Source organism: Apodemus sylvaticus, chromosome 3 (assembly GCF_947179515.1).
Source record: "Apodemus sylvaticus chromosome 3, mApoSyl1.1, whole genome shotgun sequence".
Classification (NCBI taxonomy): domain Eukaryota; kingdom Metazoa; phylum Chordata; class Mammalia; order Rodentia; family Muridae; genus Apodemus; species Apodemus sylvaticus.
Window position 1 is genome coordinate 136,652,701 of NC_067474.1, and position 71,350 is coordinate 136,724,050.

The 71,350-nt window shown below is 46.3% G+C and overlaps 1 protein-coding gene and 2 long non-coding RNA genes across 6 annotated transcripts; 2 read left to right on the forward strand and 1 right to left on the reverse strand.

Moving 5' to 3' along the window:
- The first annotated feature begins 11,903 nt into the window (after positions 1 to 11,903).
- Positions 11,904 to 19,589, forward strand: LOC127680091 (uncharacterized). 3 transcript variants are annotated; one of them, XR_007976932.1, is made up of 4 exons: positions 11,904 to 12,047; positions 16,502 to 16,621; positions 17,558 to 17,707; positions 17,850 to 19,589. It is a non-coding gene; the product is annotated as an uncharacterized LOC127680091 (long non-coding RNA). The 3 variants fall into 3 exon arrangements; XR_007976931.1 differs by lacking the exon at positions 17,850 to 19,589 and having other exon boundaries at positions 11,906 to 12,047; positions 17,558 to 17,839; XR_007976933.1 differs by lacking the exons at positions 11,904 to 12,047; positions 17,850 to 19,589 and adding an exon at positions 13,496 to 13,612 and having other exon boundaries at positions 17,558 to 17,839.
- A 3,287-nt stretch (positions 19,590 to 22,876) lies between these two features.
- On the reverse strand, positions 22,877 to 37,002 carry Mfsd2a (MFSD2 lysolipid transporter A, lysophospholipid). Its single transcript, XM_052177254.1, has 14 exons — positions 36,778 to 37,002; positions 35,070 to 35,201; positions 32,638 to 32,762; positions 28,051 to 28,189; positions 27,856 to 27,934; positions 27,243 to 27,400; positions 26,714 to 26,804; positions 26,467 to 26,588; positions 26,217 to 26,300; positions 25,710 to 25,793; positions 25,494 to 25,606; positions 25,026 to 25,169; positions 24,758 to 24,934; positions 22,877 to 23,316 (listed from the first exon to the last, which is right to left on the reverse strand). Exons 1-14 carry the CDS (start codon positions 36,868 to 36,870, stop codon positions 23,253 to 23,255), a joined length of 1,605 nt encoding a protein of 534 aa, XP_052033214.1. The 5' UTR covers positions 36,871 to 37,002; the 3' UTR covers positions 22,877 to 23,252.
- LOC127681222 (uncharacterized) lies at positions 31,625 to 33,072 on the forward strand. Of its 2 annotated transcripts, none has more exons than XR_007977095.1 (3): positions 31,625 to 31,695; positions 32,353 to 32,409; positions 32,545 to 33,072. It is a non-coding gene; the product is annotated as an uncharacterized LOC127681222 (long non-coding RNA). The 2 variants fall into 2 exon arrangements; XR_007977094.1 differs by having other exon boundaries at positions 32,641 to 32,727.
- Positions 37,003 to 71,350: the final 34,348 nt, after the last annotated feature.

Here is a 71,350-nt window from a genome sequence, read left to right on the forward strand (position 1 = left end):
CCTTTGCTCTCTGCTCTCCCACACTCTCTCACCTCTCTGCCCCTGGGGCTCTTCCCCCCCCCCCACGTGGTCATGGCCGGCCTCCACTCTCTCTCTTTCTCTCTCTCTCTCTCTCTCTCTCTCTCTCTCTCTCTCTCTACCTCTCTCTCTCTCCCACTAACTCCCATCCCCTATTCTGAATAAACTCTATTCTATACCATGTCTGTGTGTGTGTGGTCCCTCAGGGGCAGAGGTGCCCAGGCAAGGGCCCGCCTGGACACCTTCCCCCACGCCGCCTAGCCACACTCACCTAACCCCTTATACTCCCCCTATTAAGCCCCTTCATCATCCTGCTGCCGAAAGTCCTCCAATGGTGCTCAAAGTCCTTCACACGCCTCTGCTGTAGACTGGAGAACTGAGCCAAGCAGCCCTGGCCTGCTCAACTGGGCCTCTATGCTTATGTAATTAAGGAAGAGGAAGAACACTTAGGAATAGTTATAACAGATTTGAGAAGAATTTTGAAGAAAAAAAAAATCTCCTGCCAAAAGTGTTTGTTAACATTTGGGAAATGAGGAGCGAGAGAGCTCATGAGGTCCTACCACCAATGACCTCATCTGCCAGAAACACCAAAGTGGGCGATTCACGGTGAGGCCTGAAGGCTGCACCATAAGGTCCTGGTTGCTGCCTGCTGAAGGCCTTGGCCTCCTCAGCCAAGAATAAAGATGGCTTCTGTTTTCCTCCTGGCCTCCAAATCTGACAAGTACTTTTCACTGATAGGAGGAAGGCAGAATCTTGCTGTCAGAGGAATCTGGGAAATGGAGTCTCAAGGTTCCCAGCTTGCAAGTGTAAGGGGCAAGCATGGGAGGAGACAAGGACGGTCCTGATGTCAGCAGTGGGTGGAGCTACACCTCAGGGTGGGTGGAGCTACACCTCAGGGCAAAGGATCAGATTTCCCTGGTACTGGAGTTATAGGCAGTTTTATGTGCTGGGATTTGAACTTGGGTCCTCTGCAAGAGCAGAAAGAGCTCTTATATGCCAGATCATTCTTCTTTCCCACCACAAGGCCTTTACCAGAAGCCAAGCACATGTTAGCGGCCTGATAACTTCCAGAACTGCAAACTCAAACATCTTTGCAAAAAAAAAAAAAAAAAAAAAAAAAAAATCAGTCTCAGGTGTTTTGTTATAGTAACAAGAAACAGAGTGAGTCCCAGGCTGAGCAAGCAAATTAAGACTGGGGTTTCATCCCTCTTCTGAAGGAAGATGAGAAGTCCCACCAGTCACTGAATCAATCTCAGGGTGGCATTGATTCTTCATGTTGAATTGTAATCCTAATTCAGTGTCCTGTTAGTAAAAGACAGGACCACAAAGTTAGCCGCTATTAATCCCTAAGTAAGATATTGGAGAAAGAGAGAGGGAAAGTTCATCAATATATACAAATATATGGGCTGGGCATGCAACTTATGAGTAGAATATTTACCTAGTATATACTAGGCCCTGGGTTTGATCCAGATCAATGCAAAACAAACAGTATTTGTGTGTGTATATACGTGTCTGTGTTTTGGTTTTTGTTTTGTTTTGGTTTTGGTTTATTGAGTCAGGATTTCTCTGTGTAGCCCTGGCTGTCCTGAAGCTTACTCTGTAGACCAGACTGGCCTCGAACTCAGAAATCCACCTGCCTCTGCCTCCCAAGTGCTGGGATTAAAGGTGTATGCCACTACTATGAGGTGTGTCTGTCTGTTTGTGTGTCTGTGTCTATGTCTGTGTGTCTGTGGCTATGTGTGTCTGTGTCTGTCTGCTGTCTGTGTGTGTGTCTGTGACTGTGTCTATGTCTGTGTGTCTGTCTCTGTGTATGTCTGTCTGTCTCGCCCTTTCCCTCTTCTTCTCCTTCTCTCTCCCTCTCTCCCCTCCCCATCTGTGTGTATTTCTGTCTCTGTATGTCTGTGGTGTGTGTGTGTCTGTCTGTGGTGTGTGTGTGTGTGTGTGTGTTCGCATGGGTAACTATATACAGATCATTGCACCTCAGCCAGATGTGCATGCTGTGCCACTGTTGAGACTCCAGGGTTCACTCCCTTCATAAGTTGATCTGAGGCAAATGTGGATACCGTGCAACATACAAGAGAAGCCATACTGGAATGAAAACCCCACCAGGAATTTCAAATGAAGCTCCTGTGGACTCTCTATCTCAGGTTCAGGCGTGGATTCTATAAAGGAGTAACACCTAAACCCAAGACAGTGGCTTTCATCAATCAGTCATAAAATAAATGTTTTGTTTTCCAAACCTGTAAGAAAAACCACACACTCACAGAATAAAGAGGAAAAGATACCTTGCAATAGTCTCAATTTCCATATGAGGTCATATGGCCATAGTTAAAATGTATAACTTACTTCCTCTCCATCCCATCCTGACTTCCCTCTGTTTTCAGCCAAGGACACTTTAAGGGCCAAGACTTACTAGGCCAGCCATTAGGGGAGCTTTGAATGGCAGCAGAGAAATGAAACAGTCTCTAAAGGAAGGCTTTTCTTTTTGTTCATAAGAGAGATGTGTCAGCATTTTTTTTCTTGCTGTGGGGTAAAATAATGTTGTAGAAAAGTAGTAATTTTAAAAGCAATGACCATGACCTTGACTAGGGAAGAGGAAAGAGACTCCAGTACATATGTAGAGAGATTGGCCTAGGATGGCAGCAGGCTTAGTTTCAGTGAATCACAATGTGTAGAATACATGGGTAGAGTCCTCTGGAAATTGGAACTGCTGACATGTTTTAAAGAGGGAAGAATCTTGTGGTCAGATCTGTGCTTAAAAATAATCTCTCAGCCAGGCAGTAGTGGTGCACACCTTTAATTCCAACAGGCAAATCTCTGTGAGTTTGAAGCTGGCCTGGTCTATAGAGCAAGTTCCAGGACAGCCAGGGCTACAAAGAGAAACCCTGTCTTGACAAAAAATAAAGAATATATATAACATATATATAAGTTCAAGATCATGTGGATCTTGAAGGGAAATGATCTCTATGAAGATCATGTGGAAAACAGATTCAAGAATAGCATCAACCAGTTCCCTTATCCAGTGGTTTGCAGCTGGGTTCAGCCAAAGCAGTTACTACTCCCTATCTTGTCCTTCAGGCCTGTGGGCAGCAGAGACTCTCTGGCACTCCATTGACCTTGTTGATTTCCAAAACTTTGCCCATATTTTTGACACTATTCCTTTTATCACACAACTGTCAATCAGACTGGGTTTGCGTGTACCATGTATTTCCTGTCAGACCCTAACTAACACAGTAGACATAGTTATTATCTTCGCATTTCATTTCAGAACAGTACTGAGCCAAATTACAAAAGATAGGTGATAAAAAGGGGAGTTGGTCCAGAATGTGGAACATTTTACAAGACAGTTGCAGTGGTTCTATAATCAACCAGTGGTTTAAAAATAGCAAGGGAAAAAGGATTGCAGATTGGACAGACTGAAGGGTTCAACGCAATATAATATATAGATCTTTCCCATGTTTAAATGTGAGCAAACCCAGCTGTGTTGGTCCTAAGACATTCAGTAACAGCTGACTGACTGGCCATTCAGTGACACCAAGTAATTAACATTCTGTTAAGTTTGACAGTGACACCAGAGATAGGCCAGAAAATTGTCCAAATGTTTAAGAAAGTCATGAGTTTTGCAGCCAGAAATAACAGAGCACCCAGGATTCGCTTTATAATATTGTAACAACAAAGCAGAAATAATGGTAATGGGGTAGTATCTTAGTTACTTTTCTTTTTCTTTCTTTTTTTTTTCTTTTTTTGGTTTTTTGCTTAGTTACTTTTCTATTGTTGTGATTAAAACACTACAACAAGGCAATTTATAAAAGAAAATGGTTTATTTGGGACTCACGGTTTCAGAGTATTAGAGTTCATGGTCATCATGGTGGGAAGCAAGGTAGCAGGCAAGCAGGCATGGTATTGAAGCAGTAGTTGGGAGCTTACATCTCGATCCACAAGTTCAAGGCAGAGAGAGGGTTAACCAGAAACGGGAATGTATGTGATTGCCATGGCAACAGGTGTGCAGGGTCCCTATCACCTATGTGTGACGCCACTGGGTTTGGAGACTGCCAAGACAGTTCCTGATGCCAACAGTGCTTACTTGTAATCATGGCATTTGGGAGGTTGAGGCAGGAGGATCATGATGAGTTCAAGACATACGTGGGATACATAAGTAGACCTGTGCAGTGGTTTTAATAAAAGTGGCCCCCATAGGCTCATAGATTAGAATGCTCGCCACCAGGAAGGTGCTTTTTGAAAGGATTAGCAGGTGTGGCCTTGCCGAAGGAATTGTCCCTGGGGGTGCAATTCACAGTTTCAAAAGCCCAAGCCAGCCCCAATGTCTCAGTCTTCGCACTGACCCTGAAGTAGAGCGCTTAGGTATGTCTCCAGCACCATGTGTGTCTGTATGCAGCAATGTTCCCCACCATGATGACAATGGACTAAACCTCTGAAACTGTACACCAGCCCTGATTAAATGCTGTCCTTTAGAGAGCTTTCATGACCAAGATGTCACATGGTCTTCACAGCAAGAGAACGCTGACTAAGATATGTTGTTTCAAAAACACCAAAAGCTTTTTATGTATTTACATGTATGTATGTATGTATGTATGTATGTATGCATTGCAATGTATCATTACAACCATATTAAAAAAAACAAAAACAAAAAAAACAAAAAAAAAAAACACACCAAATGCTGGCTGGGTGCAAATTCATGGCAAAGTTCTTGTCTACCATGACCATGAATAAGCCCCTAGGTTTGATCTCCAGCCCAGCTATGGGGGAGGCAGAAGATAAATATTTAGGAATAAATACATTGAAAAGTATGTGAGACTTTAATGCTATGCAGTGACATATGGAAGGCCCATAATGTGGTATAAAAAGTTTACCAGGTGCTGGAGAGATGGCTCAGCGATTAAGAGCACTGACTGCTTTTCCAGAGGTCCTGAGTTCAGTTCCCAGCAACCACATGGTGGCTCACAACCATCTGTCATGGGATCCGATGCCCTCTTCTGGTGTGTTTGAAGACAGCGACAGTGTACTCATATACATTGAATAAATAAATCTTCTTTAAAAAAGAGTGAGAGAGAGAGATAGTTTACTAAAGGCACAAAAAAAGCAGAATTAACTGAAGAACATGTAAGAATGTAGCAGGTGAGTTCTCAGACAAGAGGTCTTGCCCCTGACAGGAGTAGAAACTCACTTGTGATTGTTAAAAGGGAAGTGACTTGGTCCTATCAGCGTGAGGCACTGGGAGGGGAGGATGCAGTGGAGGACACAACTGAATCTGGGTGGACACATGGATATCTCACTCTCTTATGAAATTATAAATCTAATAGCATAAATTTTTCTTGAGATTGGTCATCAAGTTACACTTCATGTCTATTAAAAATCATAAAATAATATCATAATATATAAAACACCATAACATAAAATAAACATTTTTTTAAAAAGGAGTTGTTGCCTGTTAAAGTGTGGGAAACTTGCCTTGTTTTTTATTTCTACTTCAGAAGAGAATAAAATGAATATAATGAAACATTTTTTTCTTTCTTAAATTTTTTGCTTTATGTGTACAAGTGTTTCCCATGTGTGTGTGTATCTGTACACTAGGAAGAGATACTTGGTGCTCAGGGAAGTCAGAAAAAGGCACCAGATGCCCTAGAACTGGAGTTGGGTACATTGTAAGCCACTGTGAAGATTCTGGGTCCTCTGTGAGGACCAAGTACTTTACCTTTTAAGGCAGGTCTCCAGCTCTCAACAAAACATCTTGACTAAATTAAGCATGGCCTAAATAAATGAATGGATTTTACATATTCATGAGTTTGAAGACTCAACAGTAGTTAGATACCAATTTGTTTCCAAAATGGTCTATGCATTCAATGCAATATTCAGTCAAACTCCCAGCAGACACTTTACCTCTGTGTGTGTCTATGTGTGTCTGTGTGTGTGTAAGATCATTTTCAAATGTATATAACCAAAGAACCCTAAATACATTTTTAAATGATTTTTTTAAATGAAAATTAGGGGGGTGGAGAAGTGGTTCTGAGTGTGTGTCTGTGTATATGTGTTAAATGTGTGTGGGTGCCTGAAGAGGGTGTTAAATGCCCTGGAGCTTGAGTTACAGGCAGTTGTGACTTATCTAATAGACACAGAGGACTGAATTTATGTGCTCTCTGAGATCAACAAGTGCTCGCCATCAAACCAAGCCATCTCAAGCTTCAGGAAGGCATTTTAATCAGTATAACTATACGAGGGAGACATAGGCAGTCAGCAGTTGTAGGCCTGCCTTCTTGAGGGACCAACATGATCTCTCGGGTTATATAAAAAGGGACATCAGGGGAAGGACAACATCACGAATCATTATGTCAGTCTTGTCTGCTTGGCCATTTTCTCAGGACTGGTCAGACAAGGGCCTTCTAATGATAACAAACTCTTTGGTATGTGGAGCTTAATGTCAACTAGTGGCAACAGTTCCTGAAGGTGACTGAAGAAGAGAAGGATTCAGAACAAAGGGGATAAGTGAACTGGGAACAGAAACAGCAAGCTTTGCTCTTCCTCCTTTACTGTCTGTGTCCTGGCGGTCTCATCTGCATGTGTGTCTGTGCACCACATGCATGAGTTACAGGCAGTTTCCAGATCAAACCTGGGTCCTCTGAAAGAGCGGTTGGTGCTCTTAACCTGTAAGCCATCTGTTTTGGGTGCTGACCAGAGCCTAAGAATGGTTCCTCTTCCTCTCGTACTTTTAGCTCCTCACTCTTCCTCCCAAGTCCCCTTCCCTGTCTGCAGTGATGTCATTGGCTTCCGTGCTGGCTTACTCAAACGGTTTAACTTTTCTCTTCTCTCTCTTCCTCCTCCTAGCAGTTGTCAAGCTGTACAGGTTTTTCTTTCTAATAAAATTGTCCCTGAGCTTCCATTTGAATCTGCTTTTAAACCCTCTTCCTCATGAGACTAAAAAATCCAAGAGGGGACTCTGATTTCCTGAGCATTAGTGACTCTGATGGGATTCCCCCAAATTTTCCAGTAACAGAGATATAACAAGACAGGAAGATCTTTTTTTAATACCATTCTAGAAATGAAAGGCAGCCTCAGTCAATAGCATATGCAAACAGAGACAACCAGCAACCAGGAAGCAATGTTTAAGCAGGCAAAGGTTGGGTCTCTTCCTTGGCCATTGGGTCAATTTAAGGAACCATAGAGCGGGTTCATCTCCTCCCAAGTGACCAAGCCCATTTGCTAGAAATTAGACTGCTGAGAAGAAGGAAGTGAAGGAGTGAAAGAGGTAGGGTTTTGGAAGTGGGGTTGGGGCAGGAGTCAAGACAACACTAAGATGGATTACTGGGGGATAAAGAGTTTATTAGAAGAGCTAGTAATAACTATACATGGATGGGGAAGCGGTGAGTGGGGGCTGGAGAAATGACTCAGCGATTAAGAGCACTGGTTTCCTCTTCCAGAGGACTGTAGCTCCTTACAGCTGTCGGTAGGTCCAGTTCCAAGGGATCCAATGCCCTTTTCTGACCTTCATGGGTACCAGGCACACATATGGTACATAGACAGACAGACAGACAGATAAAACACCTATACACATAAAAATAAATAAATGAAAGTATTTTTTTAAAGACCAGACATAATAGCACACAGCCTTAATCCCAGCATTCAGGAGGCAGAGGTAAGTAGATCTCTGTGTATTTGAGGCCAGCCTGATCTACATGGTAAGTTCCAGTCCAGTTATGGCTATGTAAAGAAACCTTGTCTCAAAAAAAAAAAAAAAAAAAAAGTGCAGGACTTACAACCGAGGAAGAAGACACACAGAGACAGGAAATGCCCCTGGCCTTTACTCTAAGGCAGGTGGTAACTGTGTCTTCGGCGGGGGCTGGGCCTGACCTCACAGTCTTTCATGATTGGCTACTTTTAAAAGAACCCAAGCAAAGAAAATGAAGGAAATCGAGAGTTGAGAGCACAGAACTTGAGTTCTGAGAATGCAGCAGGGATTCTGTGTAAAGTAAGTTTTATAAGGTAGGAGAGACAAAAAGGTTTGCGTTTTACAGTGTTTGACCGAAAAGGCTAATATTTAATGTTGGTATTCTGTCTAAAAGCTCCACCCCATACCTACCTGGCAATAGCCAAGTATGCCCCACCCCATAGATCTGGCCCACTATAAGAGGGGCTACTTATCCCTACTCTCTCTCTTTGCTCTCTGCTCTCCCATACTCTCTCACCCCTCTGCCCCTTGTGCTCTCCTCCCCTCCTCTCTCCATGTGGTCATGGCCGGCCTCCACTCCACTTCTCTACTCTCTCTCTCTCTCTGCCTTTCTCTACCACTTACTCCCATCCTCTGCCCTGAATAAACTCTATTCTATACCATGCCTGTGTGTGTGTGGTCCCTCAGGGAGAGACCTGCCTGGGCACCCCCTTCCCCAACACTGCCGTGCCACACTTCCTTAACCCCCAATCCTCTCTTTTTAAGCCCCTTCATTTAATGTTTCTTAGAATGCAAACTCACTTCCCAGGTGAGAAATCTGGCACCAGGGTCCTCTCACAGGCAGTAGGCAGAGTGCCTGTAAGGTCTCTAAGGGGTGGAGGAAGCCGCTATAGCGTGGTCTAATATATGGACCTACAGACTGTTGGGTCCAAAGGAAACTCCAGTTCCCCAAACTCCAAAACATAGTCCAAATGTCCAGAAATGAGCTCAGCCTGGGCTGTAGGAGGATTTCTAGTGGTTAGATAAAAGCCAGGACACCTCAGGAACTTGAGAAGCTGGTTCCTGTCTACCAAAAGGAGCCATCTCTGGTAGAAGGGATGTTTGACTAGCTGTAGCACCTATCAGCATAGCAAAGCCCATGATGGTCTCCAGGTTCCTAAGTATCACAAGCACGTGCTATACATTCCAGAGTCCAAGCCAGAGGCCCAACCCTTCTCACCTCTTCCCCAATTCTAAACTCCCTCCCCGCAGCTCCTCGTTCTCTTTATAACCCTACGATTCTTGCTATGTGTTCTTTATGCTCTGCGCCTGCGTCTCTCATTATGGTCTTTCTAGCCTCTGTCTCCCACTGCTGTCTGCCCTCTCACAGGTAGCCCTGGCCCTGCCCAGTCTGCTGGCCATGTGCGGTTCTACTTCTTTCCTCTCTGCCCAGGATTTTTCCAGATGCCTCTGGCTATTCTTGCTGTCATGCATACAATAAAAACTGTGCCTATACTTCCCCTACACTGTGCCATGGCTTGGTCATGTCATCAGTTTATATGCAGACTAGATTGCAATACCACATTCTTACAAGTAGATATGGGATAAGAGTCTTGCTTGGTCCTCAGGAAAATAACAGCTACAATGAGGAAACACAAATTTCTGGTGAAAATAAGTAGGTTAAATTTGAACAGCAATCCCCACCCCACCCTACTGACAGTCTGTTTTGCTTCTGTCCACATTCCCTCTCAGAACCTGGAGGCTAAAACAAGTAGTACCTGTCTTTCACGCTGCATGGGAGCTCCTGCATGGGAGTACAGTGGTTGTGGTGACTGTCCACGATGGGAGTCACAGAGGATCTGAGTTTTGTATCTCTTGGGAAACCACTGGAAAGGCAGATGCTTCTCTTCCTGTCTACTTCTCTGATCTCAGTTTGCTTTAGAACACGTAAGATTCTTCAAGACTCTTCTCAAGTCACTTGGCCACAGTGGATCACCTAGATGGAGAGGACCTGACACACCCACCCCAAGCTAGTTTCAGAAGGATTTCTGTCAGAGGAAGTGCAACTTCCCCGAATGGTGAGCAATCCGGGCTTGCCCAGGGCTAGGCCTCTTTAGAGTCCAGGCCTCTCCCAGGAAACAGCCTTAGGACACAACATTCATCGACTTCTCTGATTGCTCTGGAGATAGGGCCCTATCCTGTCTGCCCTACAGGAAAAGGGGGCTGGACTCCAGAGTCTGAAGTCTAGATGTGATCCAAACCCAGAGCCCTAACTTCCTACCTCTTCTCCCATCTGTTCATCTGTTTCTTTTTCCTGACTCCCACTGCCCAGCACTGATTTATATCCTAAGGACACAAATCCTAGACCTTGCCCTAAGGACCACACACTCCAGCAAGGGAGACAGACCTATACAATAGGTTTTTATTACTCCTCCTAGCTAGACTCCACAAATAATAAATTAGCTAATACTAGACTATTGATCTCTGGAAAAACACAAAGTTAGATTCCTAAAAGCCTCTGATTGCAGCATCATTGTCAACTGATCAATACATAAGTTCTATTTAAAGACACTTTACTGAACATGTATTGTTGACCCGTTCACATTGATTTCAGGCCTGACTGAAGCTCGCTTGACACGTGTTCTCTCTGTAAGGTGTCATCACAAGCTTCTTGAGAGCCATTTAAATGGTGAAATCACCAAAAAGGGCATGAAAATGCAAATCACACCACGGTACTCAACAGAGCGCACTAGGACATTTGTTAACTCGATGAGTCAGAGGAACGAAGCAGAGAGTACGGCCTTTTTCTACTGTAGCTTATTACTAAGGTCAGGTCTGCCTAGTTGCCACTCAAAAGCCAGTACACAGAAATGCCATGCTCTTTCTCATATGTGCGTATGAAGTGACAGGGTGACTGCTCCAAGGTATGGGTGAAGGGAAGGTTTTTATTATAGCTGTGAGAGACTACAGCTAGAGGCATCTGGAAGAGTCCAGAGCAGGAACCAAACTAGGCAAGCAGAATGGACTAGACCATAGGGAGGTGGGGTGGAGAGCCAGAGAGGAAGAGAGGAGAGGAAGACAAAAGAGAGAGGAAAACAGGAGGCAAGAGACCAAGAGGGTGCAGGTTACGTAAGTATGAGAAGCAGGGGCTTGGGGGAGACGGGAGAAGTTTAGGGCAGGCGACAGGCAGACAAGCAAGAAGGGCTGAGAAGAGTCACAGGTAGTTGTGATACTGAGGAAGCCTGGGGCCAGCACGTGCTTTAGGATGCCAACAGGGACCTCAGGTAGGCATTGCTCAGTGTTCCTTTTGGACCTAATAAGGCAGATCCAGACTTACAATGGCACATATGCATGTATAGAAATGAGGGTGAGAGAGGGTCAGACTATGAAACTAGCAAGGAAGAAGGGGTGTGGCAGTTAACTTTACTCTCAAATTGGCCCAAACTGGAGTCCCCTGAGAGGAGACTCAGTGTGGGGTGATCTTCTCTGGGTTGGTCTATGGGCATGTCTAGACAGGATTATCTTAATTAAATGAACTGATGTGGGACAACACAGCCAACTGCGGTTGGCACCATTCCCTAGGCCGGTGGTCCTGGACCTTTCAAAGGCGGAGAAATCAGACTGACCTCAAGCAAGCAAATTAGCACATATTCAGTCCTTTCTTTTTGCTTGTAGCTGTGGATGTGACACGACTGAAGCTCCTCACTTGACTCTCAACAGACAGTAACCTGGAATTGTAAGCCAGTAAATCCATTTCTTCCCTAAGTTGCACCTTGTCAGGGTACTTTTCTTTTTTAAAGGTTTATTTATTATATATAAGTACACTGTAGCTGTCTTCAGACACACCAGAAGAGGGCATGATTTAATTACAGATGGCTGTGAGCCACCATGTGGTTGCTGGGATTTGAACTCAGCACCTCTGGAAGAGCAGCAGTCTCTTAACCGCTGAGCCACCTCACCAGCCCTTGTCAGAGTACTTTATCATAGCAGCAGGAATGGAACCAGGATGGAAAAGGTAGAAGACAGGTGTAATGTGAAAACAGAAAGGGAGTGTACTGGCTAGTTTCATGTGTCAACTTGACACAGGCTGGAGTTATCACAGAGAAAGGAGTTTCAGTTGGAGAAGTACCTCCATGAGATCCAGTTGTAGGGCATTTTCTCAATTAGTGATCAAGTGGGGAGGGCCCCTTGTGGGTGGTACCACCTTTAGGCTGGTGCTCTTGGGTTCTATAAGAGAGCAGGCTGAGCAAGTCAGGGGAAGCAAGCCAGTAAGAAACATCCCTCCATGGCCTCTGCATCAGCTCCTGCTTCCTGACCTGCTTGAGTTCCAGTCCTGACTTCCTTTAGTGATGAACTGCAACGTGGAAGTGTAAGCTCAATAAACCCTTTCCTCCCCAACTTGCTTCTTGGTCATGATGTTTGTGCAGGAATAGAAATCCTGACTAAGACAAATTGGTACCAGCGTAGTGGGGTATTCCTGTGACAACCTGACCATGTTTTGGGGAGGACTATGGAAGGACTTTGGAACTTTGAGCTAGAAAAGCCATTAGAATATTAAGAGCTCAGTGGAAAGTTCTGTGGGAGCTTGGAAGACAATGTAAAGAACAGTGCAAAAGATGGAGGCCTGGTTTGTGAAATTTCAGAGGGAAGATTAAAGACTCTTACAGTGGCCATGTTTTGATTGTGAAGATTTTGTGGTTTTGGTTAGCTGGGGCTGAAGAATCAGCTGTGAGTAACAAGATACCAGAACCACTAAAGCAAACCTTTGTGTTACTGGGACTATTGATGCTGGTTGGCTGGAGTTAAGAAATTAGGGGTGATTAAGAAGAGACCAGCATCACTGAGATGAAATCTTCTTGGAAGTGTTTTCTGAAAGCACAGAGTGTGTGTTCCAGAGATAGTCACAGTTGTATTTTGTGCTATGGCTGGACTTGGTACTGTGTAAGAGTCACCCAGATGGTACTGGTTTTGAAGGCATGAAGGGGTCATGAAGAGCAGCTGAGGCTCTTGGCACAGTGAGAGGCCACAGAAGACCATTGGTAAAGGTGCAGCCTCAGTTGCAATTGATGGCCCAGGACTTGAAGGGGTCATGCATAGGAGCAGAGGCTTGTAACCCTGATGAGAGCCTATGAGAGGCTATTGGTGAAGCCTAATTACAGTGGAAGATAGCAGCGTTTTGGAGATGCCAGTACCATGTGATGACCACCAAGAACAGCCGCAGTAGTAGAGTACAGGCAGCTGGAGCCTAGAAGACAAGCTGTGTGCTACAAAGGGCAGAGCTGAAGAAGTGACCCAAGCCCTTGGAGGAGCCCAGAAGATCATGAGTTGGATCCCAGACATTGAACACTGGAGTTTGAGTTTTGCTTCTGGTTGTGAGTGTGCCCTGATATGTTTCCCTCTTGAAGGAAGAAAGTACTTTAGTGCAGCCCACAGTTGAGAGACTTTGAATTTTTAAAAGACTTTGAATTTTAAAGATATTGGACATTTTAAGGTGATTGAACTTTTAATATGTAAAGACTGTGGGACTTTTAAAGTAATTTAGATCTTGGGGATGAATAAGAAAGTAAGGGTTGAGGTTTAATATGTGTTTGTGTGTCAAGTTGACAAGGGGTCAATTGTACTGGCTAGTTTCGTGTATCAACTTGACACAGGCTGGAGTTATCACAGAGAAAGGAGTTTCAGTTGGGGAAGTGCCTCCATGAGATCCAGTTGTGGGGCATTTTCTCAATTAGTGATCAAGTGGGGAGGGCCCCTTGTGGGTGGTACCATCTCTGGGCTGGTATTCTTGGGTTCTATAAGAGAGCAGGCTGAGCAAGCCAGGGGAAGCAAGCCAGTAAGAAATATCCCTCCATGGCCTCTGCATCAGCTCCTGCTTCCTGACCTGCTTGAGTTCCAGTCCTGACTTCCTTTAGTGATGAACTGCAACTTGGAACTGTAAGCTCAATAAACCCTTCCCCCCAACTTGCTTCTTGGTCATGATGTTTGTGCAGGAATAGAAACCCTAACTAAGACAGGGGGCTACAGTGGGATAGACGTGGACAAAGGGAGTTGGGGATGGGAGCAAGGATCAGCAAAATAAATAAACGTTTTTATTTTATGCATATCAGTGTTTTACACACACACACACACACACACACACACACACACACACACACACACGGGTCGTTTGTAAGCCTGGTCGGTTGTGGGCCACCATGAGCACGCTGAAACTCCAACCTCTTCCCTGGCAGAGCAGCCAGCGCTCTTAGTCACTGAGTCATCTTTCCAGCCCAACAAAACAATTTTTGCTTGAAAATATCAGAAGGAAAGTTGATACAATATATGCTAATTTTTTTAAAAAATGCTTTTAAAGCCAACACTAGAGAAATGAGAGCTTCATCAGAAAGCAATTTTATTCAAGAGTCAGAATTCTGCAAGATAGAGGGGTGTGCTGGCTAGTTTTGTATTAACTCGACAAAAGCTAGAGTCATTGGAGAGAAGGGAGTCTCAACTGAGAAAATACCTCTATAAGATGAGGCTGTAGGCATGCTGACAGGACATTTTCTTAATTAGTTATTGATGATGGAGGGCCAAGCCCACTGTGGGTGGTGCCATTCCTGGCTGGTGGTCTCTATAGAGGAGACAGAGCAAGGCATAGAAAACAAGCCAATAAGCAGCACCCCTCCATGGCCTCTGCCTCCAGGTTCCTGCTCTGTGAGTTCCTGTACTGACTTCCTTTGATAATGAACAGTGATGTGGAAGTATAAGCTGAATAAACTTTCTTCCCCAAATTGCTTCTGGTCACAGTGTTTCATCACAGCAATAGTGACTGAGACAAGGGATTATCATCCCCACCACCCCATCTTGGAGAACAGTGGTGCAAGAAAGGACTTTTATAGAAAATAAAGGGGAACCAGAAACAGAACACCAAATGTTTTGTAAGACAGTTATCATTCAGGGCTTGTCTGGTTACAACAGTGGTTCTCAACCTTCCTAATGCTGTCATCCTTTAAGGCGATTTCTCTGTTGTGGAGATCCCCAACTATACAATCATTTTGTTGCTAACATAACTTTAATCTTGCTACTACTATGAATCATAACGTAGATATCTGATATGTGACCCCAAAAGGGTCGAGAGCCACAGGTTGAGAACCAGGGGGCTAGAACATTTCAATTGTCCTTGGCCTTTTGGTGCTAGTTCCTGTTACTCTTTAGACAAGCACATTCTTTTTCTGCATGTTAAATCTCACAGCATTTTAAATACGTTCTCTCAGATGGTGTACAGGATTGAAGTGTAAGGAGAGCTGTTATGCATTCTGGAGCTAGCTGGAAGGAGAACTGTTATGCACTCTGGTGCTAGCTGAAGTCTTCCATCTAGAGTTTACATAGCTGAAGGAAGATCACAAAGCAGTGACTATCCTAATCTCTTCAGTGCAGCTTCTCTTTGGAAGTTAGAACTCTAGGCAAAAGGAGTAGACACAGTCTTGCAAAAGTCATCTCAGAAAGGAATGGCCATTGTCACAGCTGGGATGTACTCATCTGGCATGCAAAATTTTTACTGCTCTGTGCCAGTTCATGAATGACCATAAGTTTTGATTTGATTTTGGTCTACACAGAGAAACCCTGCCCCCCCTTTTAAGATTTATTTATTGTTATATGTAAGTACACTGTAGCTATCTTCAGACACACCAGAAAAGGGCGTCAGATCTCATTACAAATGGTTGTGAGCCACTATGTGGTTGCTGGGATTTGAACTCGGGACCTTTAGATGAGCAGTCAGTGCTCTTAACCGCTGAGCCATCTCACCAGCCCAACCCTGTCTTGAAAAACACAAAATAAGAATATTGATTTTGGAGCTGCCTTTAGTTTTTGCAAGTAGGCAATTTCACAAAGATGCAATCTGTGAGTAGTGAAGATTACTGTGTATCTCCCCAGAGGGGTGTTATGACTTGAATGTGATATGCACGTGTCTTATGTATAATGCTGTTTGGAAGGCTATTTCCAAGGTGTGCTTAGCTGGAGGAAGTAGGTGAACTGGGGTGTATGCCTTTGTGGAAAGATGTGCCCAATTCTCTCCCACTGCTTCCTGTTCACCAAGCGGAAATCAGTCTCCCACACTCTTTCCCAGTGCCTTTGCATTGTGCCACATCACAGGGTCAGCATAAACAGAGGCAAGCAACCATGGACTGAAACCATGAGCTATAGAGAGAATCTCTTACAAGCATCTCCTGTCGATAAAAAAAGAAAAAGAAAAAAAAAAACAATGGCCAATGAGCTGAGACAGGAAATAGGGGTGGGACACTAGCAGTAAGAGAGGATTCTGGGAAATAGTGAGAGCATAAAAGAGAGATTCAAGCAAGCCACGGGGAGATGGATATAAACCAGCAAATGCCTGAACTCAGAATAGAATAGGGCGATTTGAGTGAGCTACTTAGGAAGACAGGAGGAAGCAGGCCGGGACTGAAGGAGAGATAACTAACCAAGTGGTAGACAGAACAGTTTGAAAGGAGATGGGGATGGAAAGAAAGAATGGATTGTGTGTGTGTGTGTGTGTGTGTGTGTGTGTGTGTACAATGAGCCAAAACAAAGCCTTTCTCTCACAAGTTGTGTAGAGTATTTTGTGGCAGTGATAACAAGTCTAATACAGGGCGCTGGAGGAACCTCTCACCCAGGTTGAAGGAATCAGAGAAGATTCCCAAAACGGTGGCACTTTGTCTGCTTCCTGACACTCAGGGAGGTCCATTCAAGAAGTCCATGACCAAAAACTAAGTTATGTGGTTCATCAAAGAACTGTTCCTTCCTGTTCCTAGGTGACACTTTGTTTATTTTGTTTTTTCCCCCCAGAAATGAAGTCTTCTATTTTATCATACTTCCTCACTTGACTCTGAACAATGAAGCCTTCTGCAATGATGGAAATGTTCTCTGACAACACAGTCCACAGTCTCATGTATGAGAACTCAAAAAGTAAGTCTGGTGTGACTGAAGAAATTAATTCTAATTTTTAATCTTGTTGAATGAATTTTAATTATAATGAATTTAATAGCCATGGTGATGATGGTTATGTAGTCCACAATGTAGTTACAACTTATTGTATTTTATATGTGGAAAGAGTATGGCTTTGTGCATTTTTTAATCTATTTACTTTTGCAGTGGTAGTGATGGAGACCAGAAACCCAATTATATTCATTTTATACTGCCCTCCACCCCTTTTTACTGAGTTTCTTGTTGCATAATAGTAATTTTCCAGTTGATTTACTTGGATTCTCTTGGAATAAGCATGTCTTTGACAAATGAAAGTTACTTTACCTATTCTGGTTTACTTTTGTTTTCTTATCTAGTTGCATTGGCCAGTGCATTTATTTACTTGCTTGTCTTTGTGGTTCTGAAGATCAAGCCCAGAGTTTTGTGCATACTAAGCAGGAACTCTAATGAGCTACAACCCTAGGATCTTACTGTGTAGCCCAAGCTGGCCCTTATCTTATGATCTTTGAGCCTCAGCTTCCTCTGTGCTGGGACTGTACTTGTTATTATACCGAGTTTTGTCTAAAGTAATTTACATATTTACATGGTAATAGACAGTACTGGTTATAATATTCATCCTGTTCTCACTAGTGAGTTCCTTCCTTCACTCTCAAGCCCACCTTCAGGGCTAGGGATCGAACCCAGAGCCACATGCACCATAGGTATCGACCGTAGAGTAGTTAAGTGTGATTTCTTTCCCGGTTATATGAAAGTGATAGAAATGGTGGGTGGGCTCTTCTTCCCTGCATGCTTGCTTGCTCTTCTGTGACTTCTGTGCTGCTGAGTAGCGGCTCTTCCCCATCCTTATCCACTCTCCACTCCCTCTGTCTGTCCCAGGCTAACTTGCTGCCAACCATGCTCTCTGTTCTCTTTTGCCAGCTCCCAGGCGCCATGGCGAGAACCTCATTCGTTCTAGGAACATTACACAAACAGCCTCTTCACTTGAAAAAAGAAGAAAGAAAGAAAAGGCTTCCTACTAGACTGGAGAGACAGAAGAGCAGGAAAAGGCACCTGCTGCATTCGAGAAAGGTAGAAGGACAGAGTAGACTATACAAGTTGTCCTTTGACCTTCACACACATGCTGTGCTATGCCTTCTCACATCATACACATGTACATCATCATCATCGCCATTTTAAAAGTTATTATTATTCATTTTTTTTTTTTTTTTAGTTTTCCTGCCTTCTATTCTACTCCTGCTTTCTTGAGTCTTTTGTTGGAGATAAGTTTGGGGTCAAAATGAAAGGGACCACAATTCCTACTGAAGGGTCTGAACAAGGCGAACTCAGAAGAGCACTGAGTTTTTAGTCTAACTCAGTTGGGAACTGTATCTTTTCCCCATTGGCTGTCAGCCACCTCACAGTCTCATCCGATTGGCTAGTCTGAAAAGAACCGGAAATGAAGGAGGAAGGAAAAAGGTTTAGTGCTCTGAAAAGAAAGAAGTCACTGCTCCAGGCCCTCAAATTCCTGGAATGCAGTAGGAGCCTTGGGGTGAGAGGGATTAAACCATTTGCATCCAAGTCTTACAAAGTGGAGAAAATAAAGCGATTCTCATTACTTGTCCTAAACACAAGTTTTACAGTGTTTAATATTAGACTTGTATTTGATATCTCGTATTCCTGCCCCTCATTGCATCGGTGTGGTCCTTCTAAATCCCTAATCTGCCATACGGCTCACCTGCTTAAAACTAATGACTCTGTGCTCTTCTTAGAACAGGGTGAGCGAGCGGCACGTGCCCATCCTCCTCCATCTTCGTCCTCAGCCTTTTGGCTCCTCCTCCATCTCGGTATTCCAGTTGCACCGGCTCCTTCTGGCTCCCTCCTGCTTCTTCCTTCATGAGGTGTCTCTGCCCCCCGAACTGCAACACACTGTTCTCTCCTCTTCTCTGCATTTCTCTTCTACCTAATCTCATTCTGTCACTTCCATAGCTCCTTCCTCTTCCTGGTAACACTCATGACACACATGTCTACTCAACTTAATATCAGTTTTTCCAAGCACAGGAAAAGTCCACGGAATTCAGCTGCAATCCCTCCTTTTAGAACAGGGCCTGGCCAAAGGAGGGCTCACTCAACACTGTGTCTAATAAACAGCCCTTGGAGTCCTGGGACACAGCTTTTAGCATGTCTTCATCTGATTTGATGAGGGCAGGATTGTACGGCCCATACTTAGAAACTTCCAGTTGGTGATTTGGGATATATGTCACATATCCACAGCCATCCATGTGTCCTCTCCCCTCAAGATTTCTTCCTTTCTTTTCTTTCCTTTCATTTTTTGGGGGGTAGGGAGGTAGAGGGCAGTGTCAGAGTTTCTCTACATAACCAAACTGCCTTGGGTTCACTATATAGATCAAGCTGGCTTCAAACTCAGAGTCCTGGATGGAATTAAGCAGATGCAAGACAACCTTGCCTAGCAAGGTTTGCTCTTTTACAATGCAATAGTCAGGACCCAGCAGACTTTATTTTCAAATGTAAATTGCATTCTGGACTTAAATGTTTTCAATAGTATTTTGACTGCTCTCAAAATTTAATTCAAAGTCTCAAGATCCTAGGGGTTCTGGGTCCTTGACATCCTCTAACGCAGGCTACCCACCTTCTGGTTCCTTCTACTCTAAAGCGTTAGGTTTTCTGTCCTTCAAATACACAAAGCCTTTTGTAATACAGGGCCTGCCGTAGCTGTTTCTTGCTCCCACACTACCTCACTTTAAGATCTTTGAACAACTGGCTATTTCTCCTTCCTGACTTAAATGTCAGCGAATGTTTTAGAACATTCTATTCTGATCTCCCTGGATCAAATCTCTCCAGTTTTTATGTGCTTATGACAATCTAAAATTCTTTGTTGTTGTTGTTATTTTTAGATATTTTCTTGACACAAGCCCCCCCCCCAGCTGGCCTTGAACTAGCTGTGTAGACCAGGCTAGCCTTAAATCCACAGATCTACCTGCCACTGCCTCCTGAGTGCTCAGATTAAACGTGTGCCACCACCACATCCAGATGAAGATGTATTCTTTTTATTAATGCATGTGTGTGTGTGACTATGAGTGAATGCCACGTGTGTGTGTGTGTATGTGTGTGTGTGCGCGCACGCGCGCAAGGGCACCTGAAGAGTCTCAAAAAAGGATGTAAACCATGGGTGGTGGGAACAAACTTGCGTGCTCTATAAGAGCAGCAAGTACTCTTAGATGCTGAGCCATCTCTCTAGGCTAAGCCTCAAAAAATAGTTGTTTTTTTATTTTATACTTGATTAATTGCCTTATTTGTTTGTTAATGTGTATTGTGAGGGACGCATACCACAGCCCATATGTGGAAGTCAGATCAGGTCTCTCTACCCATCCTGTGAGTCCTGGGGATCAAACTCAGGACCTTAGGCTTGGAAGCAGGAGACTTTACCCACTGAGCCATCTTGCAGGCCTTACATTCCAAGATTCTTGTTTGCTTTTGTTTTTGTTTTTTGTGACAGGGTTTCTCTGTGTAGTCATGGCTGTGCTGAAAATCATTCTGTATATAAGGGCTGGCCTCGAACTCAGAGATCTGCCTGCCTCTTCCTCCGAAGTGCTGGGATTAAAGGCAGGCACCAAAGCTGCCCAGCACGCTCTGAGATTCTTTTTATTGCATCCTATTTCTTCACTGCAGGTCTCCACCAAAAATTCACGCTCTGTGTTGTCCACCAATGTCATTAGAGCTTAGAGACTAGCAGGTGTGCAGCATATGACAGAATCATTGTAACTATGGAATAATATCTCATTGATCTGAGATAGTTATTAATCTGGACTTTTTAAAAAAAAAAATAATGTGGCTGTCTTGTCCTTACTCCCAGTAGGTGGCGCTAAAAGCACACCTGGTCCTCTGCCATGGTGGGCGTTGAGAGAAGAAATGTACTTAGTTGAGGGTCAGGGCCAGGACCTGGCAAAGACAGGTGGCTACAGCATTGCCAGATCTGGATCCAGAGGGGTGGAAATAGCACTTCTTCCAATGCATGGGGAAGTGGGAGGGAGGGGATGGAAATGCTTAGCCAAGGCTGTATGTAAGCGACCAGGAGAGAGTGGCAAGGCTCTGGAACTGGCTTGAGGAGTAGAAGGGCCAGAACTGCCGCCCAGATGCTTGTTCGAACCAAGACATCCTGCGTGAGCACTTACAGGCAGAGCTGAAGCAAGAGAGCCAGAGGTGGGCTAAGGAAAGCACTTACTGCATCTGGATCTCAAGCCATGGACACACCCGAGAGCATCTGCATGAAGACCCAAGTGAGCAGAGACCAGAGAAATAATTGTACCCAAAGAAAAGGAGCAAACTTGAAGGTCTAATTTTTGTGGGGTTTGTTTTTGTGGTGCTGGGGATTAAATACGGTGCCTCGTATGTGGCAGGCAAGCACCATCCAAGTACGTGCACAGCCATAATAACAGCACTACTACTACTAATAGCAACAACAATAATAACTATTATTATGATTTTTAAGATAAGCCTTGGACGAGGGGTGTGGTTCAGTGGCAGATCATTTGCTTAGCTTGAACGAAGTCCTAGGTTTAGTCCCTACAGCTGCCAAAGGAAGAAAACAAAAATGGAAGATAAAGACAAGCCTTGGTGGCTATCACTGAGAACTGAAGGTCCACAAGACAGGAGGGGACCTTTATACACATTATCAAAATCCCTGAGGGGTGGGGGTGTCCCTGAGTACTGTAGACATGGGAGCCAACCTAGGCTGCCACTCCTGTCTTCTCAGGCAACCTCTGACTGAAGATGGCAGTTATAAAGGACATGGACTGACCTGGGAGGATCTATCATTAAAGTAGTGATTAGAGGGTCTTGGCCTCCAGCCAAACAGCTTAGACGTACATCAACGCATCCACTTACTAATGACCTTTGTCTAGTCATTCACTTCCCCATGCCTCGGCGTGCTTATCTGTAAAGCCGGAATAATAACAGTACCTTCCTTGTAGGGAACTTATGACAAAATTTGTTAGTATTTATGAATGTTATATATATAACAGTGCCTGTTAGAAACACTTCATGAAAATTAGCAAAAGAAGTTTATCCATAACAATCCGGCCCAAACTCAAGGGCAAAGTCATCCCAAATAGTCCCAGCTCTTCTCTCGGGTTGTTATTTTTCTGTGCACAAACCTAGATAGTTGGACATGTCCCTCACTCCTGGTCCTTCCTGTTTTTCTTCCCTGTAGTTTTGGTTTCCCTGACTTGGGTGTATGCAATGCAGTGGCATGGTAGGGTGATCCTTCTGCACGTCTAAGAGCCAACTATAAAGTTCTCAGGAGTGTGTAAGATGGTATAAGCAAGAGTGACTTGAATTGGCCACAGTAACAACATTTAAACTGCAGTAATGGGACAAGAACCATTACCTTCTCCCACCACAGCTGGGACTCACCACTACCTGACACCCACCCCTTGACACAGACAGTCTCTGCCTTCTACATTACTGACAACAGTTGTGGAAAGAAGCATAGGGCTCCAGGGACACTGCAGACCCCAGCTAGCACACCCAGCCCCACAGACTCGGGTATACACTCACTGACTGGCAGAACCACTGTGGCCCGCTGTGTTTTGTAGCCTTTCTCACTCATAGGTCCGTGGAGAGCAGTGGTTAAAACACTAACATCACACAGGGATGATGGAGTTCCACTTCCATCATTCTTTGCCATGTGACTTTAGCTACATCCTCCTTAGCTTGGGTCTTCTTTTTCTTCTCTTTTTCTTTTCTTTTCTTTTTTCCTTTCTTTTCTTTTCTTTCTTTCTTTTTCTTTTCTTTTCTTTTTTTTTTTTTTTTTTTTTTTTTTTTGGTTTTCAGAAACAGAGTTTCTCTGTGTAGCCTTGGTGGTCTATCCTGGAAGTCACTGTAGACCAGGCTGGCTATGAACTTAGAAATCTACCTGCCTCTGCCTCCTGAGGGCTGGGATTAAAGGCGTGCGCCACCACCTGCTAGCTGGGGTTTGCATTTTTTATCTTTAAGACGGGGACAGTCCTATCATGACACAGGGGTTCTACAGGTTCAGTAAGAATACCATGAAATGTGTGCCAAGACAGCAAAAGGTACTTGGTACAGAGTAAATGTTAGCCAAGACCTTTATCAGACACACTGTCCCTCTCACTGGCACCTGTGGCTTTGTGTGCCCACTGACCATCTGGGTCTTATCACAAAGTGCTCCATGGATGACTGAGAACACAAATAAAAGCAGGCAGCCTTGTGTTTCCAGTTTTTATGAAAATTAATAACATTAATACCTCATAGACATATACATACACACACCACTATATACATAGTCATTAAGTTATTAATTAGTCTCTGTATAAAACGTTTCTACATTAGTGTTCTGAGCTAGGCCCAGTCAGTCCTTGGCATATTCACAGTAGCAGCCCTAGGGCTTGGCCCAGTGGGCAGGCAGTGAGGAGGTTACAGAGCGGCCAGCCCTGCAGTGAGCACAGATGTCCTGGGCCGCTCACCCTCCAGTCCTTGGTCCCTGTCTTGACATAGGAAGATCAGCTGCTCAGTGCAAGGGCGAAAAGATCCCGTGCCTAATGCTACCTGGTGCCCCAGGGCCTTTGTGTGGTGGCTTCAGGCACCCTGGCAAGTCCTAGAGAATGCTGGCCAGCTCTGTGGAGTCTGTATCCGAGCAACCCGAGCTGCTGGCTTCATCTCTGCAAGAGTAAGAGAAGGCCGGTTAGAAGAAGCATCTTCACCCTCCTCTGCTGCCACCTGCCTGAGGAATCTTGACCCTGGAGTCCAAGGCAGCTGCCAGTCTTGTCTAAACCCCAGGACAGTTTACTCACTCCCACTATCTACCCAAAAACTGTCGGTTGCTGTTCCCACCGAACAAAGGGCATCACAAACCTCAGAGAGCCACTGGCTCTGGCTGGCTGACACAGTGGCATGAGTCATTCTACCCTGTCCTATCATCTCTGGCCATGCCAGAGGGCCTGAATGCCAGGAGGGCATCAGAATACAGGTTGCGGCTAGAACACAGGGCAAGACTCTAAACCTTATCACGGTTCCTGTCTAAACTTCGGTTTTCTTCATCTGTAGGATAGGAATCATAAGAATCTTGCCATGGGAGGTAGCTGTCTTCCCTGTACTAAGGAAGCAGAGCCAGGTCAGTTGTGTTGCTATCAAACAGCAGCCTGAGCTAAATGACATCCTGCCCCAAAATAACAAAACAACAGAACAGCTCAGCTGCCGTAGGATATTGTTGGAACACTAGGGGGATCCTATAAGCATACATCTAAACACAGGTTCCTTCAGGACAGAGAGTTTGGTTTTGCTTTTAGAGGCAGGATCTTTCTACATAATCCTGGCTGTGCTGGAACTCACTGTGTAGAACAGGTTGGTCTCAAACTCACAAAGACCTACCTGCCTCTACCTCTTTGAGTGCACAGATTAAAGATCTGTGCCATCATGCCCAGCTATTTTTTGTTTGTTTTTTGCTTGCTTGCTTGCTTTTTCCTACCACAATGCTGGTACCTAGAAAGCGTTTCTTGGGCAGGGCAGTGGTAGCATACACCTTTAATCCCAGCACTTGGGAGGCAGAGGCAGACAGATTTCTGTGAATTTGAGGCTAGTCTGGTCCACAGAGTGAATTCCAGGACAGCCATGACTAGACAGACTCTGTCTGGAAAAAACAAAAATCAAATAAAAAGCCAAACAAACCAACTTGTTGCCTGTTGAGAAAACACAAAGACAAAGGCAGTGTGGTACCTAGCATGTACTAAGACTTATCTAACTCTGTCCATCAGCAGCACCAGTTGAGAACTTAGACCGACTGACCACACACACACACACACACACACACACACAGCTCTCACCGTAGAGCTTGCAGAGCTTTCTTATTCTGTTGCTGCTTCTCCTCGTCCCCCCCCCACACACACGTACACACTCACACACACACACACACACACACACACACGCGCGCGCAAATGCACACGCACACACTCACACGCACACGGCTCTCATCGTAGAGCTTGCAGAGCTTTCTTATTCTGTTGCTGCTTCTCCTCGTCCCCCCCCCCCACACACACACACGCACACACTCACACGCGCACGCGCACATGTACACGCACACACTCACACGCACTCGGCTCTCACCGTAGAGCCTGCAGAGCTTTCTTATTCTGTCGCCGCTTCTCCTCGTCGATGGGGTACAGCTTGAAGAGCAGCAGGCCCAGCAGAATGAGGATAATAGGAGCCATGGTCACCAGCATCTTCAGTGTAAACTTGACCTGTTCTGGCTGGGAGCACCTCTGTGCCTGGTACTCAGCAAAGCTGTGGGACCCAGTGGGCAAGGAGTGGTGAGGATGGGTACCTGAACCCTAGCCCTGTCCCCAGCCTTGCCCAAGACTCACAGGCCACTCACTCGAGACTGAGGGTAGAGACACCCAGTGAGACTCCAGAGGCAAACTTGGTGAAGAAGACATAGAAGGAGAAGAAGATGGGCTCGGTGCCAGGGGAGTGAGGGTGTTTCAGGTGGAAGTCATCAATAACGTCAGGCAGCATGGACCTACGCAGAGTGGGTGGTGGTAGCCATGAATGACCCTTACCTAGATACCAGCCATATGGTATCCATGTCAATAAGCAGCAACTGTCTTCTGGGAGCTTGAAGTGAGGGGATAGCTCTACAGGCCCCATCTATCAAGATGAGTCCCACTTTAGACGTTCTGCTTGGCAAAGAGAGGGCAGGCTAGGTGTTTCATAGTTTACAACCTCTATCCCTGTATCAGGCAGACCCACCGCATCCCAGACCCATAGGAAGGCAGGAGGAGAAGCCACCAAATCACTGGGTGTTGGCTGGGGAATACGCTTGGCGAGCCTCTGTGCAACCTACCAGGGTAGCAAGAAGGCAGCTGCTACACTGACACCAGCTGCTATGGCCACCACGTAAGTGACAATTAGATTACTCTCCATGAGGGCCACCAAGATGAGAAAAGGAACTGCAGACTGGAACAGAAGGTGCAAGATGGGTCACCCAGGAGGCTCTCACCTATAACTCTCCACATACATCCCACCTCAACTCCCCCTCTACCCTAGGAGCCCCACTCACAGAGATCCCAATGTATACAGCGGTCTTCTTGCCAAACCGAGTTAGGAACCACTGCCAGATAGGGATGGTGAAGGTGGCCGAGAGCTGTGGGCAACAGGAAAGGTGAAGGAGGGTGCATTACTGCAGAGACCTTCCTACCCATCGCAGGCCCCAAAAGATGCTCCTGGGCCAGCCACTGGCCATGAGGAAGTCGCCAAGCACGTCCGATGCTACCCAGGGGAGTGGGGAATAAGTAATCCTCCCATCTTTTCATAACTCTGAATGCAAACCTGATCTCAGTGGTTGCCATCCTTGTTTTTAACGGACTGTGCTTTCTAACCATCCAGCCTCAAACCTTCTTCTCTCATAACCCTCCCTAAGCAACCGTAGGTGAGAGCCAGGGAAACCTCCCTTACCCCTTCATGACTAGGGAGCACCCCGATGCTGTGGGTGTCTATGGGGTCCTCTGATGCTCCAGGAACCATGCAGACATAGACATCCTCAGCTAGCCTTATGCCTTGTACTCACCATGATGGCCAGGAGGAGGTTCTGGAACTCATTTCGGAAGCCCAAGGTATAGGTGCAGAACAAGGCGAAGTTACCCTCTACCAGCTGGGGCATGGAAATGAAAAAAAAAAGGTGACTTGGGGATCCCAGAGGCCTCTACTTGCCCCCACTCCATCCTGCCTGCCCCTCAGCTTCACCACAGTCCAAATCTTCCCTAACCCGACCCCTAGTAGATGTGCTCTTGGAATGAGCATCTCAGGGCCCCACTCACCATGAAGGCCAGGGAGGTAAAGAGGAAACCGGCGATGAGCTTGACATAGGGGCCATGGCTCATGACCAGCCGGAGGCCCTGAAAGAAGGGCATTGACTCGGCCTGCTGGGCCTCGTAGGGTTCTAGGGATCAGAGAGGATAATGAGGAGGCAGCAGAAGTCCCTTCCAAAGCCTGGTGAGCAGGCAGAAGGGGACAAATGCTCCCCAGAGATGTGTGCGGATCCCCTCCCAGGACGCGTCTCCTCACCTCTCTGCTCCCGCACGCCTAGAATCAGAATGACAGCACAGATGACGTAGATGGAGGCGATGATCCCTGCTGCCAGCAGGTAAGCATTTTGCTGTGACATACAGAGACAGGGTCAGTCTGATCTCATCCCAGCACCCCACTCCACGATCTCAGGCCAGGCCTTTCTCCTGTGGGGGCCTCACATCTGTCTCCATCTGTGAACCAGGAGGGTCATCCTGGACCTGCTGTTGCTTCCCAAGGCTGGGCCAAGTCCAAGTATACAAAATGTTACACAGCCAGACTATGTTGTGTGAAAACCACAGCCCAAGTCTTCCCGCATCACTGCGACTCACTAGGACCCTGGGCAAGTGGCTTGGCCTCCCGGGTTTCACTTTTCTCATCTATAAAGTGGGTATATGTACATCCTAATATTTACATTTACCAAATGCCCACTAACTGATAAATACCAGCTACTATTACTGCTTATAGAACAAACACAAGGTACCCCATTTGTTCTTTTCCCAAACCCCTGCCCTGTCAGGGGCCTCACCGTTTCTTTGAGGGAGGCGGTACTCTGGGTGCGATTGACAACATCTGAGGCCACCACAGAGCCATTCTGGTCCTGGAGACAAGGTGCCTTGGCTTGGCCCACAATTTGGCCTTGGATCGCTGTGCCTATCACTGTGCCCAGCACCTCCACAGTCATTCCTAGGCAGGGAAGAGGTCTTTTCAGATGGGCCCTCATTGTCCAGAGGCCCAGGGAGGAAGGTCTGATGGCTGGAAACCACTCTTAGCTCCAGGTAAGTTGGACTAGGGTGTAGACCAGATGACATTTGACCTACTTTCATGGCCTTTCTCTGTGTGACCTTCAGGTTAGTCTCTCTACCTCTTGGGTCTCACTTGAGAGATAAAGGAAGTGGGTTCTAACATGTTTTCATGGGCTAGGGGTATAACTCAGTGGTTAAGCGACTGCTTAGCAGACACAAGGCTCTGCATTGAAACCCCAGAGGGAGAGGGGTTCACCCCAGACACACACACACACACACACAGAGGAATAGAGCAAAGACCTAGACACACAAAGTACAAGGGGGTGAGACGCAGAAGCAGAAAGGTCCAGGGCCCTGCAGGCATGGCCAGGATGGGGGTGGGGCGTAGGGACTTACGATAGGCAGTGGCCGAGTCTCGCTCGCTCTGCTCTGTGCTGATGAACATGGTGAGCGCTGAGTAGGGAACATGGAAGCACTGTAGTGGAAGAGAAGCTCTCAGATGGTTAGATGGATGAGACCGGCAAAGGCCCCCAGGGTCCACCCTTGCTCCTGCCCCTCACCAAGGTACCAAGGGGAGGGGCCCACACTCACCGTGACCAGTGTCTCAAAGAGGCAATAGAAAAGCAGGTACCAAAGGAACCCGTGTGAACTTTCCATCCCTGACGGGAAGTCAGGCACGAACCAGATGAGGAAGTAAGCAATGATGGCCAGGGGGGTGGAGAAGATGATCCTGAGGAAAGCAGAGGGGTCTGAGCGGAGGCTAGGGACGTCTAAGGGCCCAGATCTGATCCACAAGTGCCGGTCAACAGAGGAGGAAGTCTGAGTTCTCTCAACCCAGAGTGTCAGAATAAGGATTGATAGCCGTGTCTGAAGGACCGAGTAGGGCAAGTTCCTGGACCAAATTCTTGAACAAGGAGCTTGAAGGGGGCAGAGAACAAGCAGCATGGGGTCAGACTCTGAGTCTCATGCATATCTGTCCTGGAGCAAGAATCCCAGAGAAGGGGGCGGTCCCAGCATCTGTCCTTAACCTTCCACACATCTCTTGTACACACACACACACACACACACACAAGGAAGCTGGAGTGGGTGGGAGAGGCCAACTTCAGGTAAAGGGGAAAGGGGTCACGGAAGAGGATCAGGCTCAGTCACAGAAGTATAAGGAGGGTAGAGGGACAAATCTCTGGCCAAACTATCATGAGGAATAAGGATTCCTCAGGGCAGACTTCCCAGCATTAGTATAGGAAGCAAAGGGCAAAGGTTAAAAGGAAGGCCGCAGGCCAGCAAGACAGCCCAGTAGGTAAATGGCTTGCTTCGAGGCCTGACAAACTGGGATTTATCCCTGGGACTCACATGAAGGAAGGAGGAAACCAACTCCCACAAGCTGTTCTCTGGCCTCCACATACCGTGCTGTGGCACGCCCACATGTGTGCATGTGTGCGTATACACACATAAAGTAAATATTGAAAAAAGAAGAAAGCTTTGAGTTACACTTTCTGAGTCTGTCACTAATTATAAAAACTTAGTCTTAGGTGAGTTATTTAACTTCTCTGAGACTCATTTCCTCACATGTAAAATGAAAATAAAAAAGAATACACTACCTATGTTCAACATTTACCTAAATATTTATGAGGTGAAATTACGTGCTAGGAACTATTCTGTTGCAGATGTGTCAATGAAGAAGAAACCACTGATCTTGTAAAACTCACAATCTAGTTGGTACGCAACACAAATTATATGTTATTCAGACTTAAAAATAAAAATCTTGACACCTGCTATAGCACAGAACTTTAAGGAATGGCCATGTGGAATATAACTGTTCCTGAGAGACAAATACTGTACAGTTTAATTTATAGGGGGTAACCAAATCCACAGTTCTAGACATGACCCCGACAAGATTTATCAACCCCTAAATCCAATGACATGAGTTCAAATTCACAGACACATAAGAGAAAAAGAATCAATTCCTGCAAGTTGTCGCCTTACTTACACATACACACCACGATATATCCTCTCAGTACCCCGCCCTCACCCAAAAAATAGTGGTTGACAGGGGTAGGAAGGAGTAGGGATTATCTTTTAATGAACTCAAAGTTTGGGTTGGAAAAGATAAAATTATTGGTCTAAGCTAGGCAGTACAGGCACTGTACTTTTAATCCTCAGCATTCAGCAGGCCCAGCCAGGTAGATCCCTGAGTTCAAGTCCAGCCTGGTCTATAGACGGAGTTCCAGGGGACAGAAGGTAGTGATGGTCACACAAGGTTGTGATGATACTTAATGCTACTCTATTGGACACCTTAAAAGCTTACAATGAGCTGGGCATGGTGGTGTGTCCCGTAAGCCCACATTCAAGAGACATAGGCAAAAAGATCTGAGTTCGAAATCAGCCTGGGCTACATAGAGATCTGGTTTTGTTTTTAAATGACGGGCACAGTGGCTGGAGGGATGGTTCAGCAGTTAAGAGCACTTGTTCTTGCATAAGACCTAGGTTCAATTCTCAGTACCCACACAGCATGTCACAACCATTCATAGCTCCAGTTTCAAAAGATCTAACGTCTTCTTCTAACCTCCCCAGGCACCAGGCACAGATACACACGCAAGCAAAACAGTGACACACTATATTCTCTTTCAGTTTGTTTTTGGTTTCTTTGTTTTGTTTTGCTTTGAGTCAGGATCTTTCTACATAGCCCAGGCTGGGCTCCAACTCAGGGATCCCCCTGCCTCTACTCAAGAGGCTGACTCGGGTTGATTTCTCTGAATTTAAGACCACACTGCCCTACATAAGAAACTGCAGGGTAGCCAGGGCTGCATAGTGACACCCTGTCTAAATAATAAAACAAGCAAGGCTTTCGCTAGAGGTGCTGGTACATGGACTCTAACCTGGGCACATAAGAAATGGAAAACCAGCAGGTAGAGCCTTGCCCGGGCTGCATGAAACCCCGTCTTCAAAGAACAAACCCGAACAAAAATCAGAGGTATAGAATGAACACTCACTTGGCACGGGAAGGCCCTGGGTTTGAGTTCTACCACAGAAAAATACATAAATAAGGCAAATGCTAGACTATATTTTGTCACAGTCTTTGCAACAGTCATATAACATATTAAAAGGTGACATGTGCTACGGAGAAAAGAAGAAGGTACGTAGACAGGAGGCTGAGGGTGCAGTTCACAGCTGGCTGAGAGGATGTTTGCTAACTGTGAAGGCGTGGATGGGGTCAGGGAGTCAGCACTGCAGATCTCTGAGAATATGGCCCCAGTCAGTGCAAAGGTCCTCAGGCAGGAGGATGGAACGGCAGGGCCCTGTGGGCTGGAGGACAGTGAGCAAGGGAGATGGAATTAGGAGATAACGTGTGGAGAAAATGGGCCGCCTCACAGGCAAGTGTAAGGACTTCCACTCGGTGGGTTGAAGTAGGCTTGAGTCTTAAATAAGTTGACAGAAAAATGTTGAACAGTACTTGGGACATTAAGTGTTTGCTGTGATCAGAGCAGGAGGGCTCAACTGAAGAAGTGGCCTTCGGGAACTACTATAAGCCAGGGCTACAAGTGGACAATGCCACCTCAGGTCCCCCTGCATCTCAGTCTCTCTGTGTGACCCTGCTGACAGGGTCTCACAGTTGGCCTTGGGAATTCCTGGGAGAGAGAATGTCACTATCTTTGTGGTTTGTAGGAGGGGCTCAGAATAGGAACTATCCTAATGTCTGGAACGGGGAAGACAGGCGGGTAAAGCTAACACTAGCCAATTCGGACAGTTCCAACCCCCTTTTGGTCTCCATGCCTAGAGGTGCAGCCTGGGATGCCTATGAGTCATCCCGTGTGTATTCTGACATACACCCGGGCACTTGCCACCCAGAAAGCAACCTAAGGGGCCCTAGAAACTTTCCTGGAATTGCTGTCACACTGACCTAGCAAGAATCCTCAGATCTCCCTCCCACAAGGAGGCCTTGATGGCCCCCCTCCTCCTCCTTCCACCCCTCACGTTGTCTCCTCAGAGAACAGGGCTCCTCCTCAGCCTTCCTCAAACACTCCATCCTCAGAGACAGGCAGCTGAACAGTGAACAGGAACCCGATGTGACTGGGAGTAACCCCTGTGCCGCCGCGCAGTCAGGCAGCGGCCTCCTATTGGCTGGGCCCCATGAGGCGATGTGGGAGCAGGGCCCCGCCCTCCACCAGCTGCCAAGAGGCCGGCACAGGGCCAAGTCTCACAGGCTGGCTCTCGGGACTCCCTGAGCAGCTCGCCCAGGTAAAGAAGGCTCCCCTACCCTCCCCTTCACCCCCTTGGCCATGAAGCCTGGATCAAAGGCTCCACGCTGGTTTTTTGCCAGGGGCTGGCAGGACTGGGGTGGGTGGGGGGCCTCGTGGGAAAGGAAACTGTGGAGGTGCAGAGGCTGCTGGAAGAGCTTTGAAGGCCGGAGACCAGGTATGGGCGCCCCTGGGGCAGGAAGGCGCCCACTTAAGCTTGGATGGGCTGGAGATGAAAGGGGTACCACCCCCCCACCTCCTGAAGCAGGATGTCCTGGAGGGAACCAGAGCCCCGGCTTGGCCTGCCTTGTATGTCTCCATCACTGTCTGATCTACAGCAACTGCCTCCCCCCAACCTTGCCCCACCAGCTGAAACTGAATAACACCAAGGGAAAAAATAGTCCCTTCACTCAGTGCTTTGGGATGGGTCCGGAAGTTCTCAGTGTCACCCTTACCCGTGTCCTACCATGAACTACCTTGAAGGACTGTCAAATTGTGTATCAGTACCTGCCGGGAGCTACGCTGAACGTTTTACATATTAACATCCTCACCATACCTCCATTTTACCTAAGGTTCAGAGATGTTTAGTAACTTGCTCGAGATTGCACAGTAGTGAAGCTGCCATTTGAACCCAGGTACCCTCTCAATTGTTCTGCAGGCCTACCTACCTCTGCCGCCATCAAATGGCAGAAGTGGGGATTCCAGTCTCACCAAGGTGAGTGAGGGAACTAACTCAGCCCACTCTGGTCAGCCTGGAAATGAACTGTCTAGGTGTCCCTATGCCCAAGCCTGGGGAGCCTCAGGTCGAGGTTTCAACACCTTTGAGCTGTTGTGTCATGCTTTCCATCAGCCTCCGACTTGTGACGGATGGAGAGGGAGGAAGACTGAGGGGGAAGAAACGCCTTTCTTTACTACGGAGGAACATAGGAATGTTTCTACTTACCAGGGCATGAGGCGTCCCAGGCGAGTCCAGGAGGACTTGCTGATGCAGAAACCCACCAGAGGGTCCGTGAAGGCATCCCAGGCTCGACCCACAAAAAGGATAATGGAAGCAGGGAGTGGCTTCACCTGCCAAGGGGCAGAAGCAAAGGTGTCCTTCATTCATTGGCCTTCGAGGGCGTCCCCCACTGCCACACCCAGGCCACCAAGACCTTACATTGCTCCCACCTGGATCTTAAACACATTTTTTTTTTCTTGAGACAGGGTTTCTCTGTGTAGCCCTGGCAGTCCTGGAAGTCGCTCTGTAGACCAGGCTGGTCTCGAATTCAGAGACCTGCCTGCCTCTGCCCCCCAAGTGCTGGGATTAAAGGTGTGCAACCACCACTTGGTTTCCCTCACTTTCTTAATAGTGACAATAGCAGATGCCAGGGTTTAGCTCAGTAGTCGCATGCTTGTCTAGAACGGAAGAGCTACTTTAGTTCTCCCACACTGTGATAAACAATTATGACAACAGCGTGTGGATGTGGTGGTGCATGCCTTTAATCCCACTACCCTAGAGGTAGAAGCAAGATCTCTGTGAGTTCAAGGCCAGCCTGGTCTACATAGTGAGTTCCAAGACAGTCAAGAATACATAGACCCAGTCTCAAAAAAAACAACAACATAGTAATAATGATATGATGATGATGATGATGATGATGATGATGATGGCGAAAGTGATGATGATGACAATGAGCCCCTGGACACCTGATAACAGAGCTAGTGCTTGTTCCCTAGGCCACCACAGTGAGCCTCAGTTTCCCCATCTATAAGAGAGTTATGGGTTACGGTGTGTTTTTATGAGGCCAAGCTTTATCCTGGATATGGAAAAGGGAATGTGTAGATGATTTCTTTCATCTTTTTTTTTTCTTCTTACTAATTTAAATTATGTGATTGTGTATTGGGATTTCTTTGCGCGAGTACAGGAGCCTTGGAAGCCAGAGACACTGGATCCCCTAGAGCTGGAGTTACAGGCAGTTGTGGCTGTAAGTGGCCTGGCCTGGGTAGACAACTCAGGTCCTCTGAGAGAGCAGTGAGCTTCTAACCATGGAGCAACCTCTCCAGTGACTCCCCCCACCGTGTGTGTGTGTGTGTGTGTGTGTGTGTGTGTGTGTGTGTGTGTATCTGTGTGTCTGTGTGTGTATGTGTGTGTAGGAAGACTCATCTGCAGTCCTGACTGGCCTAGAACTTGGCAAGTAGACCCGACTGGTCTAACTTGCAAGTGCTGGGATTTACAGATGTGAGGCTTTATGCCTGCTCTATAGATGATTACAGATGTGAGGCTTTATGCCTGCTCTGTAGATGACTTTTAGAAAGTGTCCTGTCACTAGTTACTCAAACCATCTCATACTTTCCAAACACTTTAGGGTCTAGCTTCAACATCATCCATAAAACCTTGATTTTTTTTTTTTAACTTTGTTTTTGAGACAGAGTCTCGGGCTGGTTTTGAATCTCAATCCTCCTGCCTTGGCCTCTTAAGTGCTGGGATACCCGGCGTGTGCCCTGATGTCCAGTTGTTCCAACCCTCCCCTGGAAGGCTGGCAGCCTCCCCACACTGTACCCCCACCCTGCACTCTCCCCATTTTACACTGAACGTCAGGTTCTTCTTATTTATAACCCGCTTGAGACCCAGCCATGGGAACGGCTGGAGACCTAGCTACTGAATGAGTCTTCTGTCCTTCCTGGGGCTCAGTGTTCCACACCTGCAAATGGAAACTACTATGCCTCACTTGCCCAGAGATGCTACACAGAAAAGAGCCAGTGAGGGCACCCCGGAGCCATGGTTACCCGGTCTCCCACTCTCTCATCCAGACAGGGCAAATTCTTTGGATGCCAGGCTGCCAGCCAAGGCTTCTCAAAGTACACACAGTAGCCCTGCTTCACCCAAACTACCCCTCTCCATCAGAGACCCCCCTAGTCCCGGGATACTAACATCTATCTGCCTGTACCTTCAGGTTTCCCCTACCCATCAGCAAGCTGCGAGCTCCTCACTCAGGTGAAGGTGAGATGCAGCTTTTCCATCAGCCTAGCAACGGCAACACCCACTAAACCCTGAGCCAAGCCAGCTGACTGTCTTCCAGCCAGGGACATGGTGTGCCAGTCTCTTCTAAGAACAGCGTCACCAGTGGGTCCCGTTCTTCCTCAGCCACTGCCCTATTCTGCCAGGCTCTCTATTGCTCCGGCCAGGCAAGGAAGCCGTTGCCAGCTGCGGTTCCTGGGGCAGGTAGACTCCCCTCCCGCACACTTCCTAAAGCCCTATTTCCCACCTACTGTGACCCTGAGTAGCAGCCAAGGAATGTGTTCTGGTCCTGTTTTACCACCGGGGAAAACTGAGTGACCCTGCCAAGAGCCCATCAGTTCCTTCTGGCTACTGAAGAAGCCTGTGGTCCCGTTACTCACCTTAGCCACATCCAGTAGGTAGATCTGCAGGAAGAATCCTAGCGCGCAGCCGGTCAACTGGTATGGGGCCCCTCCAACGGCATAGCAGAGCTTGTTGCAAATGGACAGTTGGTGCTTCTTTTTTGGTTCCTTCTGGAAAGAGAAGGAAAGAATGAAAACAGGCCCAGGATTCTGGCCTCCAACCTAGAATGAGCGAGAGGCATTTACTTCTTCAGCCAACTCGGCCAAGAGGAATGGCTCTACCTTGCCTGGTTCTCGCCTGGGGAAATCTCACTTCCCCTACCACAGAGGAAGTAGTCCTTAAACCCAGACTTATCCCCTATCCCCAGACTCTGAGGAAACCTAGCATCTTCCATCTTTAAAGATCTCCCAGGCCAGGTGTAGTGGAACCAGCACTAGGGAGGCAGAGCCAGAAATATCTCTTAAGTTTGAGACCAACCTGGTCTACAGAGCTAGTTCCAGGTCAGCCAGGGATACAAAGAGAAACCCTGTCTCAAATAAGTAAGTAAGTAAGTAAATAAATAAATAAATAAATATCTTCTCCCAGGCCCTCAGCTCCTTTCCAAGTTACCCAGAAAGAACATGCTGTAGCAGTGGACCTGTCCCTACCTGGTACTAGCTGCCACAACCTGAAAATCCTCTTGCTGCCAAAAGTTGTCTGAGCCCAGCCCAGGCTCCCGCCCTGACGCCCCGCAGCAGCAGCTAGAATCCACCTGCCTACTAGATCAGAGCTCTAGAGCGGGGCGGGGGGGGGGGGGGGAGGTGGGGGGGGGGAGGGGGTGGGAGGTAGCCCAGCCCGCTGCATCCACAGCTGTTCTTTCAATCTGTCCCAAAGTTCCCGGGCCCCTGTAGGGAGTCTTCAGCTCCAGGCAAACCCTTGAGCAGTCCTACCATCCGGCTGTCTAACACGCACGCTTTCTAGCTCCTAGGGGACCTTGGAGAGGGGTAAAAAGGGCTCCAGGTGCAGGGCTCAGCCTTCTCCGGGTGGAGCACTAGGGGAGGCTGAGGTTGCCCAGGGAAAGTAGAGATTACTCATACATGGTAACTGCATAATTGCTTACTCGCTTCTTCCAAGAACAGTTAATAAAATTAAAAGGAAAAGTTATGCACCTCCCAATTAAATATATTGTCAGAGATCCCATTCCTGGGGCCGCATGGTTTCACGGTGTGGTTAAACAGATCCAAAGAGCTAGAGCCGATCGGAGAGAGAGAGCATGTGGAGACACGCGGACCTCTGCATGTGAACCCTCAGTCACACAAACGTTTCGGTATGCGGCTCCTTTAAGAGCAGAGCCCTCGTTCTTATGAATGAACTTGAGTGGCCCTCCTCTGAGTTAAAGCACGAGAGTGGGGGGTGGTAAGAGATGGAGAGCCAAGGGGACTCTCAGATTTCTGGGGTCTCTTCCGATCTAGGGAGAGAAACTAGCGTGGCTCAGCACAGTGGAACCTAGAGCGCTGGGGAGAGCCCCACGCCGTGTAGAGTTGCCGGCGCCGCTCTTGGCGCAAACTCATTGTAGGGGTGTGCAAAGGGGCTTCGGACTTTCCCCATCACTCCCCGGTCCCGGAGCACTCCTTGGACTCTCCTTTTACCAAGCTTCACTGTACCCTGTTACCCTCAAGTGTCCTAAGGCCAGACCTAAACCTCCGACGCCCCTGTGCCCATAGCCCGGCCAGCCCACCACCCCTTGCCCTCCTCTCGGGATCTCACCTTCACCTGGGCCGGCCGTTCACTGGCTTGGAGGATGCCGGTGGGGAGCAGACCCGCCGCGGAACCGCTCTCGGCGCCCTCTCCTTTGGCCATGACCCGCGGGCCACGCCGCGTGGGACCGAGACGCCGGGATGCTCTTGTGTTCTGCCGGCCGGCACTCGCCTGTGGCTCCGGTCCTAGGCGCAGCCGCAGCCACTACTACGTTGACTAGCACTTAGCAAACCAGAAACGCCGGCAAAGAAAACTCCCTAGCACGCCCCCTCCGCGCCTCTTAAAGGTTCGGTCCTACGCCTCCAGCCAATCCCTGCGCGCGCCGGCCCATCCCGTCTGGTGGAGCCTCGCTGCTCAGCCACGTTCTCAAAGCCAGCAACTCGCACCGAGTGCTCCTAACCACCTAAGCGAGACTGAGAAACCCACCTGACTCGCCCGAGGAAACTGAAGCCCCAGGCTGAAAGTGACCTGTCCGAGGTCCCCCAGAGTGAGTTCTCCCTGGGTAGAGCCTGTAGCCTTTGACTTCTGAGCCCCCATCAGCCCCTTTGAAAATCCGGAATCAGGTGGCTTCTCCCCTCCCCCAAACCTGAGGCCATAGGCTGTAACTTTCACTATCAATGTCCCTCGTGTCTCAAGATCGACAATTCCCTCTTTGTCTCTTTGATATGGGATGTCCCTTTTTCAATGGGACAGAAAAATTACCAAGTCCAGTGACTGCCCCTTCCAGCAGGGAAACTCTCAAGTTATAAGGAGCCATGACCACGGGAGCCTTTTATGGGTAGCTTTCTAACAGGCTTAGTATGATCTCACTGGGTGCTTATGAGCTCCATCTGAGGGTGGTACTATTATTATCCCCATTTTACAGCCCAGGAAAGGGGGACACAAGAAGAGCAGCTGTTAAGACACAGACAGGCCAAGAAGGTTTTGTCCAGTTCCTAAGTCTTTACTCATGACTGTCCTGCTCTGCCCCTCAGCGTAAATTACAGAAGGCTGAACTGTGTCTGTGTGCTCCCAGACAGGAAGCCCTGGGAGATACAAGACTCTAGCAACCCTCTGTGTCGAAAGAAAGAAAGAAAGAAAGAAAGAAAGAAAGAAAGAAAGAAAGAAAGAAAGAAAGAAAGAAAGAAAGAAAGAAAGAAAGAAAGAAAGAAAGAAAGAAAGAAAAGCTTTGAGAAGGAGAATACAGAGGAATGTGGTTCTTGAAAGAAGGGAGGACTGTCATCTAAACAGAGGCCAGGCAGAGACCAGCCTTTGCTGCCTTTTCTTCCACCTCTGCTAACGGCACTCCAGGTTTCCCAGATACCCAGGAGCCTGGGTGAAGTCCAGCTCTCCCTCCTCAATGAAGTTTCTGCTTAGAATCTCAGAGGCCGCTCCCACTGGACCTGTGTTTCTCGATGTCAGACTCCTTCCCCACCCCCCTTTAAACTCAAATTGCAGGGAAGAACTATTGAGATCTGACTCCCCCACAATGGCCACCGCACCCTTGTGTGCCCTGGCAGATCCCATCTGGGCACATCACTGTCCAGAAACAAGCCAAGGGGAACAATGAAGCCCGTAAGAAGCCTATTGCCCCCACTGTGAGCTGTGTCACACTGCCCTATCTCTCTCTTCCCTGCTCTAGGAAGGAAGCTAAGGAGTCCTGTATGGTCTTTTCCAGCCCTAAATTCTTCACTCCTTTGAATCGCAGCATTCCATAAGTGATCTGAATAACCAAGCCAGATCATGCCCTCCTTAAAAATAAAAACTCTATCTCTTTTACTTCCATATCCCACTAACAACGCAGTGCGTGTAAACTCAGGCACCAGAGGAACCAGCCGATTCAGAAAAATCCCAGGTACCTCCATGGACCGTCTATATAGTTGTTCCTGGACAATTGTTAACCTCCTCGTGTACAAAATAGGGACCTACCTAATAGTGTTGTTCGGGGGATAAGACAAGAAGTTGTACAGGAAACATTTCGCACAAGAGCTCAGGAGCTGAGGCTGGGCTAGTTCCCCTCCTGGCCTGATTCCAGCCTGTCAGTGTAGCAACGCAAGATTCCAGATATGGCCTGACCAAGCCAGCACAATAGACCTATTATTTACCCCAGTCTGGATACGACACATTGTTAATGCAGCCTAAGACTGCTGGGTTTCAGAGCCTTTCTCTCCCGTGATTAGTTCCCATCAGGTTGTGGTTAACTAAATCATTCAGATCCTTTGCACCAGAGCTTGGGGTCAAGTCGGGTTCCTTCACCATCCTCTACTTCGTGTGCTGTCGCCAAGCTCTCGGCAGAATAATGTCATCTGCTTACTTCCGCCTGCAGAAATGGTTTTGAATTCTGGCTCTATTGCCCACGATTTTCTTCCGTTCTAAATTCAGGTCCAGCTTGATCTCGCAACTTCTATCCCTATTGGTCAGGGCAGCAGCACCAGAGGCAGTAAGTCATCCTGAGCAAATCGGAGCATTGTGAGCCCAATAATTCCCAATTACCAAACTCCCACTGTCTACTAGGCAAGCACTGCGCTGAGTGGCTTTGCTTCACATGTACCATCTAATTAACTTATTCTAGCACCGGCAAGAGAGGCTGTTTTCATTACCCCAGTCTATAGATGTTTAAACCCAAGACTAAAAGAAGAGAGGCAAGGGTTTGATTTTTTTTTTTTAAGACTTTATTATTACTATAAGTAAGTACACTGTAGCTGTCTTCAGATGCACCAGAAGAGGGAGTCAGATCTCATTACGGATGGTTGTGAGCCACCATGTGGTTGCTGGGATTTGAACTCAGGACCTTCAGAAGAGCAGTCAGTGCTCTTTCCTGTTGAGCCATCTCACCAGCCCCAAGGGTTTGATTTTTTTAAGCTTGATGGCAAACTTGATTGCTATCGGTTCCTACAGTCCTGGCTGGATGACTCTATTAGTCCCTTTGGACATTCCCCTTCTACCTCCTCAGATCCATCAGGCCCAGAGCCCAGGTGATTATGTTGAAGCTCTGGAAAGCTAACCAGCTCTATTGGCCTCAGAAGCCTGGAGGAGAAACCTGGGCCCCTTCTTCAAAGCCCCCATCTTCTCGTGAGCGTAAAGGGCAAACAGCTACTCATCCAGTAGTAGAGTAGGACTGTCCTAGCCACCAGTCCCCTTTCTGGGTCTAGCTCAGGATTTCAACTAAGGACAAACAAGCATGAGTGCGAGCGTGCATTCTCTGTGTCGCTCTGTACTTCCTTGCATCCAAGCAAGGCTGCTGCTAGGTACTCCCCAGAGACCTTTCTGGGTCCCGTGACCTTTCTGGAAGTAGAGAAGCAGAGTATACACAAAGATCCCAGAGGGGGTAGGAATACTGTACAGTTCGTAGAGTGCTGGTCCAGCATGCCTAAAGGCCCAGGTTTGGTTACCAGGAACTGGCATGGTCATGCATACCTGCTATCCCAGTGCTTAGGAAACTGAGGCAGAAGGATTGTTCAAGACTAGCTGGCCTAGCAAGTTGTGGTGGTGTATGCCTTTAGTCCCAGCACTTGGGAGGCAGAGGCAGGTGGATCTCTGTGAGTAGGAGGCCAGCCTGGTTTACAAAGCAAGTTCCATGGCATCCAGGATTATTACACGGAGAAATCTTGTTTCAAACAAACAAGCAAATAAAAGATTAGCTAACTTAGGCTACATGGTAAGACCCTGACGAAAGAAAGAAAGAAAGAAAGAAAGAAAGAAAGAAAGAAAGAAAGAAAGAAAGAAAGAAAGAAAGAAAGAAAGAAAGAAAGAAAGGCTGGTGAGATGGCTCAATAGGTAAAGATCTTGCTGCACAAACACAGGGCTCAAGTTTGTATGCCCATAATCCATGTAAAAGCCAGGCAAGGTGACTCATGTCTGCAACATCTGCACTGGAGGATGGACAGGCAGAGGCAGGCAGGTCCCAGAGACTTGCTGGCCAGCCAGTCTAGTTAGAATAGTAACCTTCAAGTTCAAAGGGAGAGTCTGTCACAAAAAATAAGGTAGAAAGCCATAGAGAGGCACAAGATGTTGACTCTGGTCTCCATACATTTATTCATGGGTGAACATACATTCCCATCCTCTCTCCCTCCCTCTCCCTCTCCCTCTCTCTTTCCCTCTCTCTATCTCCATCTCTATCCCTACTTCTATCTCGATCTCTCCTTACCTCACTGAGTTGGCATAATTATATGAAGATTAAGTGAAATGCTTAAAATAGTCACCTTGACACAGTGTAAGCCAGTGGTTCTCAACCTGTGGGCTGTGACCCTTTTGAGGGTCATATATCAGATATTCTGCATATTTACATTACAATTCATAACAGTAGCAAAATTACAGTTATGAAGGATCAGCTAATTACTTTTATGGTTGGGGGTCACCACCACTTGAGGAACTGCATTAAAGAGCTGTCAGCATTAGGAGGGTGAGAACCACTGCTGTAAGAACTATACAAATTGTTTCACTGTGGTTATCATTGTTATTCTTACTTCTATACTGGGCAAAACCTTACTATGTAAAGCTCTTTTTGCCAAAGGAGATAAATTTTTCTTGTAACTAGCTGCCTGTCTCTAAACCCAGCACTTGGGAAGCAGAGGCAGGGAGATCTCTGCCAGTTTGAGGCCTCCCTGGTCTGCATAGAGAATTCCAGGGCTGCCAGGTCTAGGTTTTCATTGTAAATCCTTGGGGGCTAAATTATATCTGATAACTCAAGATGATACGTCTGGCCCAAATGGGACACAGACTAGAATCTCCTGAGGCAGATTATCAGGAAGAAGTACCTGGGAATTAGTACTTGCATATTATTGTTGAGGGAAAGTGTTGCTGAATACTGTTGCTGCCAAATGGAGTAGCTGCAGTCTGTCTCTTGGTGATAAGATTGATCTGTAGTCCTGCCCTGTCAGACCTATGACCCAAACTTCTAGAGAAAAGGGTCAAGCCCATACTTGGCTCAACATTGGCCATCATTGGCAAATTTAATCCTGGGTAAGGAACAGCCAGGGTCAAGAGATAGGGGTTGGGCAGGTCCTGAAGCAAGGGCTTCCTACAGTAGATGCTGGGATAGGGATGTCTCAGCCTGTTTCTGATCTTGTCCCTTTGTTTGTCCCGTGAAGAAGAGGTGGGGCAGAGATTTAGAAGGTGGGACCTTTGAGGATCCCAAGAGAGGCTCCTTAGAAAGGAAATGTCTGAGAGCCCTTGAAGTCACTTTAAGCTGCTAGTTCCTGGAATATTGGTTGCGCAGTTAGGAATCAGGAGAGGTCTCAAGACAGATGCATCTGATCTCATGAGACCATGGACCACTCCACAGGAAAGTCTCCTGAGCTGACCGATGAGTGATTCTAACTCCCAGTTCTGAAGGAACCGAGGAACACGGAGAATATACAGAGATTCCCTGGTACCCTGCCTCCAACTCGGGCTCTTCTCATTCTATACTGTCCCTAGTTCAAGGTCCTCAATCCCAGACAGAAGAGACAGCCCTACTCCCACAATTGAGGAGATGTAAGAATGAAGGCATGACAGGATCTGGAAGATCGTGTGAGGCCTTGCCCCACACTGAGGCCACACTAAGACCATGACACAGAGCAGGGGAAACGTCAGTGTTTAGGCCAAGCTACCAGGTGCCCTGAGGGCTCGTGAGACCAAGTAAAAACCTTCTTGAGCAAGAGCTCAGATATCATCAGAAGAGATCATAGGATGAGCACCTGAGCAATACCTCTCCCTTCCTGGCTAGCCAGACCCATACCCTCCTTTTGATCACACCATAGTTCTGCAAGAAGGCCTGCCCTGCTCCAATGGTCTTGACCCATTCATAGCTGGAAGAGCTTTGACTCAGGTTAATTGACTTGGAACAGGGATCACCTTGTCCCTGGAGTCCTGCCCCGTCTTTGGTCTTTCTTTTTATCCATCTCAACAGATAGCATATTGGACAACCCAATGCTGTGGGATATCTGTTTCCCATCTTCACGGTGGCATACCATGACCTTATGATAATGTTTGAACTTATTCGTATTGATTAAAGGCAAGAGATAACAGCATAGCTGGGACCTAGCTAGATTCATCAGGGCTCTGTTTCTGGTTACGTATATGATTTGGAGCAGATTGCAACTTCTCCTCTTATTTATCTGATCGGTACTTATGTTTCATGGGTATCATCCTGAGGATCTAGTGAGACAATGTATATGTTCAAAACAAAGTTTATAGGTCACAACTCATGATACTTTCTTTCCTTCATCCTGCTTCTGATCGGCAGGATATATGTTTTTGGTAAATAAACACTAGGAGAGCTGGGTAGTGGTGGTGGTGATGGCACATGCCTTTAAGGACAGCACTCAGGAGGCAGAGGCAGGGCCATGTGGATTTCTGTGAGTTTGAGGCCAGTCTGGTCTACAAAGCTCAAGACAACCAGAGATACACAGTGAAACCCTGTCACAAATACATGCATACATGCATGCATACATACATACATACATACATACATACATACATACAAACAAACAAACAAACAACTGGGAGAATAGATTTCTTACCATGTTTTGAAATGTGAAACTTAATCCATGGTGGCCTTGAACTGTGGGTGGGTGGGTAAAGCAGGGAGAGGAGGGAGCTCGAGTCCACAAAAGGATGCTGAAAGGAAACAAGGTGGCCTTGTGAGTGCAGGCATAAAGCTTCCTTCGCACCCACACAGAGATGAGCAAGGTCTGGATAACCTTGTCTTTTGAACAGATCGCATCTAGTTGTGGAGGGAAATAGAGGCAGAATGTGACCACGTGATATAACCTATAGAACCCCTTCTGAGGGCCCAGAATTGAGAACACCAGATTCTGTCTGAGGGATTAAAATCTTGAAAGGCTTTTCAGAGGAGGAAATGATAGAGCTAGGCACCACAGGATGAGAGAGGAAGGGTTCGTGAGACAAAGCGAACGCCTGGGACACAGAGAGAGGCACGATCAGATCAAAGAGGGCGGGATCAGTGAGCAACATGTGCTGCCTGGGATCTTGCTGATATGGAAACTGGTGGTGTGACGTGGTCTTCCCACGGAAGCTTTGCATCCCTGCCCCATGGGCAGAAGAGAGCCCTGGGAAGAATGCTGAGGAATGACATCATTGCTCCCTCTCATCTCGTGAAACTACAAAGGGAGGCTTCCCAGATAGAGTTTGGGGCCTGAGCTGGGTGACTGACAGGACCTGGTAAGCCATGGTTCAGTGCTTGGTAAGGAGTGCATCATCCCAGACTCTCCCCATCTTCCCTGGTGACAGCAGCAGCATTTCAGTTGCTCTAATTCAACTTTTCTTCACTCTTTTTGCCTTTCTTGAGACAGTGTTTCTCTCTGTGTAGCCCCGGCTGTCCTGGAACTCACTCTGTAGACTAGGCTGGCCTCAAACTCAGAGATCTATCTGCCTTCTGCCTCACCAATGCCAGAATTAAAGGCACGAGCCATACTCATGATAATTTTTTAAATCACATTTTACATTTTTCTTAAAAATTAATTCGTTCTATTTATGAGTACACAGTCACTCTCTTCAGACACATCAGAAGAGGGCATCAGATCCCATTACAGATGGTTGTGAGCCACCATGTGGTTGGTGAGAATTGAACTCAGGACCTCTGTAAGAGCAGCCAGTGTTCTTAACCACTGAGCCACCTCTCCAGCCCCATAATAGAGAATCTTTTAAAAAAAAAAATCTGAGCTGGTACAGACAGACTCATCTACAAACCAAGTTCCAGTACAGCCAGGGCCACAGAGAAACTCTTTCTTGAAAGGGGAAAAAAAATCTGAGGCAGGTATTGGGGAACAAAGCTTTAATCTCAGAACTTGGGAAGCAGAGGCAGAGGAGTCTCCATGATCCAGCCTGGTTTATCTATCAAATTCCAGGCCACTCTGGGCAACATAGTGAAACCCTGCCACAAAACAGCAATAGAACAACCAAACAAAAACGTGGACTGGATATATAGCTCAGTCACTAAAGAGCTCACAGCATAAACATAAGAATCTGCGTCCAGATTCCAAGCACTCATAGAAAAGTCTGGGTATGCAGATGGTCCATTAGGGAAAGGCACTTGCCAGAAAGCCTGATTATCTGAGTTCAGTCCCCAGGATCCACGTGGTAGGAGAAAACTTACTCCTGCCATTTGTACATTGACTTTCATACATTTGTGCACACACACACATACACACACACAAGTAAATAAATGTAAAAAATAAAGTAAGATGGAAAATGATTGAAAAAGATACCTAGCATCAACCTCTGGTCTCCAAATGTATGTGCACATGTGTGCACATGCAACTGCACATATTCACAAACATATCACATGCATGCACACATGCACACACACACACTTTGGGTTAAAAATGTAGTTGTTGGTAGACTGCTTGTCTAGTGCACACAAAATGCAGGGTTCAGTGCCCAGTGTAGCAGAATCTGGGCTTGGTGGTACATACCAGTAATCTCAACATTTGGGATGTAGAGGCAGGAGCAACAGAAGTTCACAGTCATCCTCAGACACACATCAAGTTCAAGGCCAGTCTAGGCCACGTGACACCTGATCAAAAAAAAAGAAAAAGAAAAAAATCTATTTTATTCTCATTCAAAGCAACCTTTTATAATCATTCAATGAATGTTGATGAGTAAGGAATAAGTGGGCCTTGGTGGCACACACCTGTATTTTCAGCACCAGAAAGAGGCAGAAGTGTCAGGAGTTCAAAGCCATCTTGGCTACACATCAACTTCGAAACTAGACTGGGCCATATGAGCCTGTCTGAAAACTCCCAGACCCTCCCCCAAAAGAAAAACTGAAAGAGGGGTCTTCTAGAGGAGTCTTGTCTCCTGTTTCTGTGTTTATGATCTCAGCAAGCACCTGCTAATTACCTATGAGTGGAAAGACCAGAGAAAAGGGACTTGCCCAAAGCCAAAAAGTTAGTCAGCAGCAGAAGCAGAAGCAGAAGCAGCAGCAATTTCCTGTCCTGTGGGAGCAGCCCTTGCAAAGGAAGTTTCCTCTGCTTTGTCTGGTCTCTAAATCCTCCCAATTGATCATCCAGACCAGGCTGAGGGGGCCAATGAACAGCACCTCATCTTCTAATTTCCTTCCCAGGTACTCCTGCCAGACATTGGGTTGGGATCTGAAATCCCCTCTCTTTGATTTCTATCCTTGGACTCTTTTGGGGACTGGTGTTAGGGAGCTGATACCCTCTCGGGTGAGGGTAGAGTTCTAGGTTCAAATTCCCTTTTTTTTTTCTTTTTGGTTTGTTGAACTAGGGTTTCTCTGTATAACAGCCCTTGGGAATGACCTCCTGTGAAGACTGAAAGCTTCACCCCCAACTTGTGGCTAGAGGGTAGGGCAGGGCCAAGTCTCTGGGAATTAAATTGGGGAGGGGTTACCCCCTAGATTCAGAGTAAAGCTCTACATACTGCCTCTTTCTAATGCTGACCCTCAAGAAGCCAGGCTAGACCTGAGCACTTCCTCAGTTTTCAGCTTAGTGCAAGGGTCCTGATAACAAACAAGATAGCCTCTGGTCACCTGAGGATACTCCAGGAGCGCTCCCCCCCTTCCTCTGGCAACTCAAAGGGCCTGCTAGTACCTTTGCTTGTCCCCGACTCCCCAGGAGGAGAAAAGCTAAGCTCGAGGAGTGGGATGAGAGGCCGCATTCCCTTCAGGGACACCCCGTTGTAACCAACATAGGCTGCACTTTAGTCTGGAGCCATGCCCAGCGCCTAAGTCCATCTAGAGCTGAGACCCAGAGCTCAGAATCTCAAAACTATCCCAGTGCCCATATATAACCCAGCACCCAGAATATAGATCCCAACCCCAGTCCAAAGTCTCAAGCCCAGAATCCAGCTGGCAGAACTCAGGAATGAACTGGAACAGGCCCAAAGGCCAGCCAGAGCCAACGACTAAGGCCCGGAACTTAAGTCGAACACCCAGCTCACAGACCCAAAGCCTAGTGCTCAGAAGGCCTAATGCTCTGGGACTAGAATTTGGACCAAAGCTAAAACAGAGCGGAAGAGTCAAGTCCATCTCAGAACACACCCAAAGCCTAGAACCAAGCTAGCCTCCCCACTCCCCAGCTATATAGCCAAGGTGGTTGTGAGTACATTTTGAGTCTGAGTCTTAGTTTTGGGAGCATGGGGTTAGAATGAAGAATAAGACTTAACTTCTACTGAGTTTTGTGAGTTTGAGGCTAGCCTGGTCTGCAAAGCAAGTGCCCTGCTTTTTATATGTCCTGAGTTTCTAATTCAAGTACCATGTTTACACAACAAACACTTTCCAGCCCTAGCCCCACTCTAAGTTTGCTCCCTTAGCTGTCTCCTATCCCCTTTCAGGTACTTCAAGGCTTCCTGTCCAGTAAGCTTCCCCCTGCTAGACCTGTGGACTCTTCCAAAGAAATTAGCAGGAGGTGGATAGGCAGACCTCTTTGCTTACCATACACCCTTACTTAACCCCTCCAGCACTAGGAACCTGGGGCAGCAAACTTCACTGAAAGAGCAGGAATTGCTTCAGGGAAAGACAGCTATTAAAAAGAAATTTCCAACTGTATACGTCAGCAGGCCGTAATGATCACTTTAATTGCAACACTTTAGAAGCAGAGGCAGGCAGATCTCTGTGAGTTTAGGTTAGCCAGGTCTACATCACGAGGTTCAGGGCAGTCAGAGCTTTCTAGAGAGGCCATGTCTTGAAACAAACAAAAAATGTATATGCCATTCCTCCCTAAGGGAGTTACGACAGCATTACCTAGTGATTTTTTTTTTCACAGCTGTCTCTTTTGGGTACATTCAGTTCCTAACTTGATCCCCCACCCCTCCAGATCATCCTTAGGCTCCCAGAAAGATGCCACCTTACAACTCTCCACCAGCAAAATCTCCAGCAGGCTCTGTCTAGGGAACCACACTCACCAAGACACACGGACAAGCTCAAGGGACAGTAGAAAACTCCCCAGATTCTGTGATTCAGCCCAGAAGGAGCAGTATAGGAGGCAGGCTGCAGCAGACAGCGTGGAGAAGGTGTGGCAGTTTTGAACTTCAACGATTTGTTTTTTTAAAGTCTTTGTGATAACGAGAAGTGACAGGCTGTTCCTGCTCCTCATTGTTCAGATTTGGCCTTTTAGAACAAGTGGGGATGGCAGTGAGGTGGCTAAACATGGATCGAACCTGCACACACACACACACACACACACACACAGGCACACATACATACATACACACACAGACACACCCATACATACACACATACACACACACATATATACACACATACACACACATACACACACATACATACACACACAGACACACCCATACATACACACACATATACACACATACATACATACATACACACGCCGCACACAGACAATACACATACATACATACATACATACACACACCACACACAGACAATACACATACATATATACATACATACATACATACATACATACATACACACGTGTACATATATACTTCAAAAGTGGTTATTCTGCAAAATAGTACAGTCTAAATCCATACGTAATAAGAGATACTTTTCAAAAAACCTTCTGGTCTGGTACCTCTTTCCTGTGGTGATGTTAAGGCTCTGACTATTTTCACAGTAATGTCAAAGCCTCTGCATGCATCCTTCTGTTCAAGTTTGTGCCACTGCTCACCATGCAATAGCAAAAGCCCTGGCAAAGGCCATGAACCACGTTGGTCCCTTTCAGATGCATAGAGTTCCTGGGAGGGCTTTAAACAATTATGTCTTTAACACAGACCAGGTGAAAATCATGAGTCAGGACTGGAATTCTTCCCACCCTGGAGCACAGTCATCCAGAAACGTGGGCCTTTGACTTTCCAAGCACATCTTTCTTCCTTTTGCCTCTGTTTCAGTCCCCACTGGGTTCCACAGTCCTGGCAGCCTGTTTAAGAGTTCTTTTAAAAGCCTCAAGGCTGTAAACCTCTGCTCTGGTTTTGTTTTTCTTCTTTCCCCCTTTCTTTCTTTCCTTCTTTCTTTCTTTCTTTCTTTCTTTCTTTCTTTCTTTCTTTCTTCCTTCCTTCCTTCTTTCCTTCCTTCCTTTCAGTATTGGAGATTGAACCTAGGGCTGTACACATGCTAGGTCAGAAACTCTACCCCTGAGTTATATCCTAGAAGCCCCCTTTCTTTATTTTTTAATATTATTTATTTAATGTATATGAGTACAGTATAGCTGTCTTCAGACACACCAGAAGAGAGCCCCATATCACATTACAAATGGTTGTGAGGCACCATGTGGTTGCTAGGACTTGAACTCAGGACCTCTGGAAGAGGTCTGGTAGTCAGTACTCTTAACCACTGAGCCATCTTTCCAGCCCACCCCTTTTCTTTAAATTACATTCATTTACCTATTTCCTGGAAGGTGCACATGCCACTACATGCAATTAGAGGTCAGAGGACAACTTCTGGGAGTTGGCCCTCTTCTCTCATGTGGGTTTCCAGAATTACCCACTGAGCCATCTTACCTGTCTTGACCTTTTTTAAAGTGTGTGTGTGTGTGTGTGTGTGTGTGTGTGTGTGTACACATTTGGAGGAACACATCACATGTGTGTCTTCCATCTTGTTTGCAGAGTGTCTTTTGCTGTCCACAGCTGCATAACCAGGTGTTGTCTCCTGTGTTTCAGAGGGTTCTCTATCTCTGCTTGCCATCTTGTATGGGAGCAGTTGGGTCATGGACTTGGGCTACTGTGCCAAACTTTACATTGGGTGCTGGTCAGTTCAACTCAGGTCCTCACCCTTGTGCAGCAAGTGCTTTATCCACTGAGCCATCTCCACACCCACATCCCCTGGGTTTTTTTTTTCCTTCACTTATTATTTTGATACTATTTAGTAAGTTACCCAGAATGCCTTTGAACTTGCTCCTATAGTCCAGATAGGCCTTGAATTTTCGGCCCTCCTGTTTCTACCTTTGCAGTTGCTGGGATTCCAGGCTCTGGTTTTACATGTTCACTAGCACAGGGGCTCCACTGGACATTAGCTAGTCCAGGATGCCTTCACTACAGAAGACATTTGCTGATCCATGACTGTGTGTCAGTCAGAGTCCTTAAGTTCAGAGTCTGAGGGAGGGTAAACTTGTAAATAAGTCACTATAGAAAGAGTAATAAAAAATTATGACAGAGGGAAACAGGAGTGATATGGGCAAAGTTGTTATTTTGCACAGCCCTCGAGGGATCCGTGTGATTGTCAGCCTCTAACATCTGTGCAATGAGATAGCCCTCAGCATGTGGAAACCTAAGGCCACCACCTGACTTAGCTAAGGGAGTCTAACCAATTACCTCAAGGAGACCATGGCAAGTTCTCCAGGTAGCTGAGGAGGGAAGGGTTGTCAGAACAGAATAAACTGCATATGCAGTGCCACAGAAGAGGACTGAGGAGATGGTTACAGTGCTAAGAGGTGTGGGAAATACATTTTGACTGATGCACATTCCAGGGGAGGAAGACCAGTCTTGCTAAATGAGTCAGTGAGTGCAAGAACTATGATGATAGCAGTCATAATCACCACTATTTGTTAACTAATCTCTCTATGTCCAGCACTGAGTGAAGGTTTACATTTTAATTCATGGCATCTCTGTGAGGTAGATTCTTTATTATCTCATCTCCACAGATAGGGAAACTAAGACTAAGAGAGGTTAAGCAACTTGTTTAAGGTCCCAGAGCTATAGGACTACAGTGTCAAGATGCAAACCCAGGCCTCCTTACTCCAGAGCCCTAAGCCTTTAATCCGGATCTCCTTCAACACAAATGACCTTGACTTTGGACTGCCATAGCCTCGGTGCAGATCAGAGGTGCACCAGCTATCTCGTTAGGTCTCCTCGAGGTTCCCCAGCAGCAATGTCACTCCATCCCCCAGAAGTATTAGCATTGGCCAGGCTCAACCTCACTGAGAGCTTCAGCAGAGAGGAATTGTGGGAGCCCAAGCATCTGGGGATGACCCCTAGGATTCTTGGAGCTCTCCAGGAGGAACCTGAGAGAGGCCAGAGTGCTGCAAAGGAAACAAACAAAAAAACCAAAACAAACCAAAACAAGCCCCACAACTATTTGGCAAGCTTATTTTGAATCCTGGGTATGGCGAGACCTCATTATGCTTGAAAAAACAGTCTAGTTCTCAGCTCACTCGTGATTCCTTCCCACACCCACACCACCTGCTTCCCAAGCCATTTAGGACTTGCCAGACCTCTATCCCTCAGTCTTTACATTTTTTCCATTTTTTTCTTTTCTTTCTTTCTTTTCTTTGGGGGGTGGGGTGGGGTGGGCGTGTTAAGACAAGGTCTCGCTGTCCCTGTCTGTCCTTAGAACTCATACTGTAGACCAGGTTGGCTTTTAACTCAAGAGACGTGCCTGTCTGTCTCCCATGAACGCTGGGGTTAAAAGTGTGTGCCACCACCACCTGGCTGTCTTCAATACTTTTATCCTTATCCTTTTTCCCAGGATCTTCTGCCATCTTGAGCCAGTTCCAAATGATTCCTTGCTCAGCTCCAAGCCACTACAAACGGCTAGAAAAAAATAACAGGTGGCCACACATAGTCAATATCCTTTTGTCTGACCCACACACACTCACTGGCTCCCCGCATCCAGCCTTGGTCAAGGGCTTTTCTGCTTCAAGATGTCCTTAAATGATAGCATTGGGGGCAGGGGCTCTTTTTTTTTTATTCCTCTTGTCTATATTATCTTCTACTTCTTCAAGTACCAAAATATAGCTTGTTTGTATAGGGATGCTTAAATGCATATTTTATATTTTTATCCATATAATTAGCTTATTTTCATTTATTAGGACACGTGTCCGGAGAATAACATGGACTCTGACCTGGTATGCTCATGATCTAATAAGCAGATACAGCGGGCAATTAGAATACAGAGTGTCTGCAGAGAAAGCTGAGGCGATACAAGGGAAAAGGAACTAACCTAATGGACTCGGATCAGTTAGATTTGGCTGCGGGTGACAGAAAAGCTCAAACTTGGGCCAGTGAGCTGGCTCAGTGGTTAAAGGTGCTTGCCAACCAGTCTGACTGATGGTATAAGTTGGAGACCCAGAAATCACATGAAAGGAGAGAACCAACTCCAGAAGTGCACACACTCACACTTCAACCAGTTAAAAGTCTGGAAATAACTAGTCCAGAGCTAATGCAATAGATCCAGGGTGGTAAAAAGCCCTTGTGCTTTTCCTTGCACTGCTTCCCAGCCCCTGCCATCTTCAACAGCCCTTTACCTCCATGGCCCAATATTGTCAGTCGGGCTCTAGACAGCCTAAAGGAAGATGGACTGAGAAAGGGCACAGTGGCCTTGTAACACTAGTTTCCCAAAGTGACACAAAATACTTCTGTCCAAGCCGTGGGCCAGCACTTAGTCACACAGCCGCACCTAACTGCCAGGAATTCTGGAAAATAAAGATTTTTTTTATTCCTTGCCAGCCAGGCAGATGGATAAAAACTAAGCGTCAGTGATGGGTATTAAGAAGCAGGAAGTAGTCACAGTTTCAGAAAGGTTCCTAATGAGTTGACACTTACCCTAAAATTGAGATATGAGTCCAAGTTAACCAGGCAGAAAGGGTGTTTGGGCTACACGGGGCATTGGGGTGTTTTGTTTTCTTCCAGACAGCCTCATGCATTCCAGGCTAGCCTTGGATTAGATTTGTAGCTGAGGGTGACCTTGAACTGATGAGCCTCCTGCTTCTATCTGCTGAGTGCTGAGATTACAGATATGTACCGTCATACCCTGTTTATGCTTTGCTGGGGATCGAACCAAGGGCTTTGTGCATGCTAGCTAAGCACTCCATCAGAGTCACCACCCCAGCCACAGAGAGCAGTTCTTGAAAACACAGGCACTTAGAATTTCTCCAGCATGGAGTGGTTATGGATATGTGTCAGCAGATATCTGCAGGTAGGATCTCACTTTGTGTGTGCATGGGGGGAGGGGCATGCACAGTAGGGTGCTAGGGTGATGTCACATGACCTTTTCTATCTATCACTCTCTGCCTGACTCCCTTTTGACACAATCTTTCTCTAAACCTGGAGCTATGCTGGCATCCAGAAAGCCCCAGTGATCTCTGTCTCTGTCTCCACAGTGCTGGGGTTAAAGAACCCATATGGTCACTTGGCTTTTTTCTTTTCTTTTTCTTTTCTTTTCTTTTTTTTTTTAACAATTATTTCTCTTTCTGTGCATTGGTATTCTGCCCAAATGTGTGTATGAGAGAGTGCTAGATCCGTAGGAAATGGAGTTACAGACAGTTGTGAGCTGCCGTGTGTGTGTGTGTGTGTGTGTGTGTGTGTGTGTGTGTGTGTGTGTGCTTGGAACTGAACTCTGGTCCTCTAGACGAGCAGCCAGTGCTCATAACCGCTGAGCCAGCTCTCCAGGTTTTATACGGATTCGGTGGGTGGGTGGGAGGAGCTCACACCAGAACAAGCACTCTTACCTGCTAGACTATCTCCCCAGCCCCAGAATCCCACATTATAGTCATCATGAGAGGGAGGAGTGGCCCCTGCTGAAGATAGAGACACACCCCACTTAGGGGTGGAGCAGAGGGTGACACCTCAGCTAAAATTAGACTCCTGAAGAAAGCAGCACGTGTACATTTTGGCTCTAAAAGTCCTTACACTTTCCTGGCTCGGGCTTGAGTTCCAAGAGATGTTGATTTGCAGTTAGAACAAGTGCCTTGGGTAAGGATGCCCTAGAAAGCCCAAAGCTGGGCCCAAGCACTGAGCAAAGAACCCAGGACTGGTCACTGGCAGAACGGCCATTGGCCCTCGCACCTCGGCTACTGGTCAGTGGCTGGGGAATTTGTGGGAGCTGAGGCCACATGAGCTGCCAACTGGAGCCTCCTCCCCAGACATATTACAGGCCTTCCAAAGGTTGTGTTTATTTCTCTGATGTGGCTACAGACACGGGGCCAGGGCAGCCAGCTGTGCATGGGGACTCTGGCTCTGCAGGAATGAACTCAGTCCCCACTGCTCTGTCTCTACTGCCTTGCTTTGTTCCTATAGCAAGTAGACAATGACTCAGAGTTCAACTGGAAATTCCAAATACTCTAACCCCTGCTCACTGCCTGACAGAGTTCCACAACTCACTGTTCCCCTGACCCCTTTTCACAGCAAACATACGTCACATATAGACTTAATACACACGTGGACACCCAGCTCCTTATCTGTGCTCATATTATTCTTATTCTCACAAGTCTCATCTGCTGCTACACACATGCTATATATAGGCAGAGCCCTCCCACTGCATACATCACATATAGACCCCCAACCTCTGGCATGCACATTATAGACATAGACACCCTATATATGTGCTATTCTAACAAATCCATACTCTCTGTACTTCAATGCTATACGCATGCATACCACACACACCTGTAGCTACTCCTTCACCCATATATCCAGGCTTCCAGCAATGTTGGTTCCTACTTTTTGGAGCATGATCCTCAAGTTTGCTTGTTTCTGTTTTTCATTTTGTTTTGCCGCTTGTGTTTGTTGTTGATGATGATGATGTTGACAGTTTGAGACCGGGACTCTTTGTGTAGCATGTAGCCCTGGAACGAGCTGTTTAGACCAGACTGACCTCAAACTCACAGAGATCCTCCCAAGTGCTGGGATAAAAGGTGTTTACTACCACTCGTGGCCCCAAGTTCTTATATCCACAGGGATCTTTGCCTTTTGAGCTGTAAGGAGACAGAGACTCAGAGATGTGGTTGGAGAAGAGATGACAGTGTTCTCCATGACTCCACCCCAAACTCATCTCCATAGCCCATGGGAAAGATGGGAGATTGGCCTTTCCCCTACTACCCTCTGAACTCTTGTGTATTCCTGACGTCAGGGACATGGAGTTCTGGCTTGAGTTCCAGTATGGTGCCCGGGTTCTGTACCTACTACACAAGATGCCCTGGAGACAGCAGTCCCAGCCAACAGCCTGGAAGCCAAGTTGTGTCAGGCACAGCGATGCCATGGAGGCACGAAGAAGCCCTTGTGCAATAGGAGTTGACCCAGGGGACATGAGGAAAGGGCACAAGACCTCAGAGGCCTCATGTCCCAGGCACTGACCCTGGCCTTCCACAGCCCTATTCACTGCTGTCCTCACATCTGATATCCTTTTCATCTCATTTTCTTAAGGAATCAAGGACAGAACCCAGGGCCTTGAATGTGTGAGACCGTAGAGATACACCTCATGCTCCTCAGTGTTCTTTCAGACATGGAGCCCAGGGAGGTGCTCAACACCTCACAGCCAGTAAATGGTAGTTCCTACCTTCTTTTAGTCAGGGTATCACTATGTAGCATGTCTGTCCTAGAACCCACTATATAGACCAAGCTGGCCTCAGACTCGTGGAGATCCACCTGCCTCTGCCTCCTGAGTGCTGGGATTATAGGCACCATCGGGACAGCAATGGTAGTTTTTTACATTGAGTCTTAGATGGTTCTCACAGCACTGACTAGTGTCCTGAGACTGGCAAGGACCTGCAGCTAGATGGTCCCAGGCCCAGGACTAATGATCAGAGGCTGAGGGGGTCTCTGTCTTAGGCTGTTCACTGTCTGCTGGCTCTGACTAGGAATGCCTAAGCAAGAGCCTTCTCCTAAGGGTAGTAAAATAGGGGATCAGGAAAGTGGAGGAAACATTTGGTTAAGCTAAGCTCTTACTAGGCAAAGAGCTGAGTGGTGGTAGTACACACCTTTAATCCTGGCCAAGAACAAGAGCTATAGTTTGAGGCAGGTCAAAGCTAGAGTCAGAGTTAGGACTCAACCAAGAACCAGACCAGTTCTTGCAGTTATTACCAGTAGCTGGAACAGATGCAGGCCACGGGAGGGGCTGAAGCAGACACAGGAGGAAGGATATGGACAGGAAGGCAGCCCACCATGTGTTAAGAGAACTTCCCTAGTATGTAAGGTGCAGTGCTGAGCACAGAGGCAGAAATGTAGGTGCTCACCTGTTTACAAGAGAGATACAGGTTTATCATGTTCTGGCAAAGGACCCTCCGTGGAGCTGGGCTTAAAGGGCTGTCCAAACTTCAGCTGGAAGAGCTGGGTGAGAAGCTCAAAGTGGGAAGAAATTGTGGTAGTTGGCATAGGTGGTAGGGGCAAAGACCTAAAAGTAAGAAAGGACAGGGCCTGTTCAGAAGAGACGGGCAAGATTTCTGACTGGCTGATGCACACAGCTGGGCTCAGGACAGTGGCATTTGCTGCGGAAACTGGTGATAAGAACTCGTAGAATCTGGTGACATGGTTAGAAATGTGAACTTTATTCAGAGGGCAAGGGGATATCATTGGCAGAAGTTGCTGGTGACGTGGTCAGATTCCTGCTGTAGAAGAACCCTCTGGTTGCTGATATGACCAAGAGACTGGAGGTGGGGAGACCAGAGAGGCATCCAATGGCACAGCCAGGCCAGGAGCACCACATATAGAGTGACCTGAGAGTAAAGGAAAGGAGGCAGATGCTGGGCCTGCAGAGGAGAAGGAGTTACAGGATGTGGTGATCGTTTGGAGGTGGGGTGTGAAAAAGAGAGGGGCCTAGCAAGACACCAAGCAGGCAGGAAGGCTAAAAGGCCATCGCAGAATGGGGCCACATCAGGAGAAACCAGAGGGACAGGTTTGTCCTCCCAGTTTTGCCTTCTTCCCTCCAAGCCTGGCTTTCTTCTTCTACAGAATGGGAAACGTTCTGTTTCCTGCAGAGGAAATATACGAGGGCCAGACAAAACATGTCTGAGGGCAAGGCGTACACAGTGGCCGTGTCGGATCTCTGGCTCCTGCATGAGGTGCTGGCTGACCTCAGTGATGGTCGTGTTAGTTCCAGGAAGTGAGGCAGAAATAGTCTGAGGAGCTGGCATGGCAACCCCATCATTCCTGGCTGAGAAGAACGGCCTGGAGTCCTGTTCCCCCACTCTCCAGAAAGTTGAGTCCTTCCTCCTTTCCCTAGCAGTGTCCCAGGGGCCAGCCCACCAAGTGGCCCTAGAGGGCAGGAAGCTGTCCTGAAGGCTTTCCAGAAGTCTTGAACCTGCCTGGGACTTTGCCCCACCTCATCCTTTATCTTACTACAGGAGTCCCAATCAAAGTCTCTTGGCTTACCCGTTCTCAGACCTTCTGTGGCAAGATTGCAGGGAAAGGCCCATTCATACAGGCTGAGGTGAGGTTTTCAGGGGCCTCTCCATCCTCTTCATCATAATTTCTTTTTTTTTTAAATATTTATTTATTTATTATATGTAAGTACACTGTAGCTGTCTTCAGACGCCAGAAGAGGGTGTCAGATCTCTTTACAGATGGTTGTGAGCCACCATGTGGATGCTGGGATTTGAACTCATGACCTTTGGAAGAGCAGTTGGTGCTCTTACCAGCTGAGCCATCTCTCCAGCCCCTTCATCATAATTTCTTAACTACAAATGCATCCTAGCTGATTCTTCACTCAACACTGGGGCTGATGCTACCCTCTCCCCAGGTTTGCCTCACCCTAAGATGTGCTTTAACCCCAGCTCCCTCTCCAGCCACAAGGGGTCTGGTAGCCCATCAGTCTCCTTGTAACCAACTGACCTAACAGGGCCAAAAAGCAGGCCCTCCTCTAGACCCTCAAGACAGTGAATAGGACTGCCTCCCACCCATTTTCCCAGGCTAGAAACACAAAAATCAGTCATGTCCCCTTTCACTTCCATGACCTGTCAATCCTATTTTTAAGCACCTGTCACCTGTCTGATCCACTCTACCCACATGAAATGGCCACTTCTTCCCAGTTATGACCTTTCCCCCCACCCCTAATCCCAGTTCTGCTGACTCAGCTCTTTTTCTTGGTTTGTGATACTGTCATTGGCACACACTACCTCACTATGACATATTTTTTAAAAAATTTTTATTAGATGCCCCAAACGGCCATTTAAAAAAAAAAAAGATCAACCAATCAAGGATGCCAACTAAATTTAAAAAAAAAATCTGTGTTTCAAAATAAATTTGCCTTTCAGAGCCTTGCAACAGACAATTGCCCAAGAGTGTTTTTTTAACTTATATAACAATTAACACCACTTTGCAAGAGGCATGCAACATTACAATGAGAGAGAGCGGGCCTGTAGAATAACCTGACAGCTTATAAAACACAGCCTCCCACGCTGTCAATGTTTTTTTCCCCAAAAAGACACTAGAGCCTGAGTTGAAATTTCACAACTTTTCAATGTTGCAAATCAATTTGAAAAGTTTTTAAAACCACCGCGCAGGCTTCCAGTTTGCAGTTTCGGGCTCCCCGCAGTCCATCCTTCACTCAGGAAATGAGCTTTTGTCATACTAAAAATAAAAATTAGCTTTTAAAAATCCTCCGCTTATTTACTAGCTGCTGATGGGCCTCGTGCAGAATTCCTTGACTCTCTAGCAGTCTCCAGAGCAATGGAGCGCCTAGCACACTTTTAATCCGACAGAGAAACTCAAGAGAACTTCATTCCTCTAGTTGGTAGAGGAGGCACGATTCCAACCTACTCTGCAGCAACCGCCTCCAATTTAGAAGATCCAAAGATCTGTGGAATCACAGATCTTTGTGTTTGGCTTTACCAGTGCCTCCGCTCAAAAATTGATTCCTGAAAGAGCAACCGAATGTCTCAATGAGCAAAAGCATGGATTCCTCTTCTGGTTCGTTCTATATCTGCCTGAGAACCACAGCCCTAACCCAAGAATGTGCTCAAGGGGGTCCTCGGTGGCTCAGCGGGGAGCGGGGCTTGCACAATGCAGGTGCTGGCCGCTCCCTCCCTTCCGTTGCTTTGAGGCTTAGGACAGCCCTAACCACTGTTTCCTGCCGCGCAAGCCCTGGGCCTGCCACGTCCGTCAGTCCCGTCCACAGCTTGCATCCCACCCCCAGAGCCAGTGCAAGGTGGGAGGCATGGCCGTCGGGAAGAGTTGCCCCTAAGCAGGCATGGAGCACAGAGCAGCGTCTTGGCCCAGAGAGCTGGTGTTCAGGATGCACTTTTCAGCTGGGTGACCTTCGCACATACTCCTCGTCTTTGCCCCATTGCCTCCCTACTTCCTTCCACGACACACAATGCCAGGGTAATGAGGCGCGTCCCTTTAATTCAGCACCGTTTACATCATGGGATTCAGCACCTTTTACGTCATGGGACACCTTGGTCATGGAAACAGCAGGATGAGAGCTTTGCTTGGATGAACTCATTGTGCCTACACAGAAGCCAGACCTGATGATAAACAAGTATTTACCTGGGTTGGGGAGATGACTCAACAGGAAAGGGTGCCTGTCTCCAAGTCTGTTCACCTGAGTTCAGTCCAGGATCCCATGTCAGAAGGAGACCTCTACAAGTCACACACACACACACACACACACACACACATGATTTTAAAAGGAGAGAGGGAGAGGGATAGAGTTCACCTTGTTTTACAAGCTAAGACCAGATCTGTTGGTTAAAGTACCTTTCTCTGGCCATATGCTACCAGGTGGCACAAGCGTAGTCCCCACTTCAGTGTCTTATACTGCTCTGTTGCCTGCTGGGACACACAGATGAAGCTAACTAACCCTGATCCTCAGGAAGGTCCCTGACTGATGAGAGAACTCAGTCCATCACAGGCAGGGAGAGAGATGAGATGCTTACTTCGCCACCAGGCATGGCTGAATCTCTGGAGTAGGCTGCAGCTATGACAGACTCTGAGCCTGAGGCTAGCACCTTCAGGCCAAGCTTGGACAATAGCTTGGTGATGACACATCCAAGGGACCTCCAACAGCCGGGCCTGGTAAAATGGACCAGCCCCTCAGTACAGCATCTGGTGTGGAAAAGACCTAAACATGGATGTTATAGCAGGTATTTAAAGCAATCTACGGTGGAGAGCAATCAGGAGTGAGGAGCCATGGTTTGTAGCATGCGTGTTCCCTGCAGTAAATATCTTTCTTGGCCAACTTCAAGCTACCTGTTTTTAAGATAGACAATAGCATACTACTCTATGATACTCCCTGTGAAACTGAGTGATGGTACCAGTAACATATAGTAACAAATTAAAAATTATGTTTGGTGGGCTGGAGAGATGGCTCAGCGGTTAAGAGCACTGACTGCTCTTCTGGAGGTCCTGAGTTCAAATCCCAGCAACCACATGGTGACTTACAACCTTCTGTAATGAGATCGGATGCCCTCTTCTGGTGTGTCTGAAGACAGCTACAGTGTACTTACATATAATAAATACAAATAAATTACAAATAATAAATTGTTAAAAAAAAATTATGTTTGGAGTCATTAAATTATTTACTCTGAGATAGGGTCTCATGGTCCAGGCCAGTCTTGAACTTCTGATGTTCTTGCCTCTTCCTCTCAAGGATTGAGATTATAGGCATGTGCTACCTACCATGCCTGCCTGCAGTCATTTTTTTTCATTCAGTTGATTTAAGTGCAAGTTTGTATAGCTTAATTTTTAATTTTTATTGACTGTGTTTAACAACCAGCTCCCATGAGGTCTGAAAATGCAACCAGTGTCTCTCATCAAGCCAGTACAAGCCAGCTCCCACACAACACTGGGTTTACATCATTACTCAGATCCTCAGTTGCGGTCTTTATCCTACTTGATTGGATTCTCCATCTCTCAAGCCTGGGTTTCCCTCTAGTGGACAGAAGAGTCACTTCCAAGTAACTGGTCCTGTGCCCAAAACACAACCTTGCACAGAGTTGCTAGGTTTTCAGGATGCATGAGCAACAGTTTCTTTTTAAAAATTTACTTACTTATGTATCTCTATGCGTGAATGCATATGCACAAACAAGTCCTTTCAAGAAAGACAATAGCCTGGCAGTGGTGGTACATGCCTTTAAATCCTAGCACTCAGGAGGCAGAGGCAGGCAGGTCTCTGTGAGTTTGAGGCCAACATGGTTTACAGTGTGAGTTCCAGGACAGCCAGGGCTGCACAGTGAATCCCTGTCTAGGAAAAAAAAGAAAAGAAAGGAAGGAAGGAAAAAAGGAAGGGAAAGAGGAAGTAGGGAGGGGGAGAGGGAGGGAGGGAGGGAGGGAAGGAGAGAGGGAGAGAATAAAAGACAATAGCTTTTCAACTGTCCCGAGGTACTCCACACCTGGCATTCCACTGGTATTCCATCCCTGTGAATGGCATTATCTCTAGAATTACTTTTTAAAAACTGTATCTCTCAACTGGAGAAATGGCTCAGGGCATAAAGCTTTTGCCATACAATTGTGAGGCCAGGAATTCAGATCCCTAGAACCCACGTAATGGAGCATGTATTTGTATTCCCAGAACATCAACAATGAGAAGGCAGTCAGAAAGAAGTGAGGTTCTGGAAGTCCAAAGGCCAGGTTGGTAGTCTGGGTTAAATACAGTGATATGCAACAAAGAGAACCTGTTCTAAAGAAGACAGAAGGTGACACTCAAGATCATCTCTGGCTTCCATACACATGTCATGACTCATACACACACACAAATCATACACACAAACACACATATACACAAATCATACACACACATCATACAAACACACATACATACACAATGCACATCATACAAACACATACATATAAACAAACACATACACAAACTATATACATACACACACAATACATTATACAAATCATACATACACACACAAATGCACATCATACACATATATACAAGATGCACACATCACACACATACACACAAACATACATATACACACAAATCATACATGCATATGAATCATATATACATATCACTCACACACATACAAACACATCATACACACATATACATCATGCACACACATTATGCACATACACATACATCACACTCACACATATACACATTACTCACACACATACACACACATCTCACATACACACACACTTTGGAGAAATGCCTCAGTAATTGGTTTAAAGAGTGTATTGCTCTTGCAGAGGACCAGAGTTCAGTTTGTAGCCCTTGGGCAACTCATAGCTGAGTAACTCTATCTCCAGGTTCATCACCCTTGTCTGTGCTCCTTTGTCCCCTGCACACACCTGCATTTACATGAGCACATACAGGTAAACAAACAAACAAACAATCTAGAGCCACTGAGATGGCTCAACTGGTTAAGGTGCTTGCAGAGTTTGGAATCTACCATGGTGGGAGAGAATCAACCCCAATGAGTTGTCCCCTCACCTCCATGGGTACGCTGTAGCCTAGGAGTGTGCGCACATGCAAACACATTCGCAATCTTGTACCATGTGTAGCAGCTTAGGATGGCTATATGAGCCCTTCAGGTTTGGAAGCCAGCCCTCCCTTTCCAGTTATCAATCTCTCTCAAAAAAGGCAAACTGGAAGAGCCACTTTGGGCAAGGCTGGAAGTCTAGAGAGAAGGAACAAGCCAATCAGATACACATCTGAGCTCAGAACACCCCTTCCCTCACCGTGCTTGGAAAATGGGGACAAATTCTTCCCTAAGTGGAAATCCACTTGGCTTTCTTTCTCCCCAAACCTGTGACACACACACACACACACACACACACACTGCACTCCCATCATTTTCCTCTCCAGCTTCTCTGGAAAGCAGTTAAGACTTGGCTAGGAAATCACAAGATCATTGCCTCAAACCCCACCACCAATTTTTTTGTTAAATAGCAGAAAATGATACTTTGGAAGTTCTCTTGGCCAGGCAAGTCACCACACTGAGCAGACTGCAGTTTAATTCTGCACTGCATTGCCACGGGGGATCACCACCTTACAGATGGGGAAACTGGGGATTGGTACCAGCTGATCTAGTTTGGTGCAGCCTTTAAATGTTAAGAGACAGCTCCTGCGCAACCTGCATCTCTTTGTGAAAGCTGCTGTCACCCCTCTGGGCCTGGCCACTCCCCAGGTTGACTGTAGAGCGAAGCACAAAGTCCCCAAGAACCCTTTTCTCACTGTGCTTAGGGCAAGACCGCATTCCTTAGATGGTTCTAAGGGAAGTGTGGCTTTGCAGTGAAACCCAAGCAGAGATAACAGAACCGCTGATATGGAATGAAAAATTAGCCCTTGTTCTGGTTAAACACTTTAAATGCTCCTTTCTCATCCTCTGCCACATCTCTTCATTTCTACTGGGAGACTTGTTTCTTGCAGCGCTGGGCCTCAGACTTGGAGCCTTGCCCGGCCTCCAGCCCCTGGAATCCTAGACATCCTCAAGGCTCAGATTAAATTTCCCTCCTCCAGAAAGTCCTCCACACTACCTGGCCCAATCTGATGAATGAAAGTAAGAAGTGCTGTCACGAGAAAGGAAGGTTTCACCAGGCAGTGGTGGTATGTGCCTTTAATCCCAGCACTTGGGAGGCAGAGGCAGGCGGATTTCTGAGTTCGAGGCCAGCCTGGTCTACAGAGTGAGTTCCAGGATAGCCAGGACTATACAGAGAAACCCTATCATGAAAAAACAAATCGAGAGAGAGAGAGAGAGAGAGAGAGAGAGAGAGAGAGAGAGAGAGAGAGAGAGAGAAAGGTTTCTGGCTGAGTATGAGCCTGGAGCACACATGGTCATCAGCCCCACTCACTCCAACAGCCCCACTGATGCTACCAGTGGTTTAGGAAGAGGATGTTTCTCACAACACACGAGGGCAAAATGAAAGAGACATTTTTAAAAGTTGGATACATAGGGCAGAGAGATGGCTCAGCGGTGAAGAGCAGTAACTGCTCTTCCAGAGGTCCTGGGTTCAATTCCCAGCAACCACATGGTGGCTCACATCCATCTGTAATGGGATCTGATGCCCTCTTCTGGTGTGTCGGAAGAGAGAAACAGTGTACTCACATACATGAAATAAATAAAATAAATCTTACCAAAAAAAAAAAAAGTTGTATCTATCATCTGAAAACCAACTCATGCTGGGTGTTATATCTAATGGCTGGAATCCCAGCACTCCAGAGGCTGAGGCAGGAGAATGGAAGGTTCCAAGCTAGCCTATGCTACCTTGCACGGCCCTGTCAAAAAAGAAAGGTTGGAAGAAGAGAAGAGAGGAAGAAAAAACTCAAATGGATCCAAATATAGGAACTGGAGAGATGGCTATGTGTTCAAAAGCACTTGCTCACAAGCACACAGACTGGAGGTCAGGTCCCAGCCAGTAGCCAGGAGCAGTCTCACACAAACCTATAACTCCTAGCCGAGCGGTGGTGGCGCATGCCTGTAATCCCAGCACTCTGGGAGGCAGAGGCAGGCGAAGTTCTGAGTTCGAGGCCAGCCTGGTCTACAGAGTGAGTTCCAGGACAGCCAGGGCTATACAGAGAAACCCTGTCTCGAAAAAAACCAAATCCAAAAAACGTATAACTCCAGCACTGAGAGGGGCTGGTACAAGAGAGTTGAGGGCTTGTTGGCTGGCTGTCAGTCTATGCAAAAACACAAGTTCCAGTCTCAGTGAGGGACCCTGCATCGAAGAAAAGAAGATGGTGAGGAGACAGACGATGGTGGTGGTGCACACCCTTGATCTTGGTACTCAGGAGGCAGACGCAGGTGGATTTCTGTGAGTTCGAGGCCAGCCTGGTCTGCAGAGCGAGTTCCAGGACAGCGAGGGTTACACAGAGAACTCCTGACTCAAAAAGATAAAATGAAGAAAAGGAAAGGTGGTAGATGGTAGAGGAGGACACTCAGTGCCTTCCTCTGGCCTCTGTGCACACCTGTCCAAACACATGTGCAAATACCAGCACTCCTGCAGCACTCAATGCATGCACACAATGGTCGCATTCTAAATATAAGAACTAGAACTCTATTCTTCAAAGACCTTGTCAAAATTAAAAACTCAGGCAGGCACGGTGGCTCATACTTGTAATCCCAGCACTCTGAAGGCTGAAGAAGAAAGATTTTGAGTTCATAACCAGCCTGGCTTACATGAGCATTGCTGGCTAGCCTGGGCTACAGAGAGACATTAAAAACATCTGTATTGGGGCCCCTTAAACTCTTTCCATTCTGAACCCATTTTATCTGAGTTTTTGTTTTGAGAGATGATCTCACTGGCTAACCTGGAGTTCACTATGTAGACCAGGCTGGCCAGCCTTTGCCTCCTGAGCGGTAGGATTAAGGGCATGTGCCATTACATCTGACTTCTCCTGAGAAAGTTCTGCATCCCTCTGGGTATGTAAGTCTGTAAGATGGGTATAAAAATCAAGCATTGACAGACAAATCAGAAAAAAAATCTTAAAAGCAATTCTTTTTTTTAAAGATTTATTTATGTATATGAGTACACTTAGCTGTACAGATGGTTGTGAGCATCATGTGGTTGCTGGGAATTGAACTCAGGCCCTGTGCTCACTCTGGCCCCACTTGCTCAGGGCCCACTCTGGCCCTTAAAAGCAATTCTTATATGCATATATAATTTGTATTATTTTTAAAAGACAAACAAAGGCAGGCGCAGTGGTGCTACCTGTAATCCTAGAACTTGGGAGTAGAGATGGGAGAATTAGGAGTTCAAGGCCAGTTTCAGCCAAGACCCTGTCACAAAATGAAAATGAATTTAAAGATTTATTATACGTGTGTGTGTGTGTGTGTGTGTGTGTGTGTGTGTGTGTATACACTGTAACTCTCTTCAGACACACCAGAAGAGGGCATCTGATCCCATTACAGATGGCTATGAGCCACCATCTGGTTGCTTGGACTTGAACTCAGGACCGGTGGAAGAGCAGTCAGTGCTCTTCACCACTGAGCCATCTCTATAGCTACTGAAAATAAATTTAAAATAAAGAAGGGTGGAGGAAGAGAGAATAAAATGATGAGAAAAAGGAAGAATGGAATGAAAATAAATTTAAAATAAATAAAGGAAAAAAACCCTAAAACTTAAAAAGAAAAGTAGGGCTGGAGAGATGGCTCAGTGGTGGAGAGCACTGACTCCTGCTCTTCCTGAGGTCCTGAGTTCAATTCCCAACAACCACCTTGTGGCTCACAACCATCTGTAATGGGATCTAATGTCCTCTTCTGGTGTGTCTGAAGAGAGGGACAGTGTACTTGTGTACATAAACAAACAAACAAACAAACAAACTTTTTTAAAAAAATAAGAAGAAAAGAAAGAAATAGCCAGCAGGTCATCACTGGCCATGCAAGCCTGAGAGCCAGAATGTATCCCTTAACCCACATGAAGGTAGCAGGGCAGAAACAACTCAGACCTGCACACGCGTGCCACGGCACACGTGCTCATCCACCTCCATGACCACCAATTAAAGTAAAGGGGGCTGGAGAAATGGTTCAGCAATTAGGAGCTATTCTTCCAGGGATCTGAGTTCAACTCCCCAGGCCTACATGGTGGCTCACAATCCTCTGTAACTCCAGTTTTAGGGGATCTGATGCTCTCTTCAGGCTCCTGGGGAAACAAACACGCACGTAGTACACAGAGAGGCATGCAGGCAAAACACTCATAGACATAAATTAAAATTTTAAAATAAGTAAAAATTTAAACCATGATGCCAATTTTTTTTTATAATTAACAAAAGTATCATGAATCCAAGACACTATCATGAAAGTGGGGAAAGCCAGGCCGTGGTGGCTCACGCCTTTAATCCCAGCACCTGGGAGGCAGAGGCAGGCAAATTTCTGAGTTCGACACCAGCCTGGTCTACAGAGTGAGTTCCAGGACAGCCAGGGCTACACAGAGAAACCCTGTCTCAAAAAAATAAAAAAAGGAAGAAAGAAAGAAAGAAAGAAAGAAAGAAAGAAAGAAAGAAAGAAGAAAGAAAGAAAGAAAGAAAGAAAGAAAGAAAAAAGAAAAAAGAAAAAAGAAAAAAGAAAAAGAAAAATAAAGAAACAAACAAAGTTGGGAAAAAGGGATTAGAGAGATGTCTCAGTAGTAAGGGACACTAGCTGTTCTTGCTAGAGGACCCAAGTTTAATCCCCAGCTCCTACATGGAAGTTTACAACCATCTGTAACTCCATTTCTAGGAGATATACCCTCTTCTGACCTCCTTTGGGCACCAGGCAGGTATGTAATGCACACATATGCACACAGGCAAACACTCATAAAAACACATAAAATAAAAATATTTTTAGACAGGCTTTTTCTGTAGAACCCTGGCTGTCCTGGAACTCCCTCTGTAGACTAGGCTGGCCTTGAACTCAGAAAGAGCCACCTGACTCTGCCTCCCAAGTGCTGGGATTAAAGGCGTGCACCCAGCTCAGCTTAATTTTTTAATAATTGTTTTTAAGGGCTAGAGAGATGGCTCAGCGGTTAAGAGCACTGACTATTCTTCCAAAGGTCCTGAGTTCAAATCCCAGCAACCACATGGTGGTTCACAACCATCCATAAAGAGATCTGACACCCTCTTCTGGTGCATCTGAAGACAGCTACAGTATACTTAGATATAATAAATAAATCTTTAAAAAATATAATTGTTTTTCAAAAACAGGCAACAAAGCTTACCATGCATTTGAAGAAGTCCTACAACAACACAAACAAACAAATAAACAAAAACCTACAGAGAATAGCAAAGAATGAAGAATTCAAAGGGATAGAAAAAGGAAAAATGTCAAGCTTTATAATTAATATAAAACTCATTAGAAGCCTGGTGGGGTTGGGAAGAACAACTCTACCAGAGGGGAAAAGAACAGGAAGCTACAAAAACAAAACAAAACAAAAAACACTTGGAGAAGTGTAGCATTATGTTCCACACCTGCAATCCCAGCATGCAGGGGATCACAAGTTTAAAGCCAACCTGGGTTACATTGTGAGTTTGATGTGAACTAGGATTATAAAGTCAAATCTGTCTGAAAAAATAAGAGAGAAGATGAAGTGGAAGAGAAAGGAATGTTTAGGAAATAAAGAAAAAGAAACAGGAAATAAAATTTAAAATAAAATGGCTAAAAAAAAATAGCCCATAATCTGAATGAGGTTTCATGATGTGGTAGGTATCATTGCTGGAATCATATCAAAACAACTAAACTAAACTCATTTCTGGCTCTAAATCCTCTCTCCCAGAGAATAGACTGATACCAGATGGCTCAAAACGCCATTATTTTTTAAAAAATATTTATTTTGTGTATATGAGTACCCTGAAGCTGTCTTCAGACACACCAGAAGAGGGCATCCGATCCCATTACAGATGGTTGTGAGCCACCATGTGGTGGTTGCTGGGAACTGAACTCTGGAAAAGCAGTCTGTTCTCTTATCCACTGAGCCATCTCTCCAGCCCCCAAAGTACCAATTTTTAATCACAAGGTTACTCTCTCTGGCATCTTAAACTATGTAAGGGTCCACCATGAATCACCTTATTAGTAAAAACTGTTAAGACCACCACGAATAAGGAAGATACTTCTGGTACTTGGGGAATTCCAAAACTGTCTTCCTGCCTCCCAAGGACAAGGGACAAAGGGCAGTCAAATTCTTTATTAAGATAGAGCCACACAAGAGCATATTATTGAATGCAGAATGCTAGGGACAAAGTACAACCTCAAAATGTTAAGAAAAACGGGTGACACACAGATGATTGAAGAACAAAGGATGTCAGTATTCTCAGCACACTACCAGTTGCCAGGATACAAGAAAGCAACACCTTTCAGGGGAAAGCTAGAATTTTATACCAAGCCAAACTATCATGCAAAGCAGAAGCTATAAATAAACACCACCCCAGAAAGGCTGAATCTCAGAATCTTTTCTTTCCAAGCACACTTTCTCAGATAGATGTTGGAGGATGTGCTCCACCAGTATGAGGAAGTAAATTAAGAAAGAGGAAGAAATGAGCTCTAGATGACAGGTCATCATCACAGGAGAGAAGGGGGCATGGGGGAGGGGGAGGGGGGTCCTAGGATCAGAGAGAGACTAGGCTGAGACCCTTGAAACCTGCCAAGAAACCACTAAGTCCAGATTTCAATAGGAAGGCAAACGGTAGCCAGACAATGGTTCTAAGAAAAGAGAAATGCAACTGACAGCTCGATAACCTGGTATGACAGACTAACTGAAGGAACCTTTGTAGCTGGTGGGAATGGGAGGGGCACGTTTCATAGAGACAAATGAAACATGGAGCAAACCAACTGAAAACTGTTTAAGAAAGGAGTGGGTGGGAACCACTTGTTGGACTGGTAACACACACGCGCGCATATACACACACACACACATATACACATATATACATGAGCCAAGTGGACAAGATAATTCATTAGGTGACAACAGTTTCCATGCAAACCTGACCATCTAAATTTGATACCTAGGAGTCCACAGTGGAAGAAGAAAACTGACTCCCAGAGCTTGTCCTCTGACCTGCACAGTAACAGGCAGTGACAAGCATGCCAGCACTCTCACTCAGACACACACAACTACAAGTATACAGGCAATAATAAAATTAAACCAACTGTTGTCTTCAGGTTGTAAGGGCTTAAAGCCAAATTCTTTTACCCTCTGAGTTACCTACCAGTTCTCAGTTTGTTGTTTTTTTTTTGTTTTTTGTTTTTTTTTTGTTTTTAAGACTTATTTATTTATTATATGCAAGTACACTGTAGCTATCTTCAAACACTCCAGAAGAGGGCATCAGATCTCATTACAGATGGTTGTGAGCCACCATGCCACCATGTGGTTTCTGGGATTTGAATTCAGGACCTTCGGAAGAACAGTCAGTGCTCTTAACTACTGAGCCAACCCTCCAGCCCCAGTCCTCGGTTTTTAAAGTAAACAAATAGTCAATATTTATGCTATTCTGACGATATGTTTATACTGCAAGTAAATGTATAAGTCACTTCTCTCTCTCTCTCTCTCTCTCTCTCTCTCTCTCTCTCTCTCTCTCTCTCTCTCACACACACACACACACACACAGACACACTTCCCTTAAGATTGCCATGAGTTCAAAGCTAGCCTGGACTACAGAGTGAGACACTGTCTTAAAGCAAAACAAAAATAAATTAGTGAATGATAGTTAATTTCAGTACTTGGGAGGTTGGAACAGAAGGATTGAAAGAAGTTCCAGGCCAGCTTGGGTTAAATAAGACCCCATTTTAAAAACAAACAAAACCTCCACCTAGACAAATAAATAACATTTTTAAAAAATGTAATTAATGTCGGGCGGTGGTGGTGCATGCCTGTAATCCCAGGACTCTGGGAGGCAAAGGCAGGTGGATTTCTGAGTTCGAGGCCAGCCTGGTCTACAGAGTGAGTTCCAGGACATCCAGGGCTACACAGAGAAACCCTGTCTCTAAAAAACCAAATCCAAAAAACCAAAAAAAAAAAAAAAAATGCAATTAATGCCAGCAGTTGGGAGGCAGAGACGAAAGGATCAGGAGTTCAAGGCAGTCTTAATTACATAGCGGGCTCAAAGGACACCCTGTGCAAGATGAATCTCTGTCTCAAAAAAATAGTGAGATGGCTCAGTGGGTAAAGATCCTACTGCCAAACCCAGTGACCACAGTTCAATTCCCAGAACCACATGATGAAAGAAGAGTATTGTCTCCCACAAATTGTCTTCTGACCTCCATATACCCTCAACACACACACATATACTATGTGTATGTATATGTATACTACATATATACTATGTGTGTGTGTGTATATATATATGTATACTACGTATATACTATATGTATATATAGTGAATGTATATATATATATATATATATATATATATATATAAATGAATTAGAACAATAACAAAAACTGCAGATAATTTGTATGTCTTTAGGGTAGCATTTGTTACCTTGGTGAATTTATCACCCTCCTGGGTCTAGACATTAATACAGAAACCACGGTTGTTAATCCTAAAAGCTGCAGCATCTCCCCAGAACAGACACACATTAGCCAGGTTCATGAGATTGATATTTCACATCACATGCCAATTCATTCATTTGTAAGGGGAAGTGAGGTTTTGGAGCACATTGGATTTCTCTGTTGTCAACTGTGTTCTCTCCCTGTAGGTGAGGTTACCTGGGGAGCAGAATGGCTTTCAGAGAGCTGCTGGGCAAGCCAGAGCGTAAGTAAGGTGGGGGTGGACTGGGTGGCTTCAAGGAAGCATGCGTCCATCTCCCCTGTCTCCAGACCAACCCAGAGAGGATCTTGATGGTAATCACTGCTGGTGACTATTGTGGCAACTCTCCATAATTTCTGGCTTTCTCTGAGACCCAGACCTTTGGCTTAGTGTCAATACTTTCTTAGTTATATTAATACTTTTGGTCTGGGGATATGGTTCAGGGGTAGAGCTTTTGCCCAAGCCTATATCAGACTCTAAGTTCAATTTCCACCCCTGAAGAAAAATCATTTTAGTCTTGAGATGGGGTTTCAACAATTTGGCCAATGCTCAAATGATCCTCCTGTAGTTAGGGTCCCAAGTAGCTAGGATTACAGGTGTATGCCATTGTGTCCTCACTGCATTACTGATCTTTAATCAGGGAACAGTCTAGATTGTCTCCAGTGAGGGAATTGGAACACCCTTGTGTTATAGCATTAGAAGGTTGAATTGGGAATACAGACGTGAGCACTATATCTGGCCTTACAGAGTGAGGTCAGCCTGGGCAACAGAGTGAGAATCTGTTTAAAAAAAAAAAAAAAGGAACAAAATGAACAACCACGTAGGCCTAATTTCCAAACATAGATTCTTAGTCTCCTGTGAATAATTCGTAGTCTCCTGCAACAATATCTCCCTTAAAAGTTATTTTCCTATTTACATTGGTTTCTGCTATTGTGACCACAACCCTGGACAGTGCAGCAACCACCACAGACATCTGCAAGCCTGAGAACAACACACTGAAAAGCTGTCTAATCCTGCACCAGGGCTGCAACCAGACCTGGAGCCTTTTCTGGGCCT

What these genes read in the sequence shown, in the direction of transcription:
- Mfsd2a (XM_052177254.1), bottom strand. Translation starts at nt 36,870, where the DNA reads ATGGCCAAAGGAGAGGGCGCCGAGAGCGGTTCCGCGGCGGGTCTGCTC. An exon ending in CTGGGACGCCTCATGCCCTG is followed by an intron (nt 28,190 to 32,637) that starts GTAAGTAGAAAC and finishes TGCTTTCCTCAG; the next exon opens with GATCATCTTCTCCACCCCCC. An exon ending in CTGTATACATTGGGATCTCT is followed by an intron (nt 25,607 to 25,709) that starts GTGAGTGGGGCT and finishes CTTCTGTTCCAG; the next exon opens with TCTGCAGTTCCTTTTCTCAT.